General features: G+C 60.9%; 2 long non-coding RNA genes across 2 annotated transcripts; both read right to left on the bottom strand.

Moving 5' to 3' along the window:
- Positions 1-26,103: 26,103 nt before the first annotated feature.
- LOC149119143 (uncharacterized) lies at positions 26,104-27,663 on the bottom strand. The gene is made up of 2 exons (XR_016228625.1): positions 26,885-27,663; positions 26,104-26,561 (listed from the first exon to the last, which is right to left on the bottom strand). It is a non-coding gene; the product is annotated as an uncharacterized LOC149119143 (long non-coding RNA).
- A 24,919-nt stretch (positions 27,664-52,582) lies between these two features.
- On the bottom strand, positions 52,583-54,143 carry LOC149119144 (uncharacterized). Its single transcript, XR_016228616.1, has 2 exons — positions 53,364-54,143; positions 52,583-53,040 (listed from the first exon to the last, which is right to left on the bottom strand). It is a non-coding gene; the product is annotated as an uncharacterized LOC149119144 (long non-coding RNA).
- Positions 54,144-70,495: the final 16,352 nt, after the last annotated feature.

The raw sequence follows: 70,495 nt of genomic DNA on the forward strand, positions 1-70,495 counted from the left end.
GGAGGCTTAGGGACTGGATGGAGCCTTAGGGACCCGGAAGGAATCTTAGGGACTCGGATGGAACCCAGAGACTCGGATGGAGCCTTAGGGACCCCGATGGAGCATTAGGGACCCAGAAGGAGCCCAGAGACCAGGATGGAGCCCAGAGACCCGGATGGAGCCTTAGGGACCCTGATGGAGCCCAGAGACCTGGATGGAGCCCAGAGACCCGGATGGAGCCCAGAGACCCGGATGGAGCCCAGAGACCCGGATGGAGCCTTAGGGACCCGGATGGAGCCCAGAGACTCGGATGGAGCCCAGAGACCTGGATGGAGCCTTAGGAACCTGGATGGAGCCCAGAGATCCAGATGGAGCCCAGAGTCTTGGATGGAGCCTTAGGAACCTGGATGGAGCCCAGAGACTTGGATGGAGCCCAGAGACCTGGATGGAGCCCAGAGACCCGGATGGAGCCCAGAGACCCGGATGGAGCCTTAGGAACCTGGATGGAGCCCAGAGATCCAGATGGAGCCCAGAGACTTGGATGGAGCCCAGAGACCCGGATGGAGCCGAGATACCTATGGAGTCCAGAGACTCGGATGGTGTCCAGAGAGTGAGATAGAGCCTTACGGCTCGGATGGAGCCCAGAGACTTGGATGGAGCCCAGAGACCCGGATGGAGCCCAGAGACCCGGATGGAGGCTTAGGGACTGGATGGAGCCTTAGGGACCCGGATGGAATCTTAGGGACTCGGATGGAACCCAGAGACCCGGATGGAGCCTTAGGGACCCCGATGGAGCATTAGGGACCCGGATGGAGCACGGAGACACGGATGGAGCCCAGAGACCCGGATGGAGCCTTAGGGACCTTGATGGAGTCTTAGGGACCTGGATGGAGCCCAGAGACTTGGATGGAGCCTTAGGAACCCGGATGGAGCCCAGTGACCTGATAGAGCCCAGAGACCTGATGGAGCCCAGATATCCGGATGGAGCCTTAGGGACCCAGATGGAGCTCAGAGACCTGATGGAGCCTTAGGAATCCGGATGGAGCCCAGAGACTTGGATGGAGCCCAGAGAGTGAGATAGAGCATTAGGGGCTCGGATGGAGCCCAGAGACCCGGATGGAGTCTTAGGAACCTGGATGGAGCTCAGAGATATGGATGGAGCCCAGAGACTCTGATGGAACCCAGAGACTTGGATAAAGCCTTAGAGACCTGGATGGAGCCCTGGAGACCCGGATATGGCCCTAGGGACCTGGATGTGGCCCTGGGACCCGGGTGTGGACGTGGGGACCCGAATGTGGCCCCGGGAGAACCGGATGTGGCCCTGGGGACCTGATGTGGACCTGGATGGAGCCCTGGGAGACCCCGATGTGGCCTTGGCAACCCGGATGTGGACCTGGGGGACCCGGATGGAGCCCTGGGAGACCCAGATGTGGCCCTAGAGACCCGGGTGTGGCCCTGGAGACCCCCATGTGACTCTAAGGACCCGGATGTGGCCCTGGGAGCCCGTATGTGGCCCTGGAGATCCGGATGTGACCCCGGAGACCTGGATGGCGCCATAGAGAGCCGGATGTAGTGATGGAGACCTGGATGTGGCCCTGGAGAGAGCCCTAGAGACCCGGATGTGGCCCTGATCATGCTGATGTGGCCCTGGAGACCCAGATGTTCCTGGAGACCTGGATGGAGCCCTGGAGACCTGGATGTGGCCCTAGACCCGGATGTGGCCCTGGAGAACCGGTAATGGCCTGAGACACCTGGATGTGGCCCTGGGGACCCCGATATGTCCCTTGGGGAACCGGATGTGGCCCTGGGTCCCGTATGTGGAGCCCTGGGAGACCCGATGTGGCCCTGGAGACCCGGATGGAGCCCAGAGACCCGGATGGAGCCTTAGGGACCCCGATGGAGTCTTAGGGACCCAGATGGAGCCCAGAGATCCGGATGGAGCCATAGGAACCCAGATGGAGCCCAGAGACCCAGGTGGAGCCCAGAGACCCAGATGGAGCCCAGAGATCCGGATGGAGCCTTAGGGACCCGGATGGAGCCCAGAGACCCGGATGGAGCCCAGAGACCAGGATGGAGCCCTAGGGACCCAGATGGAGCTCAGAGATATGGATGGAGCCCAGAGACCCGGATGGAGCCCAGAGACTCGCATTGAGCCCAAAGACCCGGATGGAGCCTTATGGACCCGGATGGAGCCTTATGGACCCAGATGGAGCCCAGAGTCTCGGAAGAGCCTTAGGGAACTGGATGGAGCCTTAGGGACCCGGAGGGAGCCTTAGGAACCCGGATGGAGCCCAGAGACTTGGATGGAGCCTTAAGGACCTGGATGGAGCCCAGAGACCCGGATGGATCCTTAGGGACTTGGATGGAGTCTTAGGGAATTGGATGGAGCCCAGAGACTCGGATGGAGCCAGGAGTCCCGGATGGATCCTTAGGGACCCAGATGGAGCCCAGAGATATGGATGGAGCCCAGAGACCTGGATGGAGCCCAGAGACCTGGATGGAGCCCAGAGACTCGGATGGAGCCAGGAGTCCCGGATCGATCCTTAGGGACCTGGATGGAGCCCAAAGACCCAGATGGAGCCCAGAGACTCTAATGGAGCCCAGAGACTCAGATGGAGCCTTAAGACCTGGATGGAGCCCAGAGACCCGCATGGAGCCTTAGGGATGCGGATGGAGCCTTAGGGACCCAGATGGAGCCCAGAGACTCGGGCAGAGCCCCGAGACCAGGATGGAGCCCAGAGACCAGGATGGAGCCTCAGGGACCCGGATGTAGCTCAGAGACCTGGAGAGAGCCCAGAGACCCTGGGTGGAGCCCTGGGACCCAGATATGGCCCTGGAGGGAGCCCTGGAGATCCGGATGTGGCCCTGGAGACCCTGGTGTGGCCCTGGAGACCCAGATGGAGCCCTGGGGACCTGGATGTGGCCCTGGAGATCGGGGTGGAGCCCAGAGACTCGGATGGAGCCCAGAGACTGGATGCAGCCTTAGGGACACGGTTGGAGCCCCGAAACCCGGATGGAGCTCAGAGACCCGGGTGTGGTCCAGAGACCTGGATGGAGCCCAGAGACCTGGATGGAGCCTTAAGGACTCGGAAGGAACCTTAAGGACCCGGATGTAGCCTTAGTGACCCTGAAGGAGCACAGAGACCCGGATGGAGCCTTAGGGACCAGGATGTTTCCTTAGGGACCCAGATGGAGCCCAGAGATACAGATGGAGCCCAGAGACCCCGATGGAGCCCAGAGACCTGTATGGAGCCCAGAGACTCGGATGGAGCCAGGAGTCCCGGATGGAGCCCAGAGACCCGGATGGAGCCCTAGGGACCCAGATGGAGCCCAGAGACCCGGATGGAGCACTTAGACCCGGATGTGGCCCTGGGGACCAGGATGTGCCCCTGGGGACCTGGATGTGTCACTGCGGACATGAGTGGAGCCCTGGGGAGCCGGATATTGCCCTGGAGACCCGGATGTGGCCATGGGGACCCGGATGTGGCCCTGGGATCCTGGTGGAGTGTGACTGGCTGCCAGTGGAGTCGGGGAGAACCCCCCCAGTGTCACTCAGGGCTGATTGACAGCCACCAGATGACAGAGCCCACCCCCTTGTCAGTGAACGGTGACTGACAGTGCAGGGAGACCCGGAGGTAGCCCCTGGGTTCCTCCACCAGCTCGCTCTGTCTTTTGACGGAACAATAAAAATCGTTTAAAATAAACGACTGGGACTGTGCCTGGGATGAGTTTATTCCATGAACAGGAAGCAGATAAAGCCGGGGACGGCCGATTCTAGAATGTTCCGAAGCTTTCTAGAAATTCTGGAACAATCCAGACCATCTTGGATCAATCCAGAATGCTCTAGAATGTTCCGGAGCATACTAGCGCGTTCGCAGGTGGGAGGAGATGGTGAGGCGATCAGGGGAGGAATCATTGTGCAGGAGGGGCGGTTCTGGAATGGTCTAGAACGTTCTGGCACCTTCTCCAAGGGAGGCGTCCTCAGGGTGGACAGGTGTCTGTTGGAGAGAGGAAAGCCGAGTCAGTGCCGAGTCAGCGCCGAGTCAGCCCGGAAGCCGCCGAAGCCTCACCTGTGTCGGCCACACGCCGGATGTACTTCCGCGGGATCCCATTCTGCTCCGTGAGCCTCGCGTAGTCCTCTGGCGGGTCGTCGTTTATGATTCCCAATTTGACTGTGGCACGAGTGGGCGCCGACTGAGTACGCTCGCTTTAGTGTGAGCCTACTGCATACACTCGCTTTAGTGACTGTATACACTCACCCCATCTAGCGAGCGCCAACTGTATATGCTAGCGTTAGTGGGCACCGACTGTATATGCCCACCATGTCTAGTGGGCACTGACTGTATACACTCGCTTTATCCAGTGGGCACCGACTGTATATGCCTGGCCATGCAGCCCCCCTTTCCCCGTATACAGTCGGGCTCAGACTCTCGGGTGGTGGTGCGTATCCCTAGCGGGCACCGGCAGTGTACATGTGTGTGTGAGGGGGGCTCACCCACAAGGAAGCTGAGGCGGCTGGTCTTGCCTTTGGACCCCATGTTATTGATGAAGATGATTTGCCTAACGGGATCCAATTCGCGGAACTGGAAGGAGGTCTGGCCTTCGACTGTAGGGAGAGAGGTGGGTGTTCGGATGTGCCGGGGCATGCTGGGACATTCTAGCGCATTCTGGAACATTCTAGAACATTGAGGAACTGGAGCATCCTGGGACATTTGCAGCATCCTGGAACATTTCTGGGAACATTCTCGAACATTCTGGAACACACCGGACATTCCCTGGGGTCATCTGGAATTGTCTGGAACTTTCCGAAATGCTCTGTACTCACAGTCAGTGGTGTAGATGCCATCTGCGTTCTTCTGGGCCACAACCGTGTGCGGGGTGCATACCTTGTTCTTCCTGAAGGAGAGACCGGGAACATGGCCGCTCGCTGTGGGCTCAACTGCTCCTGTCTGCTCTCCCTCTGGGCTCGCCTGGTCCACCATGGCCTGCTGTTTGACTCTGGGATCGGCTGGTCCTGTCTGCTCTCTCTCAGCTCCATTACTCCCCTCTAGCCCACCTGTTCTCTGACTCTGGGCTCAACTGCTCCTGTCTACTCTTTCTCTCTCTGGGCTCGGCTGGTCCACCATGGCCTGCTCTTTGACTCTGGGATCGGCTGGTCCTGTCTGCTCACTCTCAGCTCCATTACTCCCCTCTAGCCCACATGCTCTCTGACTCTGGGCTCAACTACCCCTGTCTGCTCACTCTCCCTGGGCTCGGCTGGTCCCCCCTGGCTTGCTCTTTGACTCTGGGCTCAACTACTCCTGTCTGCTCTTTCTCAGCTCCATTACTCCCCTCTAGCCCACATGCTCTCTGACTCTGGGCTCAACTACTCCTGTCTGCTCTCTCTCTGGGCTCGGCTGGTCGCCCTGGCCTGCTCTCTCTCTCTCTCTCTGGGATCGATTGGGCTTGGCGGCGCCTGTCTTCCCCGCTCTCTGGGCTCGATTGCTCCCCCCTGGCTCTCTGTCTCTGGCCTCGGCTTGTCTCCCCTGGCCCCGCCCCTCACTTCACGTAGAAGAAGACGTTCAGGGCGTTGCATTCCTCGTTGCACTCCATCTCGCGGAACAGCATCTGGAGTGGCCCATCCTTCAGGATCATTTCCAGGTTGTCGGAGGCCATGGCGGAGGTGCGCCAGGGCCCGGAGAGCTGGGGAGGTGAAGAAATGACGTGAATTAATGATACGGCTGAAGAAACAACGCGAAGTAGTGATGCGAATTAGTGATGCGAAGTAATGATATGAATTCATGACGAGAATTAATACTTGGAACTAATGATGCAAATTTATGATACCTGGGCGGGGTCGATGTCTGCACAGGCCACGCCCACCGTGAGGGCGAGGAGGAGAGCCTTCATCACCGTCATCTTCATCACCATCGTCTTCGTCGTCGTCTGAGCCGGCGGGGACCCGGCGTCTATTTATTGCCAGGGCTGGGGGAGGAGTTGGCGGGGCCGAAGGTTGTGCAAACATCCTGGTGGACACTGGAACGGTCAGTGCTCCCAGGGAATTCTGGGAGAGTCTGTCGTGCGTTCTTGGGCCTTGGAATTTTCCAGAACCCCTGGTGGGTGTTTCCAGGATTCCAGAATGTTCTAGAATGCCCAGGGAATGTCCTTGGAATCCCGAGGAATTCTGTGGAATGTTCCAGAATGTTCTAGAACACGTCCAGAGAGCCCGGCGCACATCCTCGGGGCCTTAGAGTATTCTAGAGCGCCTGGTCTTGGAGTGTTCCGGAATACTGGCGGATGACGTAGAATTTTCTAGAATGTTCGTAGGAAGCCCTGGACCGCTTGGAGAGTGTCTTTGGGGTCTTGGAATGTTGTAGAATGTTCCAGTATGTTCCAGAGAACCCAGCGAGCGTCCTGGGGGGTCTGAGACCCTCTGCCGACGTGCTGGAAGTTTCCGCAGCCCCGATGGGCGCGGGATGTCACGTCAATGTCCGCAGGGCCAGGCCGGCACCAGGACACCCGTCACACCCAGCCGGGAAACTTCTACTCAGACCCGTATCCCAGAATCCCCCCAGACTCATTTGCTGATGTTCTGGTACATTCTAGAACACCTCGGAAAAATTCTAGGGATCCCGGAACATTCTAGAACGTCCTAGAATGTTCCAGAACCTGGATTTTTTTTTTTAGCTTTTTTCGTGCGCAGGCACCCAGACATGACCTTGAGAGCTCCAGGGAGGTCACTCTAGTTTCTGTCTCTCGATGGGAAAAACCGACTTGACCGGTTTCTGCGTTCTGTAATCCTTTAATCCGGTTTTCTGCTCCACTCACTCCACGGCTCAGGCTGGCTCTTCTCTCAGGGAGAGGAGGGTCATCAACATGGCGTGTAGAGCACTTTGGACAAGGTAGATTCATAACTACAAAGTTTGCTCATCTCCTAATACCAAGACCCCCAATATCTCAGTTATTTTTTTTAATTTTTTTTTGACAGGCAGTCAGATCCATCGGAAATGCCTTGAAAACATGGTCGTGTATAGACACGTTTGCTTCTTGAAAGGGTTTGCAGCTTCGTCGTCAGTACTGTCTCCTCAGTGACTTTAGAGCAGGAGAGAACAGGACACAGCGGACACTCTGAACAGCAACTTCAGTGAGTGAGTGATGAAGTGCCCAGACGAGGGAGGCGCAGTGGGTGACACGTCGATTCAGAAACGAGAGCAACTAGCCTGGGATTACCATGAGTGTGTTGGCAGAAGAATTAAAACTTGAAATAAGACTCCGGAAACGTACGCGCGGTCTTCACCACCTTGAACGAGTCTTGGTTTTTGCTGATAGGCTCTTTTTTTTTTTTTTTTGACAGGCAGGAGTGGACAGTGAGAGACAGAGAGATGGAGAGAAAGGTCTTCCTTTGCCATTGGTTCACCCTCCAATGGCCGCCGCGGCCGGCGCACCGCGCTGATCCGATGGCAGGAGCCAGGTGCTTTTCCTGGTCTCCCATGGGGTGCAGGGCCCAAGCACTTGGGCCATCCTCCACTGCACTCCCTGGTCACAGCAGAGAGCTGGCCTGGAAGAGGGGCAACCGGGACAGAATCCGGTGCCCTGACCGGGACTAAAACCCGGTGTGCCGGCGCCGCAGGCAGAGGATTAGCCTGGTGAGCCGCGGCGCTGGCCTGTATGATTATTTTCATAAACTATGCTTTGAACAGGGACACAAGTGATTGAGCACAAGCCATGCAGTGTCCTCTGAGCCACTCAGTGATAGCTGAGGGTCTCCGTCCTTTATAGACTTCAAGTTGTGAGCCAGGGGTTAGTGTCTGAAGGCACGCTACATGAAGAGGTAGGGAGAGATCACCTGTTGTGGGCCACTTTGTAAACCATCTTGAATGTCACACACTTGCCATATGACCAGATGTGTGCACTGTCTGTTCTTCCCTAGTTTCTGCACCCAGCTGGACTTTCACATTCAGATATGGCAGAGAAACCACTCCCTTAGGATCCACTGAGTGCCCCTGACTGGATCAGGAACTGTCGCAGAGTGACAGGTTCTGGGTCAGTCAGGGGCAGGCAGGAGAGCTAAGGACTTGGGGTTCCTGCCGCAGACTGACAGGTTCCCGGTCCTGTCAGGGGCAGCCAGGGGAGCCAAAGACGGCGTTTCTGGCCCTAGACTGGCAAGCTACCAGTCCCATCAGCGGCAGGCAGGGGAGACAAGGAGGTGGGGTTCTGGCCCCAGACTGACAGGTTCCCAGTTCCATCAAGGGCCGGCAGGGGATCCAAGAGGTGGGGTTGTAGTCCTCGACTGTCAGGTTCTCAGGCCAGAAAGAGGCAGTCAGGGGAGCCAAGAGGTGGGGTTGTAGTCCTAGACTGTCAGGCCAGAAAGAGGCAGTCAGGGGAGCCAAGGAGGTAGCCACAGAATGACAGGCTCTGGTTCCAGTCAGGGGCAGGCAGGGTAGTGTAAGAGGATGGTGTTCCTGCCACAGACATACAAGTTCCCTGTCTAGTCAGGGACAAGCCGGGGAGCTAAGCATGTGGGGTTCTGGCAGCACATGGACAGGTTCCCGGTCCATATGGCCAGGCAGGGAAACTAAGGCGTTCTGGCTAAGGTTCTGGCAGCAGCATGACAGGTTCCTGGTCCCATCACGGGCAGTCAGGGGAGCCAAGGAGGTTGGTTCTGGCCACAGACTGACAGGTTCAGGTCTATCAGGGGCAGGCAGGGGAGCTGAGGACATGGGGATCTGGCCACAGGCTGACAGGTTCCCGTTGCTGTCAGGGGAGCCCAATGAGGTGGGGTTCTGGCTACAGAGTGACAGGTTCCTGGCCCCCTCAGGGAAAGTCAGGGGAGCCACGCAGGTTAGGCTCTGGTCGAGACTGACAGGTTCCGAGTCCCATCACAGGTAGGCAGGGGAGCCTAAGGAGGTGGGGTTCTGGCCACAGGTGACAGTTGCGGGTCCATCAAGGGTAGGTAGGGGTGCTGATGGGGTGGGGTTCTGGCTGCAGACTCACAAGTTCCTGGTCCAGTCAGGGGCGGGCAGCGTAGCCTACGGAGGTGGGGTTCTGGCCACAGAATGACGACAGGTCTCTGGTCCCATCAGGAGTAGGCAGGGAGCTAAGGACATGGGGTTCCTTCCGCAGACAGACTGACAGATTCCAGGTCCAGTCAGGGGCAGGCAGGGGAGCTAAGGGGTGGAGTTCTGGCCACAGACTGACAGGTTCTCGGTCCAGTCAGGGACAGTCAGAGGAGCCAAGGAGGTGGGGTTCTGGCCACAGACTGACAGGTTCCTGGTCTAGTCAGGGGCAGGCCTGGGAGCTAAGGGGTGCAGTTCTGTCCGCAGACTGAAAGGATCCCAGTCCCATCAGGGGGACTCACTGGAGCCTCAAGGGTTGGGGTTCTGGCTGCAGACTGACGGGTTCCCGGTCCCATCAGTGGCAGTCAGGGGAGCCAAGGAGGGTGGTTCTGGCCTCAGAGTGACACGTTTCGGTCCAGTGATGCCAGGAAGGGGAGTTAGCTACGTGTGGTTCTGGCCACAGACTGACAGATTCCTGGCCCGGTATGGTCAGGCAAGGGAGCTAAGGGGGTGGAGTTTTGGCCGCAGACTGACTGGTGCCCGGTCCTGTCAGGAGCACTCAGCAGAGACTAGAGGGTGGGGTTCTGGCTGCAGACTGACAGGTTCCTGCTCCAGTTAGGGGCAAGTCAGGGGAGCAAAGAAGTTAGGGTTCTAGTGGCAGACTGACACATTCCGGGTCCATCTGGGGCGGGAAATGAGCCCAGGAGCTGGGCTTCTAGCCGCAGACTTACAGGTACTGGGTCCAACAGAGGCAGGCAGTGGAGCTAAGGATGTGGGGTTCTGGCTGCACACTGACAGGTTCCCGGTCCAGTCAGGGGCAGGCAGGGCAGCTAGGGACATGGGGTTCTGGCCGCAACTGACAGGTTCCCAGTCCCATCAAGGGCAGGCAGGGGAGCTAAGGTGGGTGGGGTTCTGGCCACAGACTCACGGGTTCCATTTCCAACAGGGGTAGGCAGTGGAGCTAAGGATGTGGGGTTTGGCTGCACACTGACAGGTTCCTGGTCCAGTCAGGGGCAATAAGGGGAGCTAAGGACATGAAGTCTGCATGCAGACTGACAGGCTCCTGGTCCCATCAGGGGCAGCCAAAGGAGCTAAGGATGTGGGGTTCTGGCGGCAGACTTTCAGGTTCCATGTCCGTGTGGAGTAGGACAGGGAGGCAGGGTGGTGGGGTTCTTTCTGCAGACTACAGTTTTCAGGTCTATCAAAGGCAGGCGGGCAGCTAAGGACGTGGGGTTCTGGCCACAGACTGACAGGTTCCCGGTCCTGTCAAGAGCACTCAGTGGAGCCAAGCTGGGTGGGGCTTTGGCTGCAGACTGACAGGTTCCTGGTCCAGTCAGGGGCAGGCAGGGGAGCCTAAGGAGGTGGGGTTCTGCCCACAGACTGACAGGTTCCCAGTTCTGTTCAGGGCAGGCAGGGGAGCTAAGGACGTGGGATTCCTGCCGCAGACTGACAGGTTCCACGTCGAGTCAGGGGCAGACAGGTGAGCCTCTGGTCGCAGACTGACATGACCCAGTGCTGTTAGGGGCAGGCAGGGGAGCCTAAGGAGTTTGGGTTCTGGAGTCAGACGGACAGGTCCCGGTGCAGGATGTCCAGGAAGGGGAGCAGATGGAGTGGGGTTCTGCTCAGAGACTGAGAGGTTCCTGGTCCCATCAGGGAAAGGCAGGGGAGCTAAGGAGGCGGGGTTCTGGACGCAGACTGACAGGGTTTCAGTTCTGTCAGTGGCAGTCAGGGAAGCCATGGAGGTGGGGTTCTGGTCGCAGACTGACAGGTTCCCAGTCCAGAACGGCCAGGCAGGGGAGCTAAGGGGTGGGGTTTTGGCGGCAGACTGACAGATTCCCGGTCCCATCAGGGGCAGGAAGGGGAGCCAAGGAGGTGGGGTCTGGCCAGAGGCTGAGAGGTTCTGGGTCCATTAGGGGGAAGTCAGTGGAACCAAGCATGTGGGGTTCTGGCCGCAGAGTGACGGATTCCACCTCCATCAGGGGCAGGCAGAGGAGCTAAAGCGGTTGGTTTCTGGTCACACACTGAGAGGTTCCCATCCTGTCAGGGGCAGTCAGCAGAGCCAATGACGTGGGGTTCTGTCAGCAGGCCAACAGGTTCCCGGTCCCGTCAGGGCCACTCAGTGGAGACTAAGGGGGTGGGCTCTGGCTGCTGACCGACAGGTTCCTGGGTCCCCTCAGGGGCAGGCAGGTGAGCCAAGGACGTGAGATTCCTGCCACAGATGGAAAGGTTCCCAGGTTTGGCCACAGACGGAAAGGATCCTGGACCAAAATGTCCAGGCATGAGAGCTAAGGGGGAGTGTCTGGTCGCAGGCTGACAGGTTCCCTGTGCACTATGGCAAGGGGTAAGGTGAAAAGGTCGTTAAGGTGAAGAGGTCATGTCGAGATAGCCACTGAGGGAAAAAGGTCATGCCAAGATGGCCGCCGAGGAGAAAAGGTCATGCCAAGATGGCCGCTGACCACAGAAATTGCCTGGCACCAGGCCGTGATTGGATGGCTTCTGAAACCACATGGCAACAGAGGAAACCACATGACAACAGAGCCTGACTGACAGCCAGCCGGCCGTGATTGGATGCTTTCAGAAACCACATGACAACAGAGCCTGACTGATGGCGGGCTGTGACTGGATGGTTTCAGAACCTGCCTGGCACCAAGAGCCTGCCTGGCCACAGGCTGTGATTGGATGGCTTTGGAAACCGCCTGGCCACAGCCTGTGATTGGTCAGGGCCTAGACCGCCCCTTGACTGGATGGGCTGTCTTGGCCATAGAAGCAGCTGTAGCAACTGAAATAAACGAGTCAGTCTGCTGGCTGCCCGCCTCAGGACTGCTCTCACCCGCCTCCCGGCGTCCGTGCGGTGACTCCGCACCTCTTGCCCCCACCACGCTCCTCCTCTCAGACCGCATCCTCTCAGGAAGAAGTAAACGTCCACAGTTTCTTGGCTCACCCGAGTGCCCCTGACTCGACGAACGGGAACCTGTCAGTCTGTGGCCAGAACCCCACCTCCTTATCTGCTCTGCCTGCCCCTGCTGGACGAGGAATCTTTCTTTCTGCAGCCTGGACCCCACCTCGTCTCCTCTGCCTGCCCCGATGGGACCCGGAACCTCCAAGTCTGCAGCCAGAACCCCACCCCCTCAGCTCCCCTCCCTACCCCAGTGGACCTGGAACCTGTCAGTCTGCCGCTCAAACCACAGCTCACTGGCTCCCCTGACTGCCACTGACGGGACCGGGAAGCTCTCAATGTACGACCAGAAACCCACAACCTCAGCTCCTCTGCCTGCCCCTGATGGACCCGCAACCTGTCAGTCTCCCGCCAGAACCCCACCTCCTTGGGTCCCCTTCCTGTCCGACTGGACCAGGAACCTGTCAGTCTGCGCCCAAACCCCAAGGCCTTAGCTCCCCTGCCGGCCCACAACTGGACCGGGAAACTGTCACTCTGCCGCCAGAAACCCACCCCCTTGGCGGTCCTGCCTGCCCCAGACTGGACGGGACCCTGTCAGTCTCCCGCCAGAACCCCACCTCCTTGGCTCCCCTGCCAGCTCCTGACTCGGACCAAAAGCTGCCCGTCGTCAACCAGAACCCCGCATCCCTAGCTCCCCTGCCTGCCCCTGCCTGGACCGGGAACCTGTCAGTCTCCCGCTAGAACCCCACCCCCTTAGCTCCCCTGCCTGCCCCTGATTGGACCGGGATCCTGTCAGTCTCCCGCCTAAACCCCAGCCCCTCGGCGCTCCTTCTGCCCCTGACTGGACGGGGAACCTGTCAGTCTCCCGCCAGAAACCCACCCCCTTAGCTCCGCTGCCTGCCCCTGCCTGGACCGGGAACCTGTCAGTCTCCCGCCAGAAACCCACCCCCTTAGCTCCCCTGCCTGCCCCTGCCTGGACCGGGAACCTGTCAGTCTCCCGCCAGAAACCCACCCCTTTAGGCTCCACTGCCTGCCCCTGATTGGACCGCGATCCTGTCAGTCTCCCGCCTAAACCCCACCCCCTCGGCGCTCCTTCTGCCCCTGACTGGACGGGGAACCTGTCAGTCTCCCGCCTAAACCCCACCCCTTTAGCGTTCCCCTGCCTGCCCCAGACTGGACGGGGAACCTGTCAGTCTCCCGCCTAAACCCCACCCCCTTGGCGGTGCTGCCTGCCCCTGACTGGACCGGGATCCTGTCAGTCTCCCGCCAGCACCCCACCCCCTTGGCGCTCCTTCTGCCCCTGACTGGACCGGGAATCTGTCAGTCTCCCGCCAGCACCCCACCCCCTTAGCGCTCCTGCTGCCCCTAACGCGACCAGGAAGCTGCCCGAGTGCGCCTCCTCCCGCCCTCTGCACTGCCGCTAATGACTTTTTCCAGTGCGCGCTCAGAACGCCACCTCCTTCCTCGCCGGTGGCTGCCTGGCCTCCCTGGACGAGTGAGGCGCAGGTCTAGGTTCAGAACCTCGCCCTCTGTCCGGCCCTGAGTGGCTCTGCTGGATGAGGAGGAACAGTGCGGCCTGTCCCGCCCGTGCTGGGCGCGGGCAGGCAGCGTGGCAGAAGACAGGTTCTGGGCTCCTACTGCGCGTTCCTCCTCCCAGACAAGGGCAGGCAGGGCCAAGCTACAGGGCGAGGTTCTGGCGGACGGACAGGCGGGTACGCGCCCGCTCAGGGGCTGCCAGGGACGTGCGGGACACAGACCCGAAGCTGCCCCGTCCGGTCCGAGCTGGACATGGGCGGGACGACTGCCGCGTTGTGCTCGCAGGCGTCACTTCCCGCGTCCAGTCAGGAGCCGCGAGGGGCGTGGCTCGAGGCGGTTGCTTTCCACACCATTTCCGCCCCGAGCCGCAGAAACAGGGCGACACAACCACTCAGCATCTGATTGGCAACGGAGTCTGAGACCGCGTGAAGCCAATGGCTGCCCGACCTGTCACTCAGACGAGCCCAGCCGCAGAGCGCCCTGCCGCTGAGGCTTTGGGGAGTTGTAGTCTCCCCGGTCCACCCTGTCCAAGCAGAGGGTGGCTGGACAATGTGAAATCAGGAAATATGGCCCACAGGTGACAGACGAAAAATCATCATTTAGGTCAGGAAAATTAGGCCTCAGAGCTTTTTTTCAAAGAAGAGAAAGAAGACAGCTGGGTTGAAACACGGTTCCTTTCCACACCATTTCCGCCCCGAGCAGACGCCTCCGAAACAGGAAGCACACACCCACCCCACGTCTGAGCGGTCCGGAGTCTGAGACCGGGGAAGCCATTGGGTCGGCTACCTGTCACTCAGGCCAGTACAGCCCACACGTAGAGCATCGCCGCCGCCGCCGCTGAGGCTTCGGGGAGGTGGAAGTCTCCGCGCCCCGCTCTGTGCAAGCCGGAGGGAATCCGTAGACTCGGATGGAGCCTTAGGAACCCAGATAGAGCCTTAGTAACTCGGATGGAGTCTTAGGGACCCGGATGGAGTTCAGAGACTCGGATGGAGCCTTAGGTACCGGGAAGGAGCCAAGAGACCCGGATGCAGCCCAGAGACTCGGATGGAGCCCAGAGAACCCGATGGAATCCAGAGACCTGGAGGTGGCCCTGGGGACCCGGTTGTGGCAATGGGGACTCGGATGTGGCCCGGAGACCCTGGTGGAGCCCAGAGACCTCGATGGAGCCTTAGGGACCTGGATTGATCCTAGAGACTCGGAGGGTGCCTTATACACAAGATGGAGCCTTAAGAACCCGGATGGAGCCCAGAGAGTCAGATGGAGTCCAGAGATTCGAATGGAGCCCAGAGACCCCGATGGAGACCAGAGACCCGGATGGAGCCCAGAGACTGGAATGGAGCCTTAGGGGCCCGGATGGAGCCCAGAGACTCGGATGGAGCCCTGAGACTAGGATGGAGCCCAGAGAAGAGGATGGAGCCTTAGGGACCCGGATGTAGCTCAGAGACCTGGAGAGGGCCCAGAGACTCGAATGGAGCTCAGAGAGCCCGATGTGGCCCAGAGACCCGGATGGAGCCCAGAGACCCGGATGGAGCCCAGCGACCCCGATGTGGCCCAGAGACCTGGATGGAGCCCAGAGACTCAGATGGAGCGCAGTGACCTGGATGTGGCCCTGGAGACCCGGGTGGAGCACAGAGAGCAGAATGGATCCTTAGCGACCCGGATTGAGCCCAGAGACCCGGATGGAGCCTTAGGGACGCGTATGGAGCCTTAGGGACCTGGATGGAGCCTTAGGGACCTGGATGGAGCCCAGAAACCCGGATGGAGTCTTAGGGTCCCGGATGGATCCCACAGACCCTAATGGAGCCCAGAGACCCGGATGGAGCCCAGAAACTCGGATGGAGCCTTAGGGACCCGAATGGAGCCTTAGGGACCCGGATGGAGCCTTAGGAACCCGGATGGATCCTAGGGACCTTGCTGGTGCCCAGAGACTCGGTTGGAGCCCAGACTCGGATGGAGCCTTATGGACACGGATGTAGCTCAGAGACCTGGAGAGAACCCAGAGACTCGGAGAGAGCCCAGACACCCAGATGTTGCCCAGAGACCCGGATGGAGCCCAGAGACCCGGATGGAGCCCAGAGAACCCGATGTAGCCCGGAGACCTGTTGGTGGCCCTGGGGACCCATATGTGGCCCTTGGGACCCGGGTGGAGCCCTGGGACCCAGATGTAGCCTTGGAGGGAGCCCTGGAGACCCGGATGTGGCCCTGGAGACCTGGATGTGGCCCTGGACTCGGATGGAGCCCTGGAGACCCCAATGTGGGCCTGGAGACCCAGATGTGACCCTAGAGATCCTGATGTAGCCCTAGAGACCCGAATGTAGCCCTGGACACCTGAATGTGGCCCTGAGGATCCGGATGTGGTGTGGAGACACGAATGTTGCCCTGGAGACAGGGGTGGAGCCCTAGAAACCCGGATAGAGCCCTTGAAACCCGAATGTGGCCCTGGAGGGAGCCCTGGAGACCCGGATGTGGTTCTGGAGACCCGGATGTGGCCCTGGAGACCCCTATGTGGCCCTGGAGACCCGGGTGGAGCCCTGGGACCCAGATGTGGCCCTGGAGGGAGCCCTGGAGATAATGGATGTGGCCCTGGAGACTCGGATATGGCCCTAGAGACCCGGATGTAGCCTTAGGGACCCGGATGGAGCCCAGAGACTCGGATGGAGCATCAGGGACCCAGATGGAGCCCAGAGACCCGGATGGAACCTTAGGGACCCAGATGGAACCTTAGGGACCCGGATGGAGCCCAGAGACTCGAATGGAGCCCAGAGACACAGATAGAGTCCAGTGACCCGGATGGAGCCCAGAGACCCAGATGGAGCCCAGGGACCAGGATGGAGCCCAGAGACCCGAATGGAGCCTTAGGGACTGGATGGAGCCTTAGGGACCCGGATGGAGCCCAGAGACTTGGATGGAGCCCAGAGACCCGGATGGTGCCTTAGGGACCCGGATAGAGCCTTACGGACCCGGTTGGAGCCTTGGGGACCCGGATGGAGGCTTAGGGATCAGGATGGAGCCCAGAGACCCGGATGAAGCCCAGAGACCCGGATGGAGCCCAGAGACTCGAATGGAGCCCATAGACTCAGATGGAGCCTTAGGGACCCGGATGGAGCCCAGAGACTTGGATGGAGCCCAGAGATCCGGATGGTGCCTTAGGGACCCGGATAGAGCCTTACGGACCCGGTTGGAGCCTTAGGGACCCGGATGGAGCCTTAGGGATCGGGATGGAGCCCAGAGACCCAGATGGTGCCTTAGGGACCCGGATAGAGCCTTACGGACCCGGTTGGAGCCTTAGGGACCCGGATGGAGCCTTAGGGATCAGGATGGAGCCCAGAGACCCGGATGAAGCCCAGAGACCCAGATGGAGCCCAGAGACTCGAATGGAGCCCATAGACTCAGATGGAGCCTTAGGGACCCGGATGGAGCCCAGAGACCCGAATGGAGCCTTAGGGACTGGATGGAACCTTAGGGACCCGGATGTGGCCCAGAGACCCGGATGGAGGCCTGAGACTCGGATGGAGCCCAGAGACCCAGATGTATCCCAGAGAACTGGATGTGGTCCTGAAGACCCAGAGGTGGCCCTGGGGACCCGGAAGTGGCCCTGGAGAACCGGAAAGTGGCTATGGGGACTCGGATGTGGCCCAGAGACCCTGGGTGGAGCCCTGGGACCCAGATATGGCCCTGGAGGGAGCCCTGGAGATCCGGATGTGGCCCTGGACGCTGGTGTGGTCCTGGAGACCCGGGTGTGGCCATGGAGACCTGGAGGTGGCTCTGGGGACCCGGATGTAGCCCTGGACCCGGGTGGAGCCCTGGGACGCAGATGTGGCCCGGGAGGGAGCCCTGGAGACCCAGATGTGGTCATGGAGACCCGGAGGTTGCCCTAGACACCACGATGTGGGCCTGGGGGACCCGGATGTGGCCTGGAGGCCCGGATGGAGCCCTGGGGAACCGGATGTGGCCCTGGAGACCCGAATGTGGCCCTGGACACCCGTATGTGGCCCTGGAGACCTGATTGTGGCCCTGGGATACCCAGATGTGGCCCTGGAGACCCGGATGTGGCCCTGCGGACCCGGATGGAGCCTTAGGGATCAGGATGGAGCCCAGAGACCCGGATGGAGCCCAGAGACCTGGATGGAGACCAGAGATTTGGATGGAGCCCTGGGACCCAGTTTTAGCGCTGGAGGGAGCCCTGGAGACTCCCTGGATGTGGCTGTGGAGAGCCAGGTGGAGCCCTGGGGAGCCGGATGTGGCCCTGGAGACTCGGATGTGGCCCTGGGAAACCCAGATGCGGTCCTGGAGACCCAGATGTGGCCCTGGAGACCCAGGTGTAGCCCTGGGATTCAGATGTGGCCCTGGAGACCCGGATTTTTACATGGGGACCAGGATGTGGCCCTGGAAACCTGGATGGAGCCCTGGGGACCTGATATGACCGTGGAGACCCGGATGTGGCCCTGGAGATCCGGATGTGGCCCTGGAGATCCTGATGTGGCCCTAGAGATGGGGATGTGGCCCTGGAGACCCAGAAGGAGCCCTGGGTACCCGGATGTGTCCCTAGAGACCCGGGTGGAGCCCTGGGGACTCGGTTGTGGCCAGGGGACCCGGATGTGGCCCTGGGGACCTGATGGGACACTGGAGACCCCGATGTGGCCCTGGAGACCCAGGTGGGGCCCTGAGGACGCGGATGTGGCCCTGGGGACCCGGTTGTGGCCCTGGAGACACAAATGTGCTCCTGGAGAACCGGTTGGAGCCCTGGGACACAGAAGTGGCCCTGGATGGCGCCCTGAAGACCCGGATGTGGCCCTGGAGACCAGGACGTGGCCCTGAAGCACCAGATATGGCCCTAAGACATTGATGTGTCCCTGGAGACTCGGATATTGCCATGGAGACCTGGATGTGGCCCTGGACACCCAGATGGAGCCCTGGAGACCCGGATGCAGCCTTGGGGACCCAGATGTGGCCCTAGAGACGGGGATGTGGCCCTGGAGACCCGGAAGGAGCCCTGGGGACCTGGATGTGGCCCTGGAGACCCGGATGTGGCCCTGAGGACCCGATGGGGCACTGGAGACCCGGGTGTGGCCCTGGAGACTCAGGTGTGGCCCTGGGGACGCAGATGTGGACCTGGGGATCCGGATGTGTCCCTAGAAACACGGGTGGAGCCCTAGGAGACCCGGATGTGGCCCTAGAGACCCGGATGTGGCCCTGGGGTCCCGGATGTGGCCCTGTAGGGATCCCTAAAGACCCGGATGTGGCCCTGGAGACCCGGATTTGGCCCTGGAGACCCAGGTGGAGCCCTGGGATTGAGATGTGGCCCTGGAAACCTGCATGGAGCCCTGGGGATCCGGATGTGACACTAGACATCCGGATGTGGCCCTGGGGTTCCGGATGTGGCCCTGTAGGGATCCCTAAAGACCCGGATGTGGCCCTGGGGACCCGGATGTGGCCCTGGAGACCCGGGTGGGGCCCTGGAGGGAGCCTTGGTGACTCGGATGTGGCCCTAGAGACCCAGATGTGTTCCTGGAGACCCGGATGGAGCCCTAGAGACCCGGATGTGGCCCTGGAGATCCGGGTGTGGCCCTGGAGACATGGGTGGGGCCCTGGAGACCCCGATGTGGCCCTGGAGACCCTGATGTGGCCCTGGTTACATGGGTGGGGACCTGGAGGGAGCCCTAGAGAACCGGCTGTGGTCCTGGAGACCCGGATGGTGCCCTAGAGACCCGGATGCGGCCCTGGAGATCCAGATGTGGCCCTAGTCACCCAGATGTGACCCTGGGATCCCTGATGTGGCTCTACACAATCAGATATTGCCCTGGGGCCGGAAGTGGCCCTGGAGACCCGGGTGTGGCCCTGGAGACCCGGATGGTACCCTAGGGACATGGATGTGACTCTGGGGACCGAATGTGGCCCTTGGAGACCTGGATGTGGCCCTGGAGACCTGGATGTGCCCTTTGGAGACCTGGATGTGGCCCTGGAGACCTGGATGTGTCCCTGGAGACCTGGATGTGGCCCTGGGGACCTGGATGTGGCCCTGGAGACCCGAATGTGGCCCTGGAGACCCAGGTGGAGCCCTGAGAAACAGATGTGGCCCTGGAGGGAGCCTTGGAGACCTGGATGCGCCTGGAAACTGGATGTGGCCCTAGAGACCCGGATGTGCCCTGAAGACCCGAATGGAGCCCTGGAGACACAGATGTGGCCCTAGAGACCCGGATGTGGCCCTGGAGACTCGGGTGGAGCCCTGGGACACAGATGTGGCCCTGGAGGGAGCCCTGGAGGCTCGGATGAGGCCTGGAGACCAGGATGTAGCCCTAAAGAATCGGATTTGGCCCTAAAGACCCAGATGTGGCCCTAGAGACCCAGAAGTGGCCCTGGAGACCGGGAATTGGCCCTGGGGACCCGGAATTGGCCTTGTGGACCTGGATGTGGCCCTGGAGGGAGCCCTGGAGGCTCAGATGAGGCCTGGAGACCAGGATGTAGCCCTAAAGAATCGGATTTGGCCCTAAAGACCCAGATGTGGCCCTAGAGACCCAGAAGTGGCCCTGGAGACCCGGAATTGGCCCTGGAGACCCGGAATTGGCCTTGTGGACCTGGATGTGGCCCTGGAGACTCGGATGTGGCCCTAGACACCAGGATGTGGCCCTGGGCACACGGATGTGGTCCTGCGGACCTGGATGTGGCCCTGAAGACCTGGGTGTGGCCCTTGAAATCCGGTTGTGGCCCTGGAGACCCGGATGTGGCCCTGGGATACCACAATATGGCCCTGGAGACCCCAATGTGGCCCTGGAGACCGGGGTGGGGCCCTGCATGGAGCTCTGGAGACCCAGATGTGTCCCTAGAAACCCGGATGTGGACCTAGAGACCCAGAATTGGCCCTGGAGACCCGGAAGTGGCTCTGCAGACCCGGATGTGGCCCATGAGACCCAGATGTCGCCCTGGAGACCTGGATGTGGCCCTGGAGATCCGGATGTGGCCCTGGAGACCTGGATGTAGCCCTGGAGATCTGGATGTGGCGCTAGACACCCTGATGTGACCCTGGGAGACCTGGATGTGGCTCTGGACACTGGGATGTGGCCCTGGGTACCCGGATATGGCCCTGGGGACCCGGATGTGGCCCTGGAGACCTGGATGTGACCCTGAGGACCCAATGGGGCACTGGAGACCAGGGTGTGGACCTGGAGACCCGGGTGTGGCCCTGGAAACCTGGGTGGGGCCCTGGGGACGCGGATGTGGCCCTGGGGACCCAGGTGGAGCCCTGGGAGACCTGGATGTGGCCCTGGGGGACCCAGGTGGAGCCCTGGGAGACCCAGATGTGGCCCTGGGGACCCGGATGTGTCCCTGGAGACCCGGATGTGGCCCTGGGGACCCGGATGTGGCCCTGGAGACCCGGATGTGGCCCTGGAGACCTGGATGTGGCCCTGAAGACCCAATGGGGCACTGGAGACCCAGGTGTGGACCTGGGGAACCGAGTGGAGCCCTGGGAGACCTGGATGTGGCCCTGGGGACCCGGATGTGCCCCTGGAGAACCGGGTGGAGCCTTGGGACACAGAAGTGGCCCTGGAGGGAGCCCTGAAGACCTGGATGTGGCCCTGGAGACCCAGATGTGGCCCTGGAGACCCCGATGTAGCCCTTGAGATCCGGATGTGGCCCAGGAGACCCGGATGTGGCCCTGGAGACACTAAAGGAGCCCTGAGGACCCCGATGTAGCCCTGGGGACCCAGATGTGACCTGGGGACCCGGTGAAGCCCTGGGAGACCCGGATGTGGCCCTGGAGACAAGGATGTGGCCCTGGAGACCCGGATGTGGCCGTGGAGTCCCGGATGTGGCCCTGGAGACCTGGGTGGAGCCCTGGGACCAAGATGTGGCCCTTGAGTGAGCCCTGAAGACCCGGATGTGGCCCTAGGGACCTGGATGTGGCCCTGGGACCCGGGTGTCGACCTGGGAACCCGGATGTGGCCCTGGGAGAACCAGATGTGGCCCTGGAGACCTTATGTGGACCTGGATGGAGCCCTGGGAGACCTGGATGTGGACTTGGGATGTGGACCTGGGGGACCCGGATGGAGCCCTGCAAGACCCGGATGTAGCAATGGAGACCCGGATGTGGCTCTGGAGACCCAGATGTGGACCTGGAGGCACGGAAGTGGCCCTAGGGACCTGGATGTGGCCCTAGAGACCCGGGTGTGGCCCTAGAGAGCCCCATGTGACTCTGGGGACCCGGATGTGGCCCTGGGATCCCGTATTTGGCCCTGGAGACCCAGAGTGACCCTGGAGACCCGGATGGTGCCCTGGAGACCCGGATGTGGCCATGGAGAGAACCCTACAGACCTGGATGTGGCCCTGAGCATCCGGATGTGGCCCTGGAGACCCGGATGTGGCCCTGGAACCTGGGTGAAGCCCAGAGACTCGGATGGAGTCCAGAGACTTGGATGGAGCCCAGAGACCCGGATGGAGCCCAGAGACTCGGATGGAGCCCAGAGACTCGGATGGAGCCCAGAGATCCGGATGGTGCCTAGAGACATGGATGGAGCCCAGAGAGTGAGATAGAGCCTTATGGCTCGGATGGAGCCCACAGACCCAGATGGAGCCCAGAGATATGGATGGAGCCCAGAGACTCGAATGGTGTCCAGAAAGTGAGATAGAGCCTTATGGCTCGGATGGAGCCCAGAGACCTGGATGGAGCCCAGAGACCCGGATGGAGCCCAGAGACCTGGATGGAGCCTTAGGAACCTGGATAGAGCCCAGAGATCCAGATGGAGCCCAGAGACTTGGATGGAGCCCAGAGACCCGGATGGTGCCTAGAGACATGATGGAGCCCAGAGAGTGAGATAGAGCCTTATGGCTCGGATGGAGCCCACAGACCCAGATGGAGCCCAGAGATATGGATGGAGCCCAGAGACTCGAATGGTGTCCAGAGAGTGAGATAGAGCCTTATGGCTCGGATGGAGCCCAGAGACCCGGATGGAGCCCAGAGACCCGGATGGAGGCTTAGGGACTGGATGGAGCCTTAGGGACCCGGAAGGAATCTTAGGGACTCGGATGGAACCCAGAGACTCGGATGGAGCCTTAGGGACCCCGATGGAGCATTAGGGACCCAGAAGGAGCCCAGAGACCAGGATGGAGCCCAGAGACCCGGATGGAGCCTTAGGGACCCTGATGGAGCCCAGAGACCTGGATGGAGCCCAGAGACCCGGATGGAGCCCAGAGACCCGGATGGAGCCCAGAGACCCGGATGGAGCCTTAGGGACCCGGATGGAGCCCAGAGACTCGGATGGAGCCCAGAGACCTGGATGGAGCCTTAGGAACCTGGATGGAGCCCAGAGATCCAGATGGAGCCCAGAGTCTTGGATGGAGCCTTAGGAACCTGGATGGAGCCCAGAGACTTGGATGGAGCCCAGAGACCTGGATGGAGCCCAGAGACCCGGATGGAGCCCAGAGACCCGGATGGAGCCTTAGGAACCTGGATGGAGCCCAGAGATCCAGATGGAGCCCAGAGACTTGGATGGAGCCCAGAGACCCGGATGGAGCCGAGATACCTATGGAGTCCAGAGACTCGGATGGTGTCCAGAGAGTGAGATAGAGCCTTACGGCTCGGATGGAGCCCAGAGACTTGGATGGAGCCCAGAGACCCGGATGGAGCCCAGAGACCCGGATGGAGGCTTAGGGACTGGATGGAGCCTTAGGGACCCGGATGGAATCTTAGGGACTCGGATGGAACCCAGAGACCCGGATGGAGCCTTAGGGACCCCGATGGAGCATTAGGGACCCGGATGGAGCACGGAGACACGGATGGAGCCCAGAGACCCGGATGGAGCCTTAGGGACCTTGATGGAGTCTTAGGGACCTGGATGGAGCCCAGAGACTTGGATGGAGCCTTAGGAACCCGGATGGAGCCCAGTGACCTGATAGAGCCCAGAGACCTGATGGAGCCCAGATATCCGGATGGAGCCTTAGGGACCCAGATGGAGCTCAGAGACCTGATGGAGCCTTAGGAATCCGGATGGAGCCCAGAGACTTGGATGGAGCCCAGAGAGTGAGATAGAGCATTAGGGGCTCGGATGGAGCCCAGAGACCCGGATGGAGTCTTAGGAACCTGGATGGAGCTCAGAGATATGGATGGAGCCCAGAGACTCTGATGGAACCCAGAGACTTGGATAAAGCCTTAGAGACCTGGATGGAGCCCTGGAGACCCGGATATGGCCCTAGGGACCTGGATGTGGCCCTGGGACCCGGGTGTGGACGTGGGGACCCGAATGTGGCCCCGGGAGAACCGGATGTGGCCCTGGGGACCTGATGTGGACCTGGATGGAGCCCTGGGAGACCCCGATGTGGCCTTGGCAACCCGGATGTGGACCTGGGGGACCCGGATGGAGCCCTGGGAGACCCAGATGTGGCCCTAGAGACCCGGGTGTGGCCCTGGAGACCCCCATGTGACTCTAAGGACCCGGATGTGGCCCTGGGAGCCCGTATGTGGCCCTGGAGATCCGGATGTGACCCCGGAGACCTGGATGGCGCCATAGAGAGCCGGATGTAGTGATGGAGACCTGGATGTGGCCCTGGAGAGAGCCCTAGAGACCCGGATGTGGCCCTGATCATGCTGATGTGGCCCTGGAGACCCAGATGTTCCTGGAGACCTGGATGGAGCCCTGGAGACCTGGATGTGGCCCTAGACCCGGATGTGGCCCTGGAGAACCGGTAATGGCCTGAGACACCTGGATGTGGCCCTGGGGACCCCGATATGTCCCTTGGGGAACCGGATGTGGCCCTGGGTCCCGTATGTGGAGCCCTGGGAGACCCGATGTGGCCCTGGAGACCCGGATGGAGCCCAGAGACCCGGATGGAGCCTTAGGGACCCCGATGGAGTCTTAGGGACCCAGATGGAGCCCAGAGATCCGGATGGAGCCATAGGAACCCAGATGGAGCCCAGAGACCCAGGTGGAGCCCAGAGACCCAGATGGAGCCCAGAGATCCGGATGGAGCCTTAGGGACCCGGATGGAGCCCAGAGACCCGGATGGAGCCCAGAGACCAGGATGGAGCCCTAGGGACCCAGATGGAGCTCAGAGATATGGATGGAGCCCAGAGACCCGGATGGAGCCCAGAGACTCGCATTGAGCCCAAAGACCCGGATGGAGCCTTATGGACCCGGATGGAGCCTTATGGACCCAGATGGAGCCCAGAGTCTCGGAAGAGCCTTAGGGAACTGGATGGAGCCTTAGGGACCCGGAGGGAGCCTTAGGAACCCGGATGGAGCCCAGAGACTTGGATGGAGCCTTAAGGACCTGGATGGAGCCCAGAGACCCGGATGGATCCTTAGGGACTTGGATGGAGTCTTAGGGAATTGGATGGAGCCCAGAGACTCGGATGGAGCCAGGAGTCCCGGATGGATCCTTAGGGACCCAGATGGAGCCCAGAGATATGGATGGAGCCCAGAGACCTGGATGGAGCCCAGAGACCTGGATGGAGCCCAGAGACTCGGATGGAGCCAGGAGTCCCGGATCGATCCTTAGGGACCTGGATGGAGCCCAAAGACCCAGATGGAGCCCAGAGACTCTAATGGAGCCCAGAGACTCAGATGGAGCCTTAAGACCTGGATGGAGCCCAGAGACCCGCATGGAGCCTTAGGGATGCGGATGGAGCCTTAGGGACCCAGATGGAGCCCAGAGACTCGGGCAGAGCCCCGAGACCAGGATGGAGCCCAGAGACCAGGATGGAGCCTCAGGGACCCGGATGTAGCTCAGAGACCTGGAGAGAGCCCAGAGACCCTGGGTGGAGCCCTGGGACCCAGATATGGCCCTGGAGGGAGCCCTGGAGATCCGGATGTGGCCCTGGAGACCCTGGTGTGGCCCTGGAGACCCGGATGGAGCCCTGGGGACCTGGATGTGGCCCTGGAGATCGGGGTGGAGCCCAGAGACTCGGATGGAGCCCAGAGACTGGATGCAGCCTTAGGGACACGGTTGGAGCCCCGAAACCCGGATGGAGCTCAGAGACCCGGGTGTGGTCCAGAGACCTGGATGGAGCCCAGAGACCTGGATGGAGCCTTAAGGACTCGGAAGGAACCTTAAGGACCCGGATGTAGCCTTAGTGACCCTGAAGGAGCACAGAGACCCGGATGGAGCCTTAGGGACCAGGATGTTTCCTTAGGGACCCAGATGGAGCCCAGAGATACAGATGGAGCCCAGAGACCCCGATGGAGCCCAGAGACCTGTATGGAGCCCAGAGACTCGGATGGAGCCAGGAGTCCCGGATGGAGCCCAGAGACCCGGATGGAGCCCTAGGGACCCAGATGGAGCCCAGAGACCCGGATGGAGCACTTAGACCCGGATGTGGCCCTGGGGACCAGGATGTGCCCCTGGGGACCTGGATGTGTCACTGCGGACATGAGTGGAGCCCTGGGGAGCCGGATATTGCCCTGGAGACCCGGATGTGGCCATGGGGACCCGGATGTGGCCCTGGGATCCTGGTGGAGTGTGACTGGCTGCCAGTGGAGTCGGGGAGAACCCCCCCAGTGTCACTCAGGGCTGATTGACAGCCACCAGATGACAGAGCCCACCCCCTTGTCAGTGAACGGTGACTGACAGTGCAGGGAGACCCGGAGGTAGCCCCTGGGTTCCTCCACCAGCTCGCTCTGTCTTTTGACGGAACAATAAAAATCGTTTAAAATAAACGACTGGGACTGTGCCTGGGATGAGTTTATTCCATGAACAGGAAGCAGAGAAAGCCGGGGACGGCCGATTCTAGAATGTTCCGAAGCTTTCTAGAAATTCTGGAACAATCCAGACCATCTTGGATCAATCCAGAATGCTCTAGAATGTTCCGGAGCATACTAGCGCGTTCGCAGGTGGGAGGAGATGGTGAGGCGATCAGGGGAGGAATCATTGTGCAGGAGGGGCGGTTCTGGAATGGTCTAGAACGTTCTGGCACCTTCTCCAAGGGAGGCGTCCTCAGGGTGGACAGGTGTCTGTTGGAGAGAGGAAAGCCGAGTCAGTGCCGAGTCAGCGCCGAGTCAGCCCGGAAGCCGCCGAAGCCTCACCTGTGTCGGCCACACGCCGGATGTACTTCCGCGGGATCCCATTCTGCTCCGTGAGCCTCGCGTAGTCCTCTGGCGGGTCGTCGTTTATGATTCCCAATTTGACTGTGGCACGAGTGGGCGCCGACTGAGTACGCTCGCTTTAGTGTGAGCCTACTGCATACACTCGCTTTAGTGACTGTATACACTCACCCCATCTAGCGAGCGCCAACTGTATATGCTAGCGTTAGTGGGCACCGACTGTATATGCCCACCATGTCTAGTGGGCACTGACTGTATACACTCGCTTTATCCAGTGGGCACCGACTGTATATGCCTGGCCATGCAGCCCCCCTTTCCCCGTATACAGTCGGGCTCAGACTCTCGGGTGGTGGTGCGTATCCCTAGCGGGCACCGGCAGTGTACATGTGTGTGTGAGGGGGGCTCACCCACAAGGAAGCTGAGGCGGCTGGTCTTGCCTTTGGACCCCATGTTATTGATGAAGATGATTTGCCTAACGGGATCCAATTCGCGGAACTGGAAGGAGGTCTGGCCTTCGACTGTAGGGAGAGAGGTGGGTGTTCGGATGTGCCGGGGCATGCTGGGACATTCTAGCGCATTCTGGAACATTCTAGAACATTGAGGAACTGGAGCATCCTGGGACATTTGCAGCATCCTGGAACATTTCTGGGAACATTCTCGAACATTCTGGAACACACCGGACATTCCCTGGGGTCATCTGGAATTGTCTGGAACTTTCCGAAATGCTCTGTACTCACAGTCAGTGGTGTAGATGCCATCTGCGTTCTTCTGGGCCACAACCGTGTGCGGGGTGCATACCTTGTTCTTCCTGAAGGAGAGACCGGGAACATGGCCGCTCGCTGTGGGCTCAACTGCTCCTGTCTGCTCTCCCTCTGGGCTCGCCTGGTCCACCATGGCCTGCTGTTTGACTCTGGGATCGGCTGGTCCTGTCTGCTCTCTCTCAGCTCCATTACTCCCCTCTAGCCCACCTGTTCTCTGACTCTGGGCTCAACTGCTCCTGTCTACTCTTTCTCTCTCTGGGCTCGGCTGGTCCACCATGGCCTGCTCTTTGACTCTGGGATCGGCTGGTCCTGTCTGCTCACTCTCAGCTCCATTACTCCCCTCTAGCCCACATGCTCTCTGACTCTGGGCTCAACTACCCCTGTCTGCTCACTCTCCCTGGGCTCGGCTGGTCCCCCCTGGCTTGCTCTTTGACTCTGGGCTCAACTACTCCTGTCTGCTCTTTCTCAGCTCCATTACTCCCCTCTAGCCCACATGCTCTCTGACTCTGGGCTCAACTACTCCTGTCTGCTCTCTCTCTGGGCTCGGCTGGTCGCCCTGGCCTGCTCTCTCTCTCTCTCTCTGGGATCGATTGGGCTTGGCGGCGCCTGTCTTCCCCGCTCTCTGGGCTCGATTGCTCCCCCCTGGCTCTCTGTCTCTGGCCTCGGCTTGTCTCCCCTGGCCCCGCCCCTCACTTCACGTAGAAGAAGACGTTCAGGGCGTTGCATTCCTCGTTGCACTCCATCTCGCGGAACAGCATCTGGAGTGGCCCATCCTTCAGGATCATTTCCAGGTTGTCGGAGGCCATGGCGGAGGTGCGCCAGGGCCCGGAGAGCTGGGGAGGTGAAGAAATGACGTGAATTAATGATACGGCTGAAGAAACAACGCGAAGTAGTGATGCGAATTAGTGATGCGAAGTAATGATATGAATTCATGACGAGAATTAATACTTGGAACTAATGATGCAAATTTATGATACCTGGGCGGGGTCGATGTCTGCACAGGCCACGCCCACCGTGAGGGCGAGGAGGAGAGCCTTCATCACCGTCATCTTCATCACCATCGTCTTCGTCGTCGTCTGAGCCGGCGGGGACCCGGCGTCTATTTATTGCCAGGGCTGGGGGAGGAGTTGGCGGGGCCGAAGGTTGTGCAAACATCCTGGTGGACACTGGAACGGTCAGTGCTCCCAGGGAATTCTGGGAGAGTCTGTCGTGCGTTCTTGGGCCTTGGAATTTTCCAGAACCCCTGGTGGGTGTTTCCAGGATTCCAGAATGTTCTAGAATGCCCAGGGAATGTCCTTGGAATCCCGAGGAATTCTGTGGAATGTTCCAGAATGTTCTAGAACACGTCCAGAGAGCCCGGCGCACATCCTCGGGGCCTTAGAGTATTCTAGAGCGCCTGGTCTTGGAGTGTTCCGGAATACTGGCGGATGACGTAGAATTTTCTAGAATGTTCGTAGGAAGCCCTGGACCGCTTGGAGAGTGTCTTTGGGGTCTTGGAATGTTGTAGAATGTTCCAGTATGTTCCAGAGAACCCAGCGAGCGTCCTGGGGGGTCTGAGACCCTCTGCCGACGTGCTGGAAGTTTCCGCAGCCCCGATGGGCGCGGGATGTCACGTCAATGTCCGCAGGGCCAGGCCGGCACCAGGACACCCGTCACACCCAGCCGGGAAACTTCTACTCAGACCTGTATCCCAGAATCCCCCCAGACTCACTTGCTGATGTTCTGGTACATTCTAGAACACCTCGGAAAAATTCTAGGGATCCCGGAACATTCTAGAACGTCCTAGAATGTTCCAGAACCTGGATTTTTTTTTTTAGCTTTTTTCGTGCGCAGGCACCCAGACATGACCTTGAGAGCTCCAGGGAGGTCACTCTAGTTTCTGTCTCTCGATGGGAAAAACCGACTTGACCGGTTTCTGCGTTCTGTAATCCTTTAATCCGGTTTTCTGCTCCACTCACTCCACGGCTCAGGCTGGCTCTTCTCTCAGGGAGAGGAGGGTCATCAACATGGCGTGTAGAGCACTTTGGACAAGGTAGATTCATAACTACAAAGTTTGCTCATCTCCTAATACCAAGACCCCCAATATCTCAGTTATTTTTTTTAATTTTTTTTTTGACAGGCAGTCAGATCCATCGGAAATGCCTTGAAAACATGGTCGTGTATAGACACGTTTGCTTCTTGAAAGGGTTTGCAGCTTCGTCGTCAGTACTGTCTCCTCAGTGACTTTAGAGCAGGAGAGAACAGGACACAGCGGACACTCTGAACAGCAACTTCAGTGAGTGAGTGATGAAGTGCCCAGACGAGGGAGGCGCAGTGGGTGACACGTCGATTCAGAAACGAGAGCAACTAGCCTGGGATTACCATGAGTGTGTTGGCAGAAGAATTAAAACTTGAAATAAGACTCCGGAAACGTACGCGCGGTCTTCACCACCTTGAACGAGTCTTGGTTTTTGCTGATAGGCTCTTTTTTTTTTTTTTTTTGACAGGCAGGAGTGGACAGTGAGAGACAGAGAGATGGAGAGAAAGGTCTTCCTTTGCCGTTGGTTCACCCTCCAATGGCCGCCGCGGCCGGCGCACCGCGCTGATCCGATGGCAGGAGCCAGGTGCTTTTCCTGGTCTCCCATGGGGTGCAGGGCCCAAGCACTTGGGCCATCCTCCACTGCACTCCCTGGTCACAGCAGAGAGCTGGCCTGGAAGAGGGGCAACCGGGACAGAATCCGGCGCCCTGACTGGGACTAAAACCCGGTGTGCCGGCGCCGCAGGCAGAGGATTAGCCTGGTGAGCCGCGGCGCTGGCCTGTATGATTATTTTCATAAACTATGCTTTGAACAGGGACACAAGTGATTGAGCACAAGCCATGCAGTGTCCTCTGAGCCACTCAGTGATAGCTGAGGGTCTCCGTCCTTTATAGACTTCAAGTTGTGAGCCAGGGGTTAGTGTCTGAAGGCACGCTACATGAAGAGGTAGGGAGAGATCACCTGTTGTGGGCCACTTTGTAAACCATCTTGAATGTCACACACTTGCCATATGACCAGATGTGTGCACTGTCTGTTCTTCCCTAGTTTCTGCACCCAGCTGGACTTTCACATTCAGATATGGCAGAGAAACCACTCCCTTAGGATCCACTGAGTGCCCCTGACTGGATCAGGAACTGTCGCAGAGTGACAGGTTCTGGGTCAGTCAGGGGCAGGCAGGAGAGCTAAGGACTTGGGGTTCCTGCCGCAGACTGACAGGTTCCCGGTCCTGTCAGGGGCAGGCAGGGGAGCCAAAGACGGCGTTTCTGGCCCTAGACTGGCAAGCTACCAGTCCCATCAGCGGCAGGCAGGGGAGACAAGGAGGTGGGGTTCTGGCCCCAGACTGACAGGTTCCCAGTTCCATCAAGGGCCGGCAGGGGATCCAAGAGGTGGGGTTGTAGTCCTCGACTGTCAGGTTCTCAGGCCAGAAAGAGGCAGTCAGGGGAGCCAAGAGGTGGGGTTGTAGTCCTAGACTGTCAGGCCAGAAAGAGGCAGTCAGGGGAGCCAAGGAGGTGGCCACAGAATGACAGGCTCTGGTTCCAGTCAGGGGCAGGCAGGGTAGTGTAAGAGGATGGTGTTCCTGCCACAGACATACAAGTTCCCTGTCTAGTCAGGGACAAGCCGGGGAGCTAAGCATGTGGGGTTCTGGCCGCACATGGACAGGTTCCCGGTCCAAATAGCCAGGCAGGGAAACTAAGGCGTTCTGGCTAAGGTTCTGGCAGCAGCATGACAGGTTCCTGGTCCCATCACGGGCAGTCAGGGGAGCCAAGGAGGTTGGTTCTGGCCACAGACTGACAGGTTCAGGTCTATCAGGGGCAGGCAGGGGAGCTGAGGACATGGGGATCTGGCCACAGGCTGACAGGTTCCCGTTGCTGTCAGGGGAGCCCAATGAGGTGGGGTTCTGGTTACAGAGTGACAGGTTCCTGGCCCCCTCAGGGAAAGTCAGGGGAGCCACGCAGGTTAGGCTCTGGTCGAGACTGACAGGTTCCGAGTCCCATCACAGGTAGGCAGGGGAGCCTAAGGAGGTGGGGTTCTGGCCACAGGTGACAGTTGCGGGTCCATCAAGGGTAGGTAGGGGTGCTGATGGGGTGGGGTTCTGGCTGCAGACTCACAAGTTCCTGGTCCAGTCAGGGGCGGGCAGCGTAGCCTACGGAGGTGGGGTTCTGGCCACAGAATGACGACAGGTCTCTGGTCCCATCAGGAGTAGGCAGGGAGCTAAGGACATGGGGTTCCTTCCGCAGACTGACTGACAGATTCCAGGTCCAGTCAGGGGCAGGCAGGGGAGCTAAGGGGTGGAGTTCTGGCCACAGACTGACAGGTTCTCGGTCCAGTCAGGGACAGTCAGAGGAGCCAATGAAGGTGGGGTTCTGGCCACAGACTGACAGGTTCCTGGTCTAGTCAGGGGCAGGCCTGGGAGCTAAGGGGTGCAGTTCTGTCCGCAGACTGAAAGGATCCCAGTCCCATCAGGGGGACTCACTGGAGCCTCAAGGGTTGGGGTTCTGGCTGCAGACTGACGGGTTCCCGGTCCCATCAGTGGCAGTCAGGGGAGCCAAGGAGGGTGGTTCTGGCCTCAGAGTGACACGTTTTGGTCCAGTGACGCCAGGAAGGGGAGTTAGCTACGTGTGGTTCTGGCCACAGACTGACAGATTCCTGGTCCGGTATGGTCAGGCAAGGGAGCTAAGGGGGTGGAGTTTTGGCCACAGACTGACTGGTGCCCGGTCCTGTCAGGAGCACTCAGCAGAGACTAGAGGGTGGGGTTCTGGCTGCAGACTGACAGGTTCCTGCTCCAGTTAGGGGCAAGTCAGGGGAGCAAAGAAGTTAGGGTTCTAGTGGCAGACTGACACATTCCGGGTCCATCTGGGGCGGGAAATGAGCCCAGGAGCTGGGGTTCTAGCCGCAGACTTACAGGTACTGGGTCCAACAGAGGCAGGCAGTGGAGCTAAGGATGTGGGGTTCTGGCTGCACACTGACAGGTTCCCGGTCCAGTCAGGGGCAGGCAGGGCAGCTAGGGACATGGGGTTCTGGCCGCAACTGACAGGTTCCCAGTCCTGTCAAGGGCAGGCAGGGGAGCTAAGGTGGGTGGGGTTCTGGCCACAGACTCACGGGTTCCATTTCCAACAGGGGTAGGCAGTGGAGCTAAGGATGTGGGGTTTGGCTGCACACTGACAGGTTCCTGGTCCAGTCAGGGGCAATAAGGGGAGCTAAGGACATGAAGTCTGCATGCAGACTGACAGGCTCCTGGTCCCATCAGGGGCAGCCAAAGGAGCTAAGGATGTGGGGTTCTGGCGGCAGACTTTCAGGTTCCATGTCCGTGTGGAGTAGGACAGGGAGGCACGGTGCTGAGGTTCTTTCTGCAGACTACAGGTTCCAGGTCTATCAAAGGCAGGCGGGCAGCTAAGGACGTGGGGTTCTGGCCACAGACTGACAGGTTCCCGGTCCTGTCAAGAGCACTCAGTGGAGCCAAGCTGGGTGGGGCTTTGGCTGCAGACTGACAGGTTCCTGGTCCAGTCAGGGGCAGGCAGGGGAGCCTAAGGAGGTGGGGTTCTGCCCACAGACTGACAGGTTCCCAGTTCTGTTCAGGGCAGGCAGGGGAGCTAAGGACGTGGGATTCCTGCCGCAGACTGACAGGTTCCACGTCGAGTCAGGGGCAGACAGGTGAGCCTCTGGTCGCAGACTGACATGACCCAGTGCTGTTAGGGGCAGGCAGGGGAGCCTAAGGAGTTTGGGTTCTGGAGTCAGACGGACAGGTCCCGGTGCAGGATGTCCAGGAAGGGGAGCAGATGGAGTGGGGTTCTGCTCAGAGACTGAGAGGTTCCTGGTCCCATCAGGGAAAGGCAGGGGAGCTAAGGAGGCGGGGTTCTGGACACAGGCTGACAGGGTTTCAGTTCTGTCAGTGGCAGTCAGGGAAGCCATGGAGGTGGGGTTCTGGTCGCAGACTGACAGGTTCCCAGTCCAGAACGGCCAGGCAGGGGAGCTAAGGGGTGGGGTTTTGGCGGCAGACTGACAGATTCCCGGTCCCATCAGGGGCAGGAAGGGGAGCCAAGGAGGTGGGGTCTGGCCAGAGGCTGAGAGGTTCTGGGTCCATTAGGGGGAAGTCAGTGGAACCAAGCATGTGGGGTTCTGGCCGCAGAGTGACGGATTCCACCTCCATCAGGGGCAGGCAGAGGAGCTAAAGCGGTTGGTTTCTGGTCACACACTGACAGGTTCCCATCCTGTCAGGGGCAGTCAGCAGAGCCAATGACGTGGGGTTCTGTCAGCAGGCCGACAGGTTCCCGGTCCCGTCAGGGCCACTCAGTGGAGACTAAGGGGGTGGGCTCTGGCTGCTGACCGACAGGTTCCTGGGTCCCCTCAGGGGCAGGCAGGTGAGCCAAGGACGTGAGATTCCTGCCACAGATGGAAAGGTTCCCAGGTTTGGCCACAGACGGAAAGGATCCTGGACCAAAATGTCCAGGCATGAGAGCTAAGGGGGAGTGTCTGGTCGCAGGCTGACAGGTTCCCTGTGCACTATGGCAAGGGGTAAGGTGAAAAGGTCGTTAAGGTGAAGAGGTCATGTCGAGATAGCCACTGAGGGAAAAAGGTCATGCCAAGATGGCCGCCGAGGAGAAAAGGTCATGCCAAGATGGCCGCTGACCACAGAAATTGCCTGGCACCAGGCCGTGATTGGATGGCTTCTGAAACCACATGGCAACAGAGGAAACCACATGACAACAGAGCCTGACTGACAGCCAGCCGGCCGTGATTGGATGCTTTCAGAAACCACATGACAACAGAGCCTGACTGATGGCAGGCCGTGACTGGATGGTTTCAGAACCTGCCTGGCACCAAGAGCCTGCCTGGCCACAGGCTGTGATTGGATGGCTTTGGAAACCGCCTGGCCACAGGCTGCGATTGGTCAGGGCCTAGACCGCCCCTTGACTGGATGGGCTGTCTTGGCCATAGAAGCAGCTGTAGCAACTGAAATAAACGAGTCAGTCTGCTGGCTGCCCGCCTCAGGACTGCTCTCACCCGCCTCCCGGCGTCCGTGCGGTGACTCCGCACCTCTTGCCCCCACCACGCTCCTCCTCTCAGACCGCATCCTCTCAGGAAGAAGTAAACGTCCACAGTTTCTTGGCTCACCCGAGTGCCCCTGACTCGACGAACGGGAACCTGTCAGTCTGTGGCCAGAACCCCACCTCCTTATCTGCTCTGCCTGCCCCTGCTGGACGAGGAATCTTTCTTTCTGCAGCCTGGACCCCACCTCGTCTCCTCTGCCTGCCCCGATGGGACCCGGAACCTCCAAGTCTGCAGCCAGAACCCCACCTCCTCAGCTCCCCTCCCTACCCCAGTGGACCTGGAACCTGTCAGTCTGCCGCTCAAACCACAGCTCACTGGCTCCCCGGACTGCCACTGACGGGACCGGGAAGCTCTCAGTGTACGACCAGAAACCCACCACCTCAGCTCCTCTGCCTGTCCCTGATGGACCCGCAACCTGTCAGTCTCCCACCAGAACCCCACCTCCTTGGTTCCCCTTCCTGCCCCTGACTGGACCAGGAACCTGTCAGTCTGCGCCCAAACCCCAAGGCCTTAGCTCCCCTGCCGGCCCACAACTGGACCGGGAAACTGTCACTCTGCCGCCAGTACCCCACCCCCTTGGCGGTCCTGCCTGCCCCAGACTGGACGGGACCCTGTCAGTCTCCCGCCAGGACCCCACCTCCTTGGCTCCCCTGCCAGCTCCTGACTCGGACCAAAAGCTGCCCGTCGTCAACCAGAACCCCGCATCCCTAGCTCCCCTGCCTGCCCCTGCCTGGACCGGGAACCTGTCAGTCTCCCGCCAGAAACCCACCCCTTTAGGCTCCACTGCCTGCCCCTGATTGGACCGGGATCCTGTCAGTCTCCCGCCTAAACCCCAGCCCCTCAGCGTTCCTTCTGCCCCTGACTGGACAGGGAACCTGTCAGTCTCCCGCCAGAAACGCACCCCATTAGCTCCCCTGCCTGCCACTGCCTGGACCAGGAACCTGTCAGTCTCCCGCCAGAAACCCAACCCCTTAGCTCCCCTGCCTGCCCCTGATTGGCCCGCGATCCTGTCAGTCTCCCGCCTAAACCCCACCCCCTCGGCGCTCCTTCTGCCCCTGACTGGACGGGGAACCTGTCAGTCTCCCGCCAGCACCCCACCCCTTTAGCGTTCCCCTGACTGACCCTGACTGGACGGGGAACCTGTCAGTCTCCCGCCTAAACCCCACCCCCTCGGCGCTCCTTCTGCCCCTGACTGGACGGGGAACCTGTCAGTCTCCCGCCTAAACCCCACCCCTTTAGCGGTCCCCTGCCTGCCCCTGCCTGGACCGGGAACCTGTCAGTCTCCCGCCTAAACCCCACCCCTTTAGCGGTCCCCTGCCTGCCCCAGACTGGACGGGGAACCTGTCAGTCTCCCGCCTAAACCCCACCCCCTTGGCGGTGCTGCCTGCCCCTGACTGGACCGGGATCCTGTCAGTCTCCCGCCAGCACCCCACCCCCTTGGCGCTCCTGCTGCCCCTGACTGGACGGGGAACCTGTCAGTCTCCCGCCTAAACCCCACCCCCTTTGCGCTCCTTCTGCCCCTGACTGGACCGGGAATCTGTCAGTCTCCCGCCAGCACCCCACCCCCTTAGCGCTCCTGCTGCCCCTAACGCGACCAGGAAGCTGCCGGAGGGCGCCTCCTGCCGCCCTCTGCACTGCCGCTAATGACTTTTTCCAGTGCGCGCTCAGAACGCCACCTCCTTCCTCGCCGGTGGCTGCCTGGCCTCCCTGGACGAGTGAGGCGCAGGTCTAGGTTCAGAACCTCGCCCTCTGCCCGGCCCTGAGTGGCTCTGCTGGATGAGGAGGAACAGTGCGGCCTGTCCCGCCCGTGCTGGGCGCGGGCAGGCAGCGTGGCAGAAGACAGGTTCTGGGCTCCTACTGCGCGTTCCTCCTCCCAGACAAGGGCAGGCAGGGCCAAGCTACAGGGCGAGGTTCTGGCGGACGGACAGGCGGGTACGCGCCCGCTCAGGGGCTGCCAGGGACGTGCGGGACCCAGACCCGAAGCTGCCCGGTCCGGTCCGAGCTGGACATGGGCGGGACGACTGCCGCGTGGTGCGCGCAGACGTCACTTCCCGCGTCCAGTCAGGAGCCGCGAGGGGCGTGGCTCGAGGCGGTTGCTTTCCACACCATTTCCGCCCCGAGCCGCAGAAACAGGGCGACACAACCACTCAGCATCTGATTGGCAACGGAGTCTGAGACCGCGTGAAGCCAATGGCTGCCCGACCTGTCACTCAGACGAGCCCAGCCGCAGAGCGCCCTGCCGCTGAGGCTTTGGGGAGTTGTAGTCTCCCCGGTCCACCCTGTCCAAGCATAGGGTGGCTGGACAATGTGAAATCAGGAAAGATGGCCCACAGGTGACAGACGAAAAATGATCATTTAGGTCAGGAAAATTAGGCCTCAGAGCTTTTTTTCAAAGAAGAGAAAGAAGACAGCTGGGTTGAAACACGGTTCCTTTCCACACCATTTCCGCCCCGAGCAGACGCCTCCGAAACAGGAAGCACACACCCACCCCACGTCTGAGCGGTCCGGAGTCTGAGACCGGGGAAGCCATTGGGTCGGCTACCTGTCACTCAGGCCAGTACAGCCCACACGTAGAGCGTCCCCGCCGCCGCCACTGAGGCTTCGGGGAGGTGGAAGTCTCCCCGCCCCGCTCTGTGCAAGCCTAACGTGGCTGGACAATGTGAAACCAGGGAATATGGCCCACAGATGATAAAAGAAAAATGATAACTTAGGTCAGGAAAATTAGATCATAGAGCCTTTTTTTTTCCAAGAAAGGGAGAGATCTGTGTTGAAACGTCGTTCCTTTCAAGACCATGTCTGCCCGGAGTCGCAGAAACAGGACGCACACACCAACCCGGCCTGTGATTGGCCCCCGGGTCTGAGACAGGGGGAAGCCATTGGCTGCCCGACGTGTCACCCAGGCGAGTCCAGCCCAGACGCAAAGCGACGCTCTCGCTGAGCCGTTTGGGAGTTGTAGTCTTCCCGCTCCTCCCTGTCCAAGCCTACTGTGGCTGGACGGTGTGAAACCAGGACATATGGCCCACAGATGATAGAAGCAAAATGATAATTTCGGTCAGGAGAATTAGATCAAGGGCTTTTTTTAAAAGAAAAGAGAGAAGAGAGCTGTGTGGAATGAATCGCGGTTCAACACCACTTCCGCCCCGAGCCGCTGAAACAGGAAGCACACGCCCGCCCAGCGTCTGATTGGTCCCCGCGTCTGAGACGGGGGGAGCCATTGGCTGTGAACTCGTCATTCTGCGCCCAGAACCCCACCCCCTGAGGCTCCACTGCCTGCTCTCGACTGGACGGGGAACCTGTCAGTCTGCCGCCAGGACCCCACCCCCTTAGCTCCCCTGCCTGCCCCTGATGGGACGGGGAACCTCTCGGTCTGCAGCCAGAAACCCACTGCCTTAGGATCCACTGAATGCCCCTGACTGGATGAGGAACCTGTTAGCTAGCATCTAGAACCCCCACTCGCCAGCTCCCCACATGCCCCTGACGGTACTTGGAACTGTCAGGCTGCGGCAGGAAACCAGGGTCCTTAGTTCCCCTGCCTGTCCATACTGGGCCGTCCATACTGTCAGGCTGCAGCCAGAACCCCCACCCTCTTAGGCTCCACTGAGTGCCCCTGACAGGACCGGACACCTGTCAGTCAGCACATAGAACCCCACCTTGTTAGTTCCCCAGCATGCCCCTGAGAGGACTGTGAACTCGTCAGTCTGTGGCCAGAACCCCACATCCTCAGCTCCCCTGCCTGCCCCTGATGGGACCAGGAAACCTCAGTCTGTTCAGAACTCCACCCCCTTAGCTCCCCTGCCTATCCATTCACGACCAGGAACCTGTCAGTCTGCCACCATATCCCACCCCCTTAAGCTCCACTGAGTACCCCTGACTGGACAGGGAACCTGTCAGTCTGCAGCCAGAACCCCACACCCTTCGCTCCCTCGCGGGTCCACTGACTGAACCAGAAATCTGTCAGTTTGCTATCAAAACCCAGCCCCTTAGCTCTCCTGACGCCCCTAACGGCACCCGGAACCTGCCAGACTCCCGCCAGAACCCCACCTCCTGGGCTCCCCTGCCCGCCCCTGACTGGCACAGGAACCTGTCAGTCTGCCGCCAGAACTGCACCTGCTTAGCTCCCCTGCCTGCCCCCGAGGAGAATGGGAACCTGTTGGTCTGCGGCCAGAAACCCACGTCTTGGTTCCCTGCCTGCCCCTGACTGGACAGGGAAACTGTCGGTCTGTGGCCCAAACCCCACACCATGAGCTCCCTCGCCTGCCCATGACAGGACCAGGAACCTGTCAGTCTGCGCCCAAACCAATGCCGGCCCACAACTGGACCGGGAAACTGTCACTCTGCCGCCAGAACCCCACCCCCTTGGCGGTCCTGCCTGCCCCAGACTGGACGGGACCCTGTCAGTCTCCCGCCAGGACCCCACCTCCTTGGCTCCCCTGCCAGCTCCTGACTCGGACCAAAAGCTGCCCGTCGTCAACCAGAACCCCGCATCCCTAGCTCCCCTGCCTGCCCCTGCCTGGACCGGGAACCTGTCAGTCTCCCGCCAGAAACCCACCCTCTTAGCTCCACTGCCTGCCCCTGATTGGACTGGGATCCTGTCAGTCTCCCGCCTAAACCCCAGCCCCTGGGCGCTCCTTCTGCCCCTGACTGGACGGGGAACCTGTCAGTCTCCCGCCAGAAACCCACCCCATTATCTCCCCTGCCTGCCACTGCCTGGACCGGGAACCTGTCAGTCTCCCGCCAGAAACCCACCCCCTTAGCTCCCCTGCCTGCCCCTGCCTGGACCGGGAACCTGTCAGTCTCCCGCCAGAAACCCACCCCCTTAGGTCCCCTGCCTGCCCCTGACTGGACCGGGAACCTGTCAGTCTCCCGCCTAAACCCCAGCCCCTCGGCGCTCCTTCTGCCCCTGACTGGACCGGGATCCTGTCAGTCTCCCGCCAGCACCCCACCCCCTTGGCGGTGCTGCCTGCCCCTGACTGGACCGGGAATCTGTCAGTCTCCCGCCAGCACCCCACCCCCTTAGCGCTCCTGCTGCCCCTAACGCGACCCGGAAGCTGCCGGAGGGCGCCTCCTCCCGCCCTCTGCACTGCCGCTAATGACTTTTTCCAGTGCGCGCTCAGAACGCCACCTCCTTCCTCGCCGGTGGCTGCCTGGCCTCCCTGGACGAGTGAGGCGCAGGTCTAGGTTCAGAACCTCGCCCTCTGTCCGGCCCTGACTGGCTCTGCTGGATGAGGAGGAACAGTGCGGCCTGTCCCGCCCGTGCTGGGCGCGGGCAGGCAGCGTGGCAGAAGACAGGTTCTGGGCTCCTACTGCGCGTTCCTCCTCCCAGACAAGGGCAGGCAGGGCCAAGCTACAGGGCGAGGTTCTGGCGGACGGACAGGCGGGTACGCGCCCGCTCAGGGGCTGCCAGGGACGTGCGGGACCCAGACCCGAAGCTGCCCCGTCCGGTCCGAGCTGGACATGGGCGGGACGACTGCCGCGTGGTGCGCGCAGACGTCACTTCCCGCGTCCAGTCAGGAGCCGCGAGGGGCGTGGCTCGAGGCGGTTGCTTTCCACACCATTTCCGCCCCGAGCCGCAGAAACAGGGCGACACAACCACTCAGCATCTGATTGGCAACGGAGTCTGAGACCGCGTGAAGCCAATGGCTGCCCAACCTGTCACTCAGACGAGCCCAGCCGCAGAGCGCCCTGCCGCTGAGGCTTTGGGGAGTTGTAGTCTCCCCGCTCCACCCTGTCCAAGCAGAGGGTGGCTGGACAATGTGAAATCAGGAAAGATGGCCCACAGGTGACAGACGAAAAATGATCATTTAGGTCAGGAAAATTAGGCCTCAGAGCTTTTTTTCAAAGAAGAGAAAGAAGACAGCTGGGTTGAAACACGGTTCCTTTCCACACCATTTCCGCCCCGAGCAGACGCCTCCGAAACAGGAAGCACACACCCACCCCACGTCTGAGCGGTCCGGAGTCTGAGACCGGGGAAGCCATTGGGTCGGCTACCTGTCACTCAGGCCAGTACAGCCCACACGTAGAGCGTCGCCGCCGCCGCTGAGGCTTCGCGGAGGTGGAAGTCTCCCCGCCCCGCTCTGTGCAAGCCGGAGGGAATCCGTAGACTCGGATGGAGCCTTAGGAACCCAGATAGAGCCTTAGGAACTCGGATGGAGCCTTAGGTACCCGGAAGGAGCCAAGAGACCCGGATGCAGCCCAGAGACTCGGATGGAGCCCAGAGAACCCGATGGAATCCAGAGACCTGGAGGTGGCCCTGGGGACCCGGTTGTGGCAATGGGGACTCGGATGTGGCCCGGAGACCCTGGTGGAGCCCAGAGACCTCGATGGAGCCTTAGGGACCTGGATTGATCCTAGAGACTCGGAGGGTGCCTTATACACAAGATGGAGCCTTAAGAACCCGGATGGAGCCCAGAGAGTCAGATGGAGTCCAGAGATTCGAATGGAGCCCAGAGACCCCGATGGAGACCAGAGACCCGGATGGAGCCCTGAGACTAGGATGGAGCCTTAGGGGCCCGGATGGAGCCCAGAGACTCGGATGGAGCCCTGAGACTAGGATGGAGCCCAGAGAAGAGGATGGAGCCTTAGGGACCCGGATGTAGCTCAGAGACCTGGAGAGGGCCCAGAGACTCGAATGGAGCTCAGAGAGCCCGATGTGGCCCAGAGACCCGGATGGAGCCCAGAGACCCGGATGGAGCCCAGCGACCCCGATGTGGCCCAGAGACCTGGATGGAGCCCAGAGACTCAGATGGAGCGCAGTGACCTGGATGTGGCCCTGGAGACCCGGGTGGAGCACAGAGAGCAGAATGGATCCTTAGCGACCCGGATTGAGCCCAGAGACCCGGATGGAGCCTTAGGGACGCGTATGGAGCCTTAGGGACCTGGATGGAGCCTTAGGGACCTGGATGGAGCCCAGAAACCCGGATGGAGTCTTAGGGTCCCGGATGGATCCCACAGACCCTAATGGAGCCCAGAGACCCGGATGGAGCCCAGAAACTCGGATGGAGCCTTAGGGACCCGAATGGAGCCTTAGGGACCCGGATGGAGCCTTAGGAACCCGGATGGATCCTAGGGACCTTGCTGGTGCCCAGAGACTCGGTTGGAGCCCAGACTCGGATGGAGCCTTATGGACACGGATGTAGCTCAGAGACCTGGAGAGAACCCAGAGACTCGGAGAGAGCCCAGACACCCAGATGTTGCCCAGAGACCCGGATGGAGCCCAGTGACCCGGATGGAGCCCAGAGAACCCGATGTAGCCCGGAGACCTGTTGGTGGCCCTGGGGACCCATATGTGGCCCTTGGGACCCGGGTGGAGCCCTGGGACCCAGATGTAGCCTTGGAGGGAGCCCTGGAGACCCGGATGTGGCCCTGGAGACCTGGATGTGGCCCTGGACTCGGATGGAGCCCTGGAGACCCCAATGTGGGCCTGGAGACCCAGATGTGACCCTAGAGATCCTGATGTAGCCCTAGAGACCCGAATGTAGCCCTGGACACCTGAATGTGGCCCTGAGGATCCGGATGTGGTGTGGAGACACGAATGTTGCCCTGGAGACAGGGGTGGAGCCCTAGAAACCCGGATAGAGCCCTTGAAACCCGAATGTGGCCCTGGAGGGAGCCCTGGAGACCCGGATGTGGTTCTGGAGACCCGGATGTGGCCCTGGAGACCCCTATGTGGCCCTGGAGACCCGGGTGGAGCCCTGGGACCCAGATGTGGCCCTGGAGGGAGCCCTGGAGATAATGGATGTGGCCCTGGAGACTCGGATATGGCCCTAGAGACCCGGATGTAGCCTTAGGGACCCGGATGGAGCCCAGAGACTCGGATGGAGCATCAGGGACCCAGATGGAGCCCAGAGACCCGGATGGAACCTTAGGGACCCAGATGGAACCTTAGGGACCCGGATGGAGCCCAGAGACTCGAATGGAGCCCAGAGACACAGATAGAGTCCAGTGACCCGGATGGAGCCCAGAGACCCAGATGGAGCCCAGGGACCAGGATGGAGCCCAGAGACCCGAATGGAGCCTTAGGGACTGGATGGAGCCTTAGGGACCCGGATGGAGCCCAGAGACTTGGATGGAGCCCAGAGACCCGGATGGTGCCTTAGGGACCCGGATAGAGCCTTACGGACCCGGTTGGAGCCTTGGGGACCCGGATGGAGGCTTAGGGATCAGGATGGAGCCCAGAGACCCGGATGAAGCCCAGAGACCCGGATGGAGCCCAGAGACTCGAATGGAGCCCATAGACTCAGATGGAGCCTTAGGGACCCGGATGGAGCCCAGAGACTTGGATGGAGCCCAGAGATCCGGATGGTGCCTTAGGGACCCGGATAGAGCCTTACGGACCCGGTTGGAGCCTTAGGGACCCGGATGGAGCCTTAGGGATCGGGATGGAGCCCAGAGACCCAGATGGTGCCTTAGGGACCCGGATAGAGCCTTACGGACCCGGTTGGAGCCTTAGGGACCCGGATGGAGCCTTAGGGATCAGGATGGAGCCCAGAGACCCGGATGAAGCCCAGAGACCCAGATGGAGCCCAGAGACTCGAATGGAGCCCATAGACTCAGATGGAGCCTTAGGGACCCGGATGGAGCCCAGAGACCCGAATGGAGCCTTAGGGACTGGATGGAACCTTAGGGACCCGGATGTGGCCCAGAGACCCGGATGGAGGCCTGAGACTCGGATGGAGCCCAGAGACCCAGATGTATCCCAGAGAACTGGATGTGGTCCTGAAGACCCAGAGGTGGCCCTGGGGACCCGGAAGTGGCCCTGGAGAACCGGAAAGTGGCTATGGGGACTCGGATGTGGCCCAGAGACCCTGGGTGGAGCCCTGGGACCCAGATATGGCCCTGGAGGGAGCCCTGGAGATCCGGATGTGGCCCTGGACGCTGGTGTGGTCCTGGAGACCCGGGTGTGGCCATGGAGACCTGGAGGTGGCTCTGGGGACCCGGATGTAGCCCTGGACCCGGGTGGAGCCCTGGGACGCAGATGTGGCCCGGGAGGGAGCCCTGGAGACCCAGATGTGGTCATGGAGACCCGGAGGTTGCCCTAGACACCACGATGTGGGCCTGGGGGACCCGGATGTGGCCTGGAGGCCCGGATGGAGCCCTGGGGAACCGGATGTGGCCCTGGAGACCCGAATGTGGCCCTGGACACCCGTATGTGGCCCTGGAGACCTGATTGTGGCCCTGGGATACCCAGATGTGGCCCTGGAGACCCGGATGTGGCCCTGCGGACCCGGATGGAGCCTTAGGGATCAGGATGGAGCCCAGAGACCCGGATGGAGCCCAGAGACCTGGATGGAGACCAGAGATTTGGATGGAGCCCTGGGACCCAGTTTTAGCGCTGGAGGGAGCCCTGGAGACTCCCTGGATGTGGCTGTGGAGAGCCAGGTGGAGCCCTGGGGAGCCGGGTGTGGCCCTGGAGACTCGGATGTGGCCCTGGGAAACCCAGATGCGGTCCTGGAGACCCAGATGTGGCCCTGGAGACCCAGGTGTAGCCCTGGGATTCAGATGTGGCCCTGGAGACCCGGATTTTTACATGGGGACCAGGATGTGGCCCTGGAAACCTGGATGGAGCCCTGGGGACCTGATATGACCGTGGAGACCCGGATGTGGCCCTGGAGATCCGGATGTGGCCCTGGAGATCCTGATGTGGCCCTAGAGATGGGGATGTGGCCCTGGAGACCCAGAAGGAGCCCTGGGTACCCGGATGTGTCCCTAGAGACCCGGGTGGAGCCCTGGGGACTCGGTTGTGGCCAGGGGACCCGGATGTGGCCCTGGGGACCTGATGGGACACTGGAGACCCCGATGTGGCCCTGGAGACCCAGGTGGGGCCCTGAGGACGCGGATGTGGCCCTGGGGACCCGGTTGTGGCCCTGGAGACACAAATGTGCCCCTGGAGAACCGGTTGGAGCCCTGGGACACAGAAGTGGCCCTGGATGGCGCCCTGAAGACCCGGATGTGGCCCTGGAGACCAGGACGTGGCCCTGAAGCACCAGATATGGCCCTAAGACATTGATGTGTCCCTGGAGACTCGGATATTGCCATGGAGACCTGGATGTGGCCCTGGACACCCAGATGGAGCCCTGGAGACCCGGATGCAGCCTTGGGGACCCAGATGTGGCCCTAGAGACGGGGATGTGGCCCTGGAGACCCGGAAGGAGCCCTGGGGACCTGGATGTGGCCCTGGAGACCCGGATGTGGCCCTGAGGACCCGATGGGGCACTGGAGACCCGGGTGTGGCCCTGGAGACTCAGGTGTGGCCCTGGGGACGCAGATGTGGACCTGGGGATCCGGATGTGTCCCTAGAAACACGGGTGGAGCCCTAGGAGACCCGGATGTGGCCCTAGAGACCCGGATGTGGCCCTGGGGTCCCGGATGTGGCCCTGTAGGGATCCCTAAAGACCCGGATGTGGCCCTGGAGACCCGGATTTGGCCCTGGAGACCCAGGTGGAGCCCTGGGATTGAGATGTGGCCCTGGAAACCTGCATGGAGCCCTGGGGATCCGGATGTGACACTAGACATCCGGATGTGGCCCTGGGGTTCCGGATGTGGCCCTGTAGGGATCCCTAAAGACCCGGATGTGGCCCTGGGGACCCGGATGTGGCCCTGGAGACCCGGGTGGGGCCCTGGAGGGAGCCTTGGTGACTCGGATGTGGCCCTAGAGACCCAGATGTGTTCCTGGTGACCCGGATGGAGCCCTAGAGACCCGGATGTGGCCCTGGAGATCCGGGTGTGGCCCTGGAGACATGGGTGGGGCCCTGGAGACCCCGATGTGGCCCTGGAGACCCTGATGTGGCCCTGGTTACATGGGTGGGGACCTGGAGGGAGCCCTAGAGAACCGGCTGTGGTCCTGGAGACCCGGATGGTGCCCTAGAGACCCGGATGCGGCCCTGGAGATCCAGATGTGGCCCTAGTCACCCAGATGTGACCCTGGGATCCCTGATGTGGCTCTACACAATCAGATATTGCCCTGGGGCCGGAAGTGGCCCTGGAGACCCGGGTGTGGCCCTGGAGACCCGGATGGTACCCTAGGGACATGGATGTGACTCTGGGGACCGAATGTGGCCCTTGGAGACCTGGATGTGGCCCTGGAGACCTGGATGTGCCCTTTGGAGACCTGGATGTGGCCCTGGAGACCTGGATGTGTCCCTGGAGACCTGGATGTGGCCCTGGGGACCCGGATGTGGCCCTGTAGACCCGAATGTGGCCCTGGAGACCCAGGTGGAGCCCTGAGAAACAGATGTGGCCCTGGAGGGAGCCTTGGAGACCTGGATGTGGCCCTGGGGACCTGGATGTGTCCCTGGGAGACCCAGATGTGGCCCTGGGGACCTGGATGTGGCCCTGGAGTCCTGGATGTGGCCCTGGGGGACCTGGATGTGTCCCTGGGAGACCCAGATGTGGCCCTGGGGACCTGGATGTGGCCCTGGAGTCCTGGATGTGGCCCTAGACACCTGGATATGAACCTGGGAGACCTGCATGTCGCCCTGGATACCCGGATGTGGCCCTGGGGATACGGATGTGGCCTTGGGGATCTAGGTATGGCCCTGGAGACCCGGGTGTGGCCCTGGAGGCAAGGTTGGGCCCTGGAAGGAGTCCTGGAGACCCGGAGGTGGACCTAGAGACCCGTATGTGGCCCTGGAGACCCTGACGGAGCCCTGGGTCCCAGATGTGGTCTTGGAAACCCGGATGTGGTCCAGGGGAAACAGATGTGGCCCTGGGGACCCGGATGTGGCCCTGGAGACCCGAATGTGGCCCTGGAGACCCAGGTGGAGCCCTGAGAAACAGATGTGGCCCTGGAGGGAGCCTTGGAGACCTGGATGCGCCTGGAAACTGGATGTGGCCCTAGAGACCCGGATGTGCCCTGAAGACCCGAATGGAGCCCTGGAGACACAGATGTGGCCCTAGAGACCCGGATGTGGCCCTGGAGACTCGGGTGGAGCCCTGGGACACAGATGTGGCCCTGGAGGGAGCCCTGGAGGCTCGGATGAGGCCTGGAGACCAGGATGTAGCCCTAAAGAATCGGATTTGGCCCTAAAGACCCAGATGTGGCCCTAGAGACCCAGAAGTGGCCCTGGAGACCGGGAATTGGCCCTGGGGACCCGGAATTGGCCTTGTGGACCTGGATGTGGCCCTGGAGGGAGCCCTGGAGGCTCGGATGAGGCCTGGAGACCAGGATGTAGCCCTAAAGAATCGGATTTGGCCCTAAAGACCCAGATGTGGCCCTAGAGACCCAGAAGTGGCCCTGGAGACCCGGAATTGGCCCTGGAGACCCGGAATTGGCCTTGTGGACCTGGATGTGGCCCTGGAGACTCGGATGTGGCCCTAGACACCAGGATGTGGCCCTGGGCACACGGATGTGGTCCTGCGGACCTGGATGTGGCCCTGAAGACCTGGGTGTGGCCCTTGAAATCCGGTTGTGGCCCTGGAGACCCGGATGTGGCCCTGGGATACCACAATATGGCCCTGGAGACCCCAATGTGGCCCTGGAGACCGGGGTGGGGCCCTGCATGGAGCTCTGGAGACCCAGATGTGTCCCTAGAAACCCGGATGTGGACCTAGAGACCCAGAATTGGCCCTGGAGACCCGGAAGTGGCTCTGCAGACCCGGATGTGGCCCATGAGACCCAGATGTCGCCCTGGAGACCTGGATGTGGCCCTGGAGATCCGGATGTGGCCCTGGAGACCTGGATGTAGCCCTGGAGATCTGGATGTGGCGCTAGACACCCTGATGTGACCCTGGGAGACCTGGATGTGGCTCTGGACACTGGGATGTGGCCCTGGGTACCCGGATATGGCCCTGGGGACCCGGATGTGGCCCTGGAGACCTGGATGTGACCCTGAGGACCCAATGGGGCACTGGAGACCAGGGTGTGGACCTGGAGACCCGGGTGTGGCCCTGGAAACCTGGGTGGGGCCCTGGGGACGCGGATGTGGCCCTGGGGACCCAGGTGGAGCCCTGGGAGACCTGGATGTGGCCCTGGGGGACCCAGGTGGAGCCCTGGGAGACCCAGATGTGGCCCTGGGGACCCGGATGTGTCCCTGGAGACCCGGATGTGGCCCTGGGGACCCGGATGTGGCCCTGGAGACCCGGATGTGGCCCTGGAGACCTGGATGTGGCCCTGAAGACCCAATGGGGCACTGGAGACCCAGGTGTGGACCTGGGGAACCGAGTGGAGCCCTGGGAGACCTGGATGTGGCCCTGGGGACCCGGATGTGCCCCTGGAGAACCGGGTGGAGCCTTGGGACACAGAAGTGGCCCTGGAGGGAGCCCTGAAGACCTGGATGTGGCCCTGGAGACCCAGATGTGGCCCTGGAGACCCCGATGTAGCCCTTGAGATCCGGATGTGGCCCAGGAGACCCGGATGTGGCCCTGGAGACACTAAAGGAGCCCTGAGGACCCCGATGTAGCCCTGGGGACCCAGATGTGACCTGGGGACCCGGTGAAGCCCTGGGAGACCCGGATGTGGCCGTGGAGACCCGGATGTGGCCCTGGAGACCTGGATGTGGCCCTGAAGACCCAATGGGGCACTGGAGACCCAGGTGTGGACCTGGGGAACCGAGTGGAGCCCTGGGAGACCTGGATGTGGCCCTGGGGACCCGGATGTGCCCCTGGAGAACCGGGTGGAGCCTTGGGACACAGAAGTGGCCCTGGAGGGAGCCCTGAAGACCTGGATGTGGCCCTGGAGACCCAGATGTGGCCCTGGAGACCCCGATGTAGCCCTTGAGATCCGGATGTGGCCCAGGAGACCCGGATGTGGCCCTGGAGACACTAAAGGAGCCCTGAGGACCCCGATGTAGCCCTGGGGACCCAGATGTGACCTGGGGACCCGGTGAAGCCCTGGGAGACCCGGATGTGGCCCTGGAGACAAGGATGTGGCCCTGGAGACCCGGATGTGGCCGTGGAGTCCCGGATGTGGCCCTGGAGACCTGGGTGGAGCCCTGGGACCAAGATGTGGCCCTTGAGTGAGCCCTGAAGACCCGGATGTGGCCCTAGGGACCTGGATGTGGCCCTGGGACCCGGGTGTCGACCTGGGAACCCGGATGTGGCCCTGGGAGAACCAGATGTGGCCCTGGAGACCTTATGTGGACCTGGATGGAGCCCTGGGAGACCTGGATGTGGACTTGGGATGTGGACCTGGGGGACCCGGATGGAGCCCTGCAAGACCCGGATGTAGCAATGGAGACCCGGATGTGGCTCTGGAGACCCGGATGTGGACCTGGAGGCACGGAAGTGGCCCTAGGGACCTGGATGTGGCCCTAGAGACCCGGGTGTGGCCCTAGAGAGCCCCATGTGACTCTGGGGACCCGGATGTGGCCCTGGGATCCCGTATTTGGCCCTGGAGACCCAGAGTGACCCTGGAGACCCGGATGGTGCCCTGGAGACCCGGATGTGGCCATGGAGAGAACCCTAGAGACCTGGATGTGGCCCTGAGCATCCGGATGTGGCCCTGGAGACCCGGATGTGGCCCTGGAACCTGGGTGAAGCCCAGAGACTCGGATGGAGTCCAGAGACTTGGATGGAGCCCAGAGACCCGGATGGAGCCCAGAGACTCGGATGGAGCCCAGAGACTCGGATGGAGCCCAGAGACCCGGATGGTGGCTTAGGGACTGGATGGAGCCTTAGGGACCCGGAAGGAATCTTAGGGACTCGGATGGAACCCAGAGACTCGGATGGAGCCTTAGGGACCCCGATGGAGCATTAGGGACCCAGAAGGAGCCCAGAGACCAGGATGGAGCCCAGAGACCCGGATGGAGCCTTAGGGACCCTGATGGAGCCCAGAGACCTGGATGGAGCCCAGAGACCCGGATGGAGCCCAGAGACCCGGATGGAGCCCAGAGACCCGGATGGAGCCTTAGGGACCCCGATGGAGTCTTAGGGATCCGGATGGAGCCCAGAGACTCGGATGGAGCCCAGAGACCTGGATGGAGCCTTAGGAACCTGGATGGAGCCCAGAGATCCAGATGGAGCCCAGAGTCTTGGATGGAGCCTTAGGAACCTGGATGGAGCCCAGAGACTTGGATGGAGCCCAGAGACCTGGATGGAGCCCAGAGACCCGGATGGAGCCCAGAGACCCGGATGGAGCCTTAGGAACCTGGATGGAGCCCAGAGATCCAGATGGAGCCCAGAGACTTGGATGGAGCCCAGAGACCCGGATGGAGCCGAGATACCTATGGAGTCCAGAGACTCGGATGGTGTCCAGAGAGTGAGATAGAGCCTTACGGCTCGGATGGAGCCCAGAGACTTGGATGGAGCCCAGAGACCCGGATGGAGCCCAGAGACCCGGATGGAGGCTTAGGGACTGGATGGAGCCTTAGGGACCCGGATGGAATCTTAGGGACTCGGATGGAACCCAGAGACCCGGATGGAGCCTTAGGGACCCCGATGGAGCATTAGGGACCCGGATGGAGCACGGAGACACGGATGGAGCCCAGAGACCCGGATGGAGCCTTAGGGACCTTGATGGAGTCTTAGGGACCTGGATGGAGCCCAGAGACTTGGATGGAGCCTTAGGAACCCGGATGGAGCCCAGTGACCTGATAGAGCCCAGAGACCTGATGGAGCCCAGATATCCGGATGGAGCCTTAGGGACCCAGATGGAGCTCAGAGACCTGATGGAGCCTTAGGAATCCGGATGGAGCCCAGAGACTTGGATGGAGCCCAGAGAGTGAGATAGAGCATTAGGGGCTCGGATGGAGCCCAGAGACCCGGATGGAGTCTTAGGAACCTGGATGGAGCTCAGAGATATGGATGGAGCCCAGAGACTCTGATGGAACCCAGAGACTTGGATAAAGCCTTAGAGACCTGGATGGAGCCCTGGAGACCCGGATATGGCCCTAGGGACCTGGATGTGGCCCTGGGACCCGGGTGTGGACGTGGGGACCCGAATGTGGCCCCGGGAGAACCGGATGTGGCCCTGGGGACCTGATGTGGACCTGGATGGAGCCCTGGGAGACCCCGATGTGGCCTTGGCAACCCGGATGTGGACCTGGGGGACCCGGATGGAGCCCTGGGAGACCCAGATGTGGCCCTAGAGACCCGGGTGTGGCCCTGGAGACCCCCATGTGACTCTAAGGACCCGGATGTGGCCCTGGGAGCCCGTATGTGGCCCTGGAGATCCGGATGTGACCCCGGAGACCTGGATGGCGCCATAGAGAGCCGGATGTAGTGATGGAGACCTGGATGTGGCCCTGGAGAGAGCCCTAGAGACCCGGATGTGGCCCTGATCATGCTGATGTGGCCCTGGAGACCCAGATGTTCCTGGAGACCTGGATGGAGCCCTGGAGACCTGGATGTGGCCCTAGACCCGGATGTGGCCCTGGAGAACCGGTAATGGCCTGAGACACCTGGATGTGGCCCTGGGGACCCCGATATGTCCCTTGGGGAACCGGATGTGGCCCTGGGTCCCGTATGTGGAGCCCTGGGAGACCCGATGTGGCCCTGGAGACCCGGATGGAGCCCAGAGACCCGGATGGAGCCTTAGGGACCCCGATGGAGTCTTAGGGACCCAGATGGAGCCCAGAGATCCGGATGGAGCCATAGGAACCCAGATGGAGCCCAGAGACCCAGGTGGAGCCCAGAGACCCAGATGGAGCCCAGAGATCCGGATGGAGCCTTAGGGACCCGGATGGAGCCCAGAGACCCGGATGGAGCCCAGAGACCAGGATGGAGCCCTAGGGACCCAGATGGAGCTCAGAGATATGGATGGAGCCCAGAGACCCGGATGGAGCCCAGAGACTCGCATTGAGCCCAAAGACCCGGATGGAGCCTTATGGACCCGGATGGAGCCTTATGGACCCAGATGGAGCCCAGAGTCTCGGAAGAGCCTTAGGGAACTGGATGGAGCCTTAGGGACCCGGAGGGAGCCTTAGGAACCCGGATGGAGCCCAGAGACTTGGATGGAGCCTTAAGGACCTGGATGGAGCCCAGAGACCCGGATGGATCCTTAGGGACTTGGATGGAGTCTTAGGGAATTGGATGGAGCCCAGAGACTCGGATGGAGCCAGGAGTCCCGGATGGATCCTTAGGGACCCAGATGGAGCCCAGAGATATGGATGGAGCCCAGAGACCTGGATGGAGCCCAGAGACCTGGATGGAGCCCAGAGACTCGGATGGAGCCAGGAGTCCCGGATCGATCCTTAGGGACCTGGATGGAGCCCAAAGACCCAGATGGAGCCCAGAGACTCTAATGGAGCCCAGAGACTCAGATGGAGCCTTAAGACCTGGATGGAGCCCAGAGACCCGCATGGAGCCTTAGGGATGCGGATGGAGCCTTAGGGACCCAGATGGAGCCCAGAGACTCGGGCAGAGCCCCGAGACCAGGATGGAGCCCAGAGACCAGGATGGAGCCTCAGGGACCCGGATGTAGCTCAGAGACCTGGAGAGAGCCCAGAGACCCTGGGTGGAGCCCTGGGACCCAGATATGGCCCTGGAGGGAGCCCTGGAGATCCGGATGTGGCCCTGGAGACCCGGATGGAGCCCTGGGGACCTGGATGTGGCCCTGGAGATCGGGGTGGAGCCCAGAGACTCGGATGGAGCCCAGAGACTGGATGCAGCCTTAGGGACACGGTTGGAGCCCCGAAACCCGGATGGAGCTCAGAGACCCGGGTGTGGTCCAGAGACCTGGATGGAGCCCAGAGACCTGGATGGAGCCTTAAGGACTCGGAAGGAACCTTAAGGACCCGGATGTAGCCTTAGTGACCCTGAAGGAGCACAGAGACCCGGATGGAGCCTTAGGGACCAGGATGTTTCCTTAGGGACCCAGATGGAGCCCAGAGATACAGATGGAGCCCAGAGACCCCGATGGAGCCCAGAGACCTGTATGGAGCCCAGAGACTCGGATGGAGCCAGGAGTCCCGGATGGAGCCCAGAGACCCGGATGGAGCCCTAGGGACCCAGATGGAGCCCAGAGACCCGGATGGAGCACTTAGACCCGGATGTGGCCCTGGGGACCAGGATGTGCCCCTGGGGACCTGGATGTGTCACTGCGGACATGAGTGGAGCCCTGGGGAGCCGGATATTGCCCTGGAGACCCGGATGTGGCCATGGGGACCCGGATGTGGCCCTGGGATCCTGGTGGAGTGTGACTGGCTGCCAGTGGAGTCGGGGAGAACCCCCCCAGTGTCACTCAGGGCTGATTGACAGCCACCAGATGACAGAGCCCACCCCCTTGTCAGTGAACGGTGACTGACAGTGCAGGGAGACCCGGAGGTAGCCCCTGGGTTCCTCCACCAGCTCGCTCTGTCTTTTGACGGAACAATAAAAATCGTTTAAAATAAACGACTGGGACTGTGCCTGGGATGAGTTTATTCCATGAACAGGAAGCAGAGAAAGCCGGGGACGGCCGATTCTAGAATGTTCCGAAGCTTTCTAGAAATTCTGGAACAATCCAGACCATCTTGGATCAATCCAGAATGCTCTAGAATGTTCCGGAGCATACTAGCGCGTTCGCAGGTGGGAGGAGATGGTGAGGCGATCAGGGGAGGAATCATTGTGCAGGAGGGGCGGTTCTGGAATGGTCTAGAACGTTCTGGCACCTTCTCCAAGGGAGGCGTCCTCAGGGTGGACAGGTGTCTGTTGGAGAGAGGAAAGCCGAGTCAGTGCCGAGTCAGCGCCGAGTCAGCCCGGAAGCCGCCGAAGCCTCACCTGTGTCGGCCACACGCCGGATGTACTTCCGCGGGATCCCATTCTGCTCCGTGAGCCTCGCGTAGTCCTCTGGCGGGTCGTCGTTTATGATTCCCAATTTGACTGTGGCACGAGTGGGCGCCGACTGAGTACGCTCGCTTTAGTGTGAGCCTACTGCATACACTCGCTTTAGTGACTGTATACACTCACCCCATCTAGCGAGCGCCAACTGTATATGCTAGCGTTAGTGGGCACCGACTGTATATGCCCACCATGTCTAGTGGGCACTGACTGTATACACTCGCTTTATCCAGTGGGCACCGACTGTATATGCCTGGCCATGCAGCCCCCCTTTCCCCGTATACAGTCGGGCTCAGACTCTCGGGTGGTGGTGCGTATCCCTAGCGGGCACCGGCAGTGTACATGTGTGTGTGAGGGGGGCTCACCCACAAGGAAGCTGAGGCGGCTGGTCTTGCCTTTGGACCCCATGTTATTGATGAAGATGATTTGCCTAACGGGATCCAATTCGCGGAACTGGAAGGAGGTCTGGCCTTCGACTGTAGGGAGAGAGGTGGGTGTTCTGGATGTGCCGGGGCATGCTGGGACATTCTAGCGCATTCTGGAACATTCTAGAACATTGAGGAACTGGAGCATCCTGGGACATTTGCAGCATCCTGGAACATTTCTGGGAACATTCTCGAACATTCTGGAACACACCGGACATTCCCTAGGGTCATCTGGAATTGTCTGGAACTTTCCGAAATGCTCTGTACTCACAGTCAGTGGTGTAGATGCCGTCTGCGTTCTTCTGGGCCACAACCGTGTGCGGGGTGCATACCTTGTTCTTCCTGAAGGAGAGACCGGGAACATGGCCGCTCGCTGTGGGCTCAACTGCTCCTGTCTGCTCTCCCTCTGGGCTCGCCTGGTCCACCATGGCCTGCTGTTTGACTCTGGGATCGGCTGGTCCTGTCTGCTCTCTCTCAGCTCCATTACTCCCCTCTAGCCCACCTGTTCTCTGACTCTGGGCTCAACTGCTCCTGTCTACTCTTTCTCTCTCTGGGCTCGGCTGGTCCACCATGGCCTGCTCTTTGACTCTGGGATCGGCTGGTCCTGTCTGCTCACTCTCAGCTCCATTACTCCCCTCTAGCCCACATGCTCTCTGACTCTGGGCTCAACTACCCCTGTCTGCTCACTCTCCCTGGGCTCGGCTGGTCCCCCCTGGCTTGCTCTTTGACTCTGGGCTCAACTACTCCTGTCTGCTCTTTCTCAGCTCCATTACTCCCCTCTAGCCCACATGCTCTCTGACTCTGGGCTCAACTACTCCTGTCTGCTCTCTCTCTGGGCTCGGCTGGTCGCCCTGGCCTGCTCTCTCTCTCTCTCTCTGGGATCGATTGGGCTTGGCGGCGCCTGTCTTCCCCGCTCTCTGGGCTCGATTGCTCCCCCCTGGCTCTCTGTCTCTGGCCTCGGCTTGTCTCCCCTGGCCCCGCCCCTCACTTCACGTAGAAGAAGACGTTCAGGGCGTTGCATTCCTCGTTGCACTCCATCTCGCGGAACAGCATCTGGAGTGGCCCATCCTTCAGGATCATTTCCAGGTTGTCGGAGGCCATGGCGGAGGTGCGCCAGGGCCCGGAGAGCTGGGGAGGTGAAGAAATGACGTGAATTAATGATACGGCTGAAGAAACAACGCGAAGTAGTGATGCGAATTAGTGATGCGAAGTAATGATATGAATTCATGACGAGAATTAATACTTGGAACTAATGATGCAAATTTATGATACCTGGGCGGGGTCGATGTCTGCACAGGCCACGCCCACCGTGAGGGCGAGGAGGAGAGCCTTCATCACCGTCATCTTCATCACCATCGTCTTCGTCGTCGTCTGAGCCGGCGGGGACCCGGCGTCTATTTATTGCCAGGGCTGGGGGAGGAGTTGGCGGGGCCGAAGGTTGTGCAAACATCCTGGTGGACACTGGAACGGTCAGTGCTCCCAGGGAATTCTGGGAGAGTCTGTCGTGCGTTCTTGGGCCTTGGAATTTTCCAGAACCCCTGGTGGGTGTTTCCAGGATTCCAGAATGTTCTAGAATGCCCAGGGAATGTCCTTGGAATCCCGAGGAATTCTGTGGAATGTTCCAGAATGTTCTAGAACACGTCCAGAGAGCCCGGCGCACATCCTCGGGGCCTTAGAGTATTCTAGAGCGCCTGGTCTTGGAGTGTTCCGGAATACTGGCGGATGACGTAGAATTTTCTAGAATGTTCGTAGGAAGCCCTGGACCGCTTGGAGAGTGTCTTTGGGGTCTTGGAATGTTGTAGAATGTTCCAGTATGTTCCAGAGAACCCAGCGAGCGTCCTGGGGGGTCTGAGACCCTCTGCCGACGTGCTGGAAGTTTCCGCAGCCCCGATGGGCGCGGGATGTCACGTCAATGTCCGCAGGGCCAGGCCGGCACCAGGACACCCGTCACACCCAGCCGGGAAACTTCTACTCAGACCCGTATCCCAGAATCCCCCCAGACTCACTTGCTGATGTTCTGGTACATTCTAGAACACCTCGGAAAAATTCTAGGGATCCCGGAACATTCTAGAACGTCCTAGAATGTTCCAGAACCTGGATTTTTTTTTTTAGCTTTTTTCGTGCGCAGGCACCCAGACATGACCTTGAGAGCTCCAGGGAGGTCACTCTAGTTTCTGTCTCTCGATGGGAAAAACCGACTTGACCGGTTTCTGCGTTCTGTAATCCTTTAATCCGGTTTTCTGCTCCACTCACTCCACGGCTCAGGCTGGCTCTTCTCTCAGGGAGAGGAGGGTCATCAACATGGCGTGTAGAGCACGTTGGACAAGGTAGATTCATAACTACAAAGTTTGCTCATCTCCTAATACCAAGACCCCCAATATCTCAGTTATTTTTTTTAATTTTTTTTTTGACAGGCAGTCAGATCCATCGGAAATGCCTTGAAAACATGGTCGTGTATAGACACGTTTGCTTCTTGAAAGGGTTTGCAGCTTCGTCGTCAGTACTGTCTCCTCAGTGACTTTAGAGCAGGAGAGAACAGGACACAGCGGACACTCTGAACAGCAACTTCAGTGAGTGAGTGATGAAGTGCCCAGACGAGGGAGGCGCAGTGGGTGACACGTCGATTCAGAAACGAGAGCAACTAGCCTGGGATTACCATGAGTGTGTTGGCAGAAGAATTAAAACTTGAAATAAGACTCCGGAAACGTACGCGCGGTCTTCACCACCTTGAACGAGTCTTGGTTTTTGCTGATAGGCTCTTTTTTTTTTTTTGACAGGCAGGAGTGGACAGTGAGAGACAGAGAGATGGAGAGAAAGGTCTTCCTTTGCCGTTGGTTCACCCTCCAATGGCCGCCGCGGCCGGCGCACCGCGCTGATCCGATGGCAGGAGCCAGGTGCTTTTCCTGGTCTCCCATGGGGTGCAGGGCCCAAGCACTTGGGCCATCCTCCACTGCACTCCCTGGTCACAGCAGAGAGCTGGCCTGGAAGAGGGGCAACCGGGACAGAATCCGGCGCCCTGACTGGGACTAAAACCCGGTGTGCCGGCGCCGCAGGCAGAGGATTAGCCTGGTGAGCCGCGGCGCTGGCCTGTATGATTATTTTCATAAACTATGCTTTGAACAGGGACACAAGTGATTGAGCACAAGCCATGCAGTGTCCTCTGAGCCACTCAGTGATAGCTGAGGGTCTCCGTCCTTTATAGACTTCAAGTTGTGAGCCAGGGGTTAGTGTCTGAAGGCACGCTACATGAAGAGGTAGGGAGAGATCACCTGTTGTGGGCCACTTTGTAAACCATCTTGAATGTCACACACTTGCCATATGACCAGATGTGTGCACTGTCTGTTCTTCCCTAGTTTCTGCACCCAGCTGGACTTTCACATTCAGATATGGCAGAGAAACCACTCCCTTAGGATCCACTGAGTGCCCCTGACTGGATCAGGAACTGTCGCAGAGTGACAGGTTCTGGGTCAGTCAGGGGCAGGCAGGAGAGCTAAGGACTTGGGGTTCCTGCCGCAGACTGACAGGTTCCCGGTCCTGTCAGGGGCAGGCAGGGGAGCCAAAGACGGCGTTTCTGGCCCTAGACTGGCAAGCTACCAGTCCCATCAGCGGCAGGCAGGGGAGACAAGGAGGTGGGGTTCTGGCCCCAGACTGACAGGTTCCCAGTTCCATCAAGGGCCGGCAGGGGATCCAAGAGGTGGGGTTGTAGTCCTCGACTGTCAGGTTCTCAGGCCAGAAAGAGGCAGTCAGGGGAGCCAAGAGGTGGGGTTGTAGTCCTAGACTGTCAGGCCAGAAAGAGGCAGTCAGGGGAGCCAAGGAGGTGGCCACAGAATGACAGGCTCTGGTTCCAGTCAGGGGCAGGCAGGGTAGTGTAAGAGGATGGTGTTCCTGCCACAGACATACAAGTTCCCTGTCTAGTCAGGGACAAGCCGGGGAGCTAAGCATGTGGGGTTCTGGCCGCACATGGACAGGTTCCCGGTCCAAATAGCCAGGCAGGGAAACTAAGGCGTTCTGGCTAAGGTTCTGGCAGCAGCATGACAGGTTCCTGGTCCCATCACGGGCAGTCAGGGGAGCCAAGGAGGTTGGTTCTGGCCACAGACTGACAGGTTCAGGTCTATCAGGGGCAGGCAGGGGAGCTGAGGACATGGGGATCTGGCCACAGGCTGACAGGTTCCCGTTGCTGTCAGGGGAGCCCAATGAGGTGGGGTTCTGGTTACAGAGTGACAGGTTCCTGGCCCCCTCAGGGAAAGTCAGGGGAGCCACGCAGGTTAGGCTCTGGTCGAGACTGACAGGTTCCGAGTCCCATCACAGGTAGGCAGGGGAGCCTAAGGAGGTGGGGTTCTGGCCACAGGTGACAGTTGCGGGTCCATCAAGGGTAGGTAGGGGTGCTGATGGGGTGGGGTTCTGGCTGCAGACTCACAAGTTCCTGGTCCAGTCAGGGGCGGGCAGCGTAGCCTACGGAGGTGGGGTTCTGGCCACAGAATGACGACAGGTCTCTGGTCCCATCAGGAGTAGGCAGGGAGCTAAGGACATGGGGTTCCTTCCGCAGACTGACTGACAGATTCCAGGTCCAGTCAGGGGCAGGCAGGGGAGCTAAGGGGTGGAGTTCTGGCCACAGACTGACAGGTTCTCGGTCCAGTCAGGGACAGTCAGAGGAGCCAATGAAGGTGGGGTTCTGGCCACAGACTGACAGGTTCCTGGTCTAGTCAGGGGCAGGCCTGGGAGCTAAGGGGTGCAGTTCTGTCCGCAGACTGAAAGGATCCCAGTCCCATCAGGGGGACTCACTGGAGCCTCAAGGGTTGGGGTTCTGGCTGCAGACTGACGGGTTCCCGGTCCCATCAGTGGCAGTCAGGGGAGCCAAGGAGGGTGGTTCTGGCCTCAGAGTGACACGTTTTGGTCCAGTGACGCCAGGAAGGGGAGTTAGCTACGTGTGGTTCTGGCCACAGACTGACAGATTCCTGGTCCGGTATGGTCAGGCAAGGGAGCTAAGGGGGTGGAGTTTTGGCCACAGACTGACTGGTGCCCGGTCCTGTCAGGAGCACTCAGCAGAGACTAGAGGGTGGGGTTCTGGCTGCAGACTGACAGGTTCCTGCTCCAGTTAGGGGCAAGTCAGGGGAGCAAAGAAGTTAGGGTTCTAGTGGCAGACTGACACATTCCGGGTCCATCTGGGGCGGGAAATGAGCCCAGGAGCTGGGCTTCTAGCCGCAGACTTACAGGTACTGGGTCCAACAGAGGCAGGCAGTGGAGCTAAGGATGTGGGGTTCTGGCTGCACACTGACAGGTTCCCGGTCCAGTCAGGGGCAGGCAGGGCAGCTAGGGACATGGGGTTCTGGCCGCAACTGACAGGTTCCCAGTCCCGTCAAGGGCAGGCAGGGGAGCTAAGGTGGGTGGGGTTCTGGCCACAGACTCACGGGTTCCATTTCCAACAGGGGTAGGCAGTGGAGCTAAGGATGTGGGGTTTGGCTGCACACTGACAGGTTCCTGGTCCAGTCAGGGGCAATAAGGGGAGCTAAGGACATGAAGTCTGCATGCAGACTGACAGGCTCCTGGTCCCATCAGGGGCAGCCAAAGGAGCTAAGGATGTGGGGTTCTGGCGGCAGACTTTCAGGTTCCATGTCCGTGTGGAGTAGGACAGGGAGGCACGGTGCTGAGGTTCTTTCTGCAGACTACAGGTTCCAGGTCTATCAAAGGCAGGCGGGCAGCTAAGGACGTGGGGTTCTGGCCACAGACTGACAGGTTCCCGGTCCTGTCAAGAGCACTCAGTGGAGCCAAGCTGGGTGGGGCTTTGGCTGCAGACTGACAGGTTCCTGGTCCAGTCAGGGGCAGGCAGGGGAGCCTAAGGAGGTGGGGTTCTGCCCACAGACTGACAGGTTCCCAGTTCTGTTCAGGGCAGGCAGGGGAGCTAAGGACGTGGGATTCCTGCCGCAGACTGACAGGTTCCACGTCGAGTCAGGGGCAGACAGGTGAGCCTCTGGTCGCAGACTGACATGACCCAGTGCTGTTAGGGGCAGGCAGGGGAGCCTAAGGAGTTTGGGTTCTGGAGTCAGACGGACAGGTCCCGGTGCAGGATGTCCAGGAAGGGGAGCAGATGGAGTGGGGTTCTGCTCAGAGACTGAGAGGTTCCTGGTCCCATCAGGGAAAGGCAGGGGAGCTAAGGAGGCGGGGTTCTGGACACAGGCTGACAGGGTTTCAGTTCTGTCAGTGGCAGTCAGGGAAGCCATGGAGGTGGGGTTCTGGTCGCAGACTGACAGGTTCCCAGTCCAGAACGGCCAGGCAGGGGAGCTAAGGGGTGGGGTTTTGGCGGCAGACTGACAGATTCCCGGTCCCATCAGGAGCAGGAAGGGGAGCCAAGGAGGTGGGGTCTGGCCAGAGGCTGAGAGGTTCTGGGTCCATTAGGGGGAAGTCAGTGGAACCAAGGATGTGGGGTTCTGGCCGCAGAGTGACGGATTCCACCTCCATCAGGGGCAGGCAGAGGAGCTAAAGCGGTTGGTTTCTGGTCACACACTGACAGGTTCCCATCCTGTCAGGGGCAGTCAGCAGAGCCAATGACGTGGGGTTCTGTCAGCAGGCCGACAGGTTCCCGGTCCCGTCAGGGCCACTCAGTGGAGACTAAGGGGGTGGGCTCTGGCTGCTGACCGACAGGTTCCTGGGTCCCCTCAGGGGCAGGCAGGTGAGCCAAGGACGTGAGATTCCTGCCACAGATGGAAAGGTTCCCAGGTTTGGCCACAGACGGAAAGGATCCTGGACCAAAATGTCCAGGCATGAGAGCTAAGGGGGAGTGTCTGGTCGCAGGCTGACAGGTTCCCTGTGCACTATGGCAAGGGGTAAGGTGAAAAGGTCGTTAAGGTGAAGAGGTCATGTCGAGATAGCCACTGAGGGAAAAAGGTCATGCCAAGATGGCCGCCGAGGAGAAAAGGTCATGCCAAGATGGCCGCTGACCACAGAAATTGCCTGGCACCAGGCCGTGATTGGATGGCTTCTGAAACCACATGCCAACAGAGGAAACCACACGACAACAGAGCCTGACTGACAGCCAGCCGGCCGTGATTGGATGCTTTCAGAAACCACATGACAACAGAGCCTGACTGATGGCAGGCCGTGACTGGATGGTTTCAGAACCTGCCTGGCACCAAGAGCCTGCCTGGCCACAGGCTGTGATTGGATGGCTTTGGAAACCGCCTGGCCACAGGCTGCGATTGGTCAGGGCCTAGACCGCCCCTTGACTGGATGGGCTGTCTTGGCCATAGAAGCAGCTGTAGCAACTGAAATAAACGAGTCAGTCTGCTGGCTGCCCGCCTCAGGACTGCTCTCACCCGCCTCCCGGCGTCCGTGCGGTGACTCCGCACCTCTTGCCCCCACCACGCTCCTCCTCTCAGACCGCATCCTCTCAGGAAGAAGTAAACGTCCACAGTTTCTTGGCTCACCCGAGTGCCCCTGACTCGACGAACGGGAACCTGTCAGTCTGTGGCCAGAACCCCACCTCCTTATCTGCTCTGCCTGCCCCTGCTGGACGAGGAATCTTTCTTTCTGCAGCCTGGACCCCACCTCGTCTCCTCTGCCTGCCCCGATGGGACCCGGAACCTCCAAGTCTGCAGCCAGAACCCCACCTCCTCAGCTCCCCTCCCTACCCCAGTGGACCTGGAACCTGTCAGTCTGCCGCTCAAACCACAGCTCACTGGCTCCCCGGACTGCCACTGACGGGACCGGGAAGCTCTCAGTGTACGACCAGAAACCCACCACCTCAGCTCCTCTGCCTGTCCCTGATGGACCCGCAACCTGTCAGTCTCCCACCAGAACCCCACCTCCTTGGTTCCCCTTCCTGCCCCTGACTGGACCAGGAACCTGTCAGTCTGCGCCCAAACCCCAAGGCCTTAGCTCCCCTGCCGGCCCACAACTGGACCGGGAAACTGTCACTCTGCCGCCAGTACCCCACCCCCTTGGCGGTCCTGCCTGCCCCAGACTGGACGGGACCCTGTCAGTCTCCCGCCAGGACCCCACCTCCTTGGCTCCCCTGCCAGCTCCTGACTCGGACCAAAAGCTGCCCGTCGTCAACCAGAACCCCGCATCCCTAGCTCCCCTGCCTGCCCCTGCCTGGACCGGGAACCTGTCAGTCTCCCGCCAGAAACCCACCCCTTTAGGCTCCACTGCCTGCCCCTGATTGGACCGGGATCCTGTCAGTCTCCCGCCTAAACCCCAGCCCCTTGGCGGTGCTGCCTGCCCCTGATTGGACCGCGATCCTGTCAGTCTCCCGCCTAAACCCCACCCCCTCGGCGCTCCTTCTGCCCCTGACTGGACGGGGAACCTGTAAGTCTCCCGCCTAAACCCCAGTCCCTCGGCGCTCCTTCTGCCCCTGACTGGACGGGGAACCTGTCAGTCTCCAGCCTAAACCCCACCCCCTTGCCGGTGCTGCCTGCCCCTGATTGGACCGCGATCCTGTCAGTCTCCCGCCTAAACCCCACCCCCTCGGCGCTCCTTCTGCCCCTGACTGGACGGGGAACCTGTAAGTCTCCCGCCTAAACCCCAGTCCCTCGGCGCTCCTTCTGCCCCTGACTGGACGGGGAACCTGTCAGTCTCCAGCCTAAACCCCACCCCCTTGCCGGTGCTGCCTGCCCCTGCCTGGACCGGGATCCTGTCAGTCTCCCGCCAGCACCCCACCCCCTTGGCGCTCCTGCTGCCCCTGACTGGACGGGGAACCTGTCAGTCTCCCGCCTAAACCCCACCCCCTTGGCGCTCCTTCTGCCCCTGACTGGACCGGGAATCTGTCAGTCTCCCGCCAGCACCCCACCCCCTTAGCGCTCCTGCTGCCCCTAACGCGACCAGGAAGCTGCCTGAGTGCGCCTCCTCCCGCCCTCTGCACTGCCGCTAATGACTTTTTCCAGTGCGCGCTCAGAACGCCACCTCCTTCCTCGCCGGTGGCTGCCTGGCCTCCCTGGACGAGTGAGGCGCAGGTCTAGGTTCAGAACCTCGCCCTCTGCCCGGCCCTGACTGGCTCTGCTGGATGAGGAGGAACAGTGCGGCCTGTCCCGCCCGTGCTGGGCGCGGGCAGGCAGCGTGGCAGAAGACAGGTTCTGGGCTCCTACTGCGCGTTCCTCCTCCCAGACAAGGGCAGGCAGGGCCAAGCTACAGGGCGAGGTTCTGGCGGACGGACAGGCGGGTACGCGCCCGCTCAGGGGCTGCCAGGGACGTGCGGGACCCAGACCCGAAGCTGCCCCGTCCGGTCCGAGCTGGACATGGGCGGGACGACTGCCGCGTGGTGCGCGCAGACGTCACTTCCCGCGTCCAGTCAGGAGCCGCGAGGGGCGTGGCTCGAGGCGGTTGCTTTCCACACCATTTCCGCCCCGAGCCGCAGAAACAGGGCGACACAACCACTCAGCATCTGATTGGCAACGGAGTCTGAGACCGCGTGAAGCCAATGGCTGCCCGACCTGTCACTCAGACGAGCCCAGCCGCAGAGCGCCCTGCCGCTGAGGCTTTGGGGAGTTGTAGTCTCCCCGCTCCACCCTGTCCAAGCATAGGGTGGCTGGACAATGTGAAATCAGGAAATATGGCCCACAGGTGACAGACGAAAAATCATCATTTAGGTCAGGAAAATTAGGCCTCACAGCTTTTTTTCAAAGAAGAGAAAGAAGACAGCTGGGTTGAAACACGGTTCCTTTCCACACCATTTCCGCCCCGAGCAGACGCCTCCGAAACAGGAAGCACACACCCACCCCACGTCTGAGCGGTCCGGAGTCTGAGACCGGGGAAGCCATTGGGTCGGCTACCTGTCACTCAGGCCAGTACAGCCCACACGTAGAGCGTCGCCCCCGCCGCCGCTGAGGCTTCGGGGAGGTGGAAGTCTCCCCGCCCCGCTCTGTGCAAGCCTAACGTGGCTGGACAATGTGAAACCAGGGAATATGGCCCACAGATGATAAAAGAAAAATGATAACTTAGGTCAGGAAAATTAGATCATAGAGCCTTTTTTTTTCCAAGAAAGGGAGAGATCTGTGTTGAAACGGGGTTCCTTTCAAGACCATGTCTGCCCCGAGTCGCAGAAACAGGACGCACACACCAACCCGGCCTGTGATTGGCCCCCGGGTCTGAGACGGGGGAAGCCATTGGCTGCCCGACGTGTCACCCAGGCGAGTCCAGCCCAGACGCAAAGCGACGCTCTCGCTGAGCCGTTTGGGAGTTGTAGTCTTCCCGCTCCTCCCTGTCCAAGCCTACTGTGGCTGGACGGTGTGAAACCAGGACATATGGCCCACAGATGATAGAAGCAAAATGATAATTTCGGTCAGGAAAATTAGATCAAGGGCTTTTTTTAAAAGAAAAGAGAGAAGAGAGCTGTGTGGAATGAATCGCGGTTCAACACCACTTCCGCCCCGAGCCGCTGAAACAGGAAGCACACGCCCGCCCAGCGTCTGATTGGTCCCCGCGTCTGAGACGGGGGGAGCCATTGGCTGTGAACTCGTCATTCTGCGCCCAGAACCCCACCCCCTGAGGCTCCACTGCCTGCTCTCGACTGGACGGGGAACCTGTCAGTCTGCCGCCAGGACCCCACCCCCTTAGCTCCCCTGCCTGCCCCTGATGGGACGGGGAACCTCTCGGTCTGCAGCCAGAAACCCACTGCCTTAGGATCCACTGAATGCCCCTGACTGGATGAGGAACCTGTTAGCTAGCATCTAGAACCCCCACTCGCCAGCTCCCCACATGCCCCTGACGGTACTTGGAACTGTCAGGCTGCGGCAGGAAACCAGGGTCCTTAGTTCCCCTGCCTGTCCATACTGGGCCGTCCATACTGTCAGGCTGCAGCCAGAACCCCCACCCTCTTAGGCTCCACTGAGTGCCCCTGACAGGACCGGACACCTGTCAGTCAGCACATAGAACCCCACCTTGTTAGTTCCCCAGCATGCCCCTGAGAGGACTGTGAACTCGTCAGTCTGTGGCCAGAACCCCACATCCTCAGCTCCCCTGCCTGCCCCTGATGGGACCAGGAAACCTCAGTCTGTTCAGAACTCCACCCCCTTAGCTCCCCTGCCTATCCATTCACGACTAGGAACCTGTCAGTCTGCCACCATATCCCACCCCCTTAAGCTCCACTGAGTACCCCTGACTGGACAGGGAACCTGTCAGTCTGCAGCCAGAACCCCACACCCTTCGCTCCCTCGCGGGTCCACTGACTGAACCAGAAATCTGTCAGTTTGCTATCAAAACCCAGCCCCTTAGCTCTCCTGACGCCCCTAACGGCACCCGGAACCTGCCAGACTCCCGCCAGAACCCCACCTCCTGGGCTCCCCTGCCCGCCCCTGACTGGCACAGGAACCTGTCAGTCTGCCGCCAGAACTGCACCTGCTTAGCTCCCCTGCCTGCCCCCGAGGAGAATGGGAACCTGTTGGTCTGCGGCCAGAAACCCACGTCTTGGTTCCCTGCCTGCCCCTGACTGGACAGGGAAACTGTCGGTCTGCGGCCCAAACCCCACACCATGAGCTCCCTCGCCTGCCCATGACAGGACCAGGAACCTGTCAGTCTGCGCCCAAACCAATGCCGGCCCACAACTGGACCGGGAAACTGTCACTCTGCCGCCAGAACCCCACCCCCTTGGCGGTCCTGCCTGCCCCAGACTGGACGGGACCCTGTCAGTCTCCCGCCAGGACCCCACCTCCTTGGCTCCCCTGCCAGCTCCTGACTCGGACCAAAAGCTGCCCGTCGTCAACCAGAACCCCGCATCCCTAGCTCCCCTGCCTGCCCCTGCCTGGACCGGGAACCTGTCAGTCTCCCGCCAGAAACCCACCGCTTTAGGCTCCACTGCCTGCCCCTGATTGGACCGCGATCCTGTCAGTCTCCCGCCTAAACCCCACCCCCTCGGCGCTCCTTCTGCCCCTGACTGGACGGGGAACCTGTCAGTCTCCCGCCAGCACCCCACCCCTTTAGCGTTCCCCTGCCTGCCCCTGCCTGGACCGGGAACCTGTCAGTCTCCCGCCAGAAACCCACCCCCTTAGCTCCCCTGCCTGCCCCTGCCTGGACCGGGAACCTGTCAGTCTCCCGCCTAAACCCCAGCCCCTCGGTGCTCCTTCTGCCCCTGACTGGACCGGGATCCTGTCAGTCTCCCGCCAGCACCCCACCCCCTTGGCGGTGCTGCCTGCCCCTGACTGGACCGGGAATCTGTCAGTCTCCCGCCAGCACCCCACCCCCTTAGCGCTCCTGCTGCCCCTAACGCGACCCGGAAGCTGCCGGAGGGCGCCTCCTCCCGCCCTCTGCACTGCCGCTAATGACTTTTTCCAGTGCGCGCTCAGAACGCCACCTCCTTCCTCGCCGGTGGCTGCCTGGCCTCCCTGGACGAGTGAGGCGCAGGTCTAGGTTCAGAACCTCGCCCTCTGCCCGGCCCTGACTGGCTCTGCTGGATGAGGAGGAACAGTGCGGCCTGTCCCGCCCGTGCTGGGCGCGGGCAGGCAGCGTGGCAGAAGACAGGTTCTGGGCTCCTACTGCGCGTTCCTCCTCCCAGACAAGGGCAGGCAGGGCCAAGCTACAGGGCGAGGTTCTGGCGGACGGACAGGCGGGTACGCGCCCGCTCAGGGGCTGCCAGGGACGTGCGGGACCCAGACCCGAAGCTGCCCCGTCCGGTCCGAGCTGGACATGGGCGGGACGACTGCCGCGTGGTGCGCGCAGACGTCACTTCCCGCGTCCAGTCAGGAGCCGCGAGGGGCGTGGCTCGAGGCGGTTGCTTTCCACACCATTTCCGCCCCGAGCCGCAGAAACAGGGCGACACAACCACTCAGCATCTGATTGGCAACGGAGTCTGAGACCGCGTGAAGCCAATGGCTGCCCAACCTGTCACTCAGACGAGCCCAGCCGCAGAGCGCCCTGCCGCTGAGGCTTTGGGGAGTTGTAGTCTCCCCGCTCCACCCTGTCCAAGCAGAGGGTGGCTGGACAATGTGAAATCAGGAAAGATGGCCCACAGGTGACAGACGAAAAATGATCATTTAGGTCAGGAAAATTAGGCCTCAGAGCTTTTTTTCAAAGAAGAGAAAGAAGACAGCTGGGTTGAAACACGGTTCCTTTCCACACCATTTCCGCCCCGAGCAGACGCCTCCGAAACAGGAAGCACACACCCACCCCACGTCTGAGCGGTCCGGAGTCTGAGACCGGGGAAGCCATTGGGTCGGCTACCTGTCACTCAGGCCAGTACAGCCCACACGTAGAGCGTCGCCGCCGCCGCTGAGGCTTCGCGGAGGTGGAAGTCTCCCCGCCCCGCTCTGTGCAAGCCGGAGGGAATCCGTAGACTCGGATGGAGCCTTAGGAACCCAGATAGAGCCTTAGGAACTCGGATGGAGCCTTAGGTACCCGGAAGGAGCCAAGAGACCCGGATGCAGCCCAGAGACTCGGATGGAGCCCAGAGAACCCGATGGAATCCAGAGACCTGGAGGTGGCCCTGGGGACCCGGTTGTGGCAATGGGGACTCGGATGTGGCCCGGAGACCCTGGTGGAGCCCAGAGACCTCGATGGAGCCTTAGGGACCTGGATTGATCCTAGAGACTCGGAGGGTGCCTTATACACAAGATGGAGCCTTAAGAACCCGGATGGAGCCCAGAGAGTCAGATGGAGTCCAGAGATTCGAATGGAGCCCAGAGACCCCGATGGAGACCAGAGACCCGGATGGAGCCCTGAGACTAGGATGGAGCCTTAGGGGCCCGGATGGAGCCCAGAGACTCGGATGGAGCCCTGAGACTAGGATGGAGCCCAGAGAAGAGGATGGAGCCTTAGGGACCCGGATGTAGCTCAGAGACCTGGAGAGGGCCCAGAGACTCGAATGGAGCTCAGAGAGCCCGATGTGGCCCAGAGACCCGGATGGAGCCCAGAGACCCGGATGGAGCCCAGCGACCCCGATGTGGCCCAGAGACCTGGATGGAGCCCAGAGACTCAGATGGAGCGCAGTGACCTGGATGTGGCCCTGGAGACCCGGGTGGAGCACAGAGAGCAGAATGGATCCTTAGCGACCCGGATTGAGCCCAGAGACCCGGATGGAGCCTTAGGGACGCGTATGGAGCCTTAGGGACCTGGATGGAGCCTTAGGGACCTGGATGGAGCCCAGAAACCCGGATGGAGTCTTAGGGTCCCGGATGGATCCCACAGACCCTAATGGAGCCCAGAGACCCGGATGGAGCCTAGAGACTCGGATGGAGCCTTAGGGACCCGGATGGAGCCTTAGGAACCCGGATGGATCCTAGGGACCTTGCTGGTGCCCAGAGACTCGGTTGGAGCCCAGACTCGGATGGAGCCTTATGGACACGGATGTAGCTCAGAGACCTGGAGAGAACCCAGAGACTCGGAGAGAGCCCAGACACCCAGATGTTGCCCAGAGACCCGGATGGAGCCCAGTGACCCGGATGGAGCCCAGAGAACCCGATGTAGCCCGGAGACCTGTTGGTGGCCCTGGGGACCCATATGTGGCCCTTGGGACCCGGGTGGAGCCCTGGGACCCAGATGTAGCCTTGGAGGGAGCCCTGGAGACCCGGATGTGGCCCTGGAGACCTGGATGTGGCCCTGGACTCGGATGGAGCCCTGGAGACCCCAATGTGGGCCTGGAGACCCAGATGTGACCCTAGAGATCCTGATGTAGCCCTAGAGACCCGAATGTAGCCCTGGACACCTGAATGTGGCCCTGAGGATCCGGATGTGGTGTGGAGACACGAATGTTGCCCTGGAGACAGGGGTGGAGCCCTAGAAACCCGGATAGAGCCCTTGAAACCCGAATGTGGCCCTGGAGGGAGCCCTGGAGACCCGGATGTGGTTCTGGAGACCCGGATGTGGCCCTGGAGACCCCTATGTGGCCCTGGAGACCCGGGTGGAGCCCTGGGACCCAGATGTGGCCCTGGAGGGAGCCCTGGAGATAATGGATGTGGCCCTGGAGACTCGGATATGGCCCTAGAGACCCGGATGTAGCCTTAGGGACCCGGATGGAGCCCAGAGACTCGGATGGAGCATCAGGGACCCAGATGGAGCCCAGAGACCCGGATGGAACCTTAGGGACCCAGATGGAACCTTAGGGACCCGGATGGAGCCCAGAGACTCGAATGGAGCCCAGAGACACAGATAGAGTCCAGTGACCCGGATGGAGCCCAGAGACCCAGATGGAGCCCAGGGACCAGGATGGAGCCCAGAGACCCGAATGGAGCCTTAGGGACTGGATGGAGCCTTAGGGACCCGGATGGAGCCCAGAGACTTGGATGGAGCCCAGAGACCCGGATGGTGCCTTAGGGACCCGGATAGAGCCTTACGGACCCGGTTGGAGCCTTGGGGACCCGGATGGAGGCTTAGGGATCAGGATGGAGCCCAGAGACCCGGATGAAGCCCAGAGACCCGGATGGAGCCCAGAGACTCGAATGGAGCCCATAGACTCAGATGGAGCCTTAGGGACCCGGATGGAGCCCAGAGACTTGGATGGAGCCCAGAGATCCGGATGGTGCCTTAGGGACCCGGATAGAGCCTTACGGACCCGGTTGGAGCCTTAGGGACCCGGATGGAGCCTTAGGGATCGGGATGGAGCCCAGAGACCCAGATGGTGCCTTAGGGACCCGGATAGAGCCTTACGGACCCGGTTGGAGCCTTAGGGACCCGGATGGAGCCTTAGGGATCAGGATGGAGCCCAGAGACCCGGATGAAGCCCAGAGACCCAGATGGAGCCCAGAGACTCGAATGGAGCCCATAGACTCAGATGGAGCCTTAGGGACCCGGATGGAGCCCAGAGACCCGAATGGAGCCTTAGGGACTGGATGGAACCTTAGGGACCCGGATGTGGCCCAGAGACCCGGATGGAGGCCTGAGACTCGGATGGAGCCCAGAGAACTGGATGTGGTCCTGAAGACCCAGAGGTGGCCCTGGGGACCCGGAAGTGGCCCTGGAGAACCGGAAAGTGGCTATGGGGACTCGGATGTGGCCCAGAGACCCTGGGTGGAGCCCTGGGACCCAGATATGGCCCTGGAGGGAGCCCTGGAGATCCGGATGTGGCCCTGGACGCTGGTGTGGTCCTGGAGACCCGGGTGTGGCCATGGAGACCTGGAGGTGGCTCTGGGGACCCGGATGTAGCCCTGGACCCGGGTGGAGCCCTGGGACGCAGATGTGGCCCGGGAGGGAGCCCTGGAGACCCAGATGTGGTCATGGAGACCCGGAGGTTGCCCTAGACACCACGATGTGGGCCTGGGGGACCCGGATGTGGCCTGGAGGCCCGGATGGAGCCCTGGGGAACCGGATGTGGCCCTGGAGACCCGAATGTGGCCCTGGACACCCGTATGTGGCCCTGGAGACCTGATTGTGGCCCTGGGATACCCAGATGTGGCCCTGGAGACCCGGATGTGGCCCTGCGGACCCGGATGGAGCCTTAGGGATCAGGATGGAGCCCAGAGACCCGGATGGAGCCCAGAGACCTGGATGGAGACCAGAGATTTGGATGGAGCCCTGGGACCCAGTTTTAGCGCTGGAGGGAGCCCTGGAGACTCCCTGGATGTGGCTGTGGAGAGCCAGGTGGAGCCCTGGGGAGCCGGGTGTGGCCCTGGAGACTCGGATGTGGCCCTGGGAAACCCAGATGCGGTCCTGGAGACCCAGATGTGGCCCTGGAGACCCAGGTGTAGCCCTGGGATTCAGATGTGGCCCTGGAGACCCGGATTTTTACATGGGGACCAGGATGTGGCCCTGGAAACCTGGATGGAGCCCTGGGGACCTGATATGACCGTGGAGACCCGGATGTGGCCCTGGAGATCCGGATGTGGCCCTGGAGATCCTGATGTGGCCCTAGAGATGGGGATGTGGCCCTGGAGACCCAGAAGGAGCCCTGGGTACCCGGATGTGTCCCTAGAGACCCGGGTGGAGCCCTGGGGACTCGGTTGTGGCCAGGGGACCCGGATGTGGCCCTGGGGACCTGATGGGACACTGGAGACCCCGATGTGGCCCTGGAGACCCAGGTGGGGCCCTGAGGACGCGGATGTGGCCCTGGGGACCCGGTTGTGGCCCTGGAGACACAAATGTGCCCCTGGAGAACCGGTTGGAGCCCTGGGACACAGAAGTGGCCCTGGATGGCGCCCTGAAGACCCGGATGTGGCCCT

This window comes from Oryctolagus cuniculus, chromosome Y (genome assembly GCF_051225735.1).
Source record: "Oryctolagus cuniculus isolate XC-2025 breed Fujian yellow rabbit chromosome Y, ASM5122573v1, whole genome shotgun sequence".
In the NCBI taxonomy this organism is placed as follows: Eukaryota; Metazoa; Chordata; class Mammalia; order Lagomorpha; family Leporidae; genus Oryctolagus; species Oryctolagus cuniculus.